This window comes from Mercurialis annua, linkage group LG2, assembly GCF_937616625.2.
Source record: "Mercurialis annua linkage group LG2, ddMerAnnu1.2, whole genome shotgun sequence".
Classification (NCBI taxonomy): Eukaryota; Viridiplantae; Streptophyta; class Magnoliopsida; order Malpighiales; family Euphorbiaceae; genus Mercurialis; species Mercurialis annua.
In genome coordinates, this window is record NC_065571.1 from 17,535,057 (window position 1) to 17,607,145 (window position 72,089).

Here is a 72,089-nt window from a genome sequence, read left to right on the forward strand (position 1 = left end):
ATAAATTACTAATACCTGGAGGTGCCTGACGCGGAACGTTAGGTTCCCTAATAACTATGCCTGTATGTCGGCCCCTAACTGTTCTACCTGAGTTTCGTCCACCTCTTTGCACGAAATAGGGGTTGGTTGTAGTTCTGGAGGACGTACTGACGTAATCCGGGTGGTACTCACGTCTAAAGTAATAAGGTCGTATCGGATCACCCGACCATTCATGCTCTGTTTCAATTCTACGGGCCATTGTAGTAAGCGTGCTGAAATGTTCGTCCACATGCTCATACAGCTCATCAAACTGAGGTCCTAAACCCCTGACATACCTACGATTAATGGTTCGATTGCTTTCGTTCAGATTAGGGACTCCTTTAGCCATCCGCAGAAAGTCAGTAGAGTACGCTCCTACAGTTAACATCCCTCTAGAAAAAGAACGCATTTGCCTTCTAACCTGATTTAGGGCTATCTGCGCCTGACCATTAGCTATGTCCGCATCTTCCCTCAAGTTGCGGTATCTCCGCACACTTGACCAGAAATAGTCACCTCTGTATTCCTCAACGTCTAACTCATCTAACTCTTCTTCTTCATACTCTTCTTCCTGAGGATTTTCCTCTTCTGCCTCTTCTTCTAACTCTTCTTCTGGATCCTCTTCAGGATCCTCCTCAGGGTCTTCCTCAGAATCTTCTTCAAGATCCTCTTCCGGGTCTTCCTCCGGTTCCTCTTCCTCTTCTTCGCTGTATTCAATCTCCGGCGAATGTTCTCTAACTCTGTTTCTGGAAGAACTACCTATCTCCGACACAGACATAAAACCATTTTGATATATTTCTGGCGATGCTCCATGATTTGCGTGGAATCCATTCTGATGGACCCCAGATGGTTCGCCCACTTCATTATGAAACCCGTTTTGAAATATAGGAGGCGCTTCCTCCCGTTCTTCATCAGCATGCGACTGAGCTCCGTTTTGCCCAGACATGCTGAAAAGAAACAATTTCGAACGTAAGCGACCATCTGAGCCCATTTCACACGCAATTCCAAAGTCAGCTTATATAATGCTGTAAACATTTAGCATTTAATCCAACTGCACGTAATTCGCAAGCAGATAATCACTTAACAATCTCAGTGCGAATAACAAATACTTAACCCTCTCAATCGATCATAATTTGCAAACATGTAACCACCTTCTATATCTTAGCACAAGCAACACATACTTAATTGCCTTAGTCGTCTGTATAAACAGATACTATTCACTTACTAACTTAATAGTCCTGATCCGCGCGCGTAATGCCACGTACTACTAATGCACACATAACACAATTACAGACAACCACGGTCTAACTCTTGCTGCAGTAGTTCCTAGGTATACTTACTGACAAATACTCCCGGTCAAACAAGCAATCAGACAATTCTAGCAGTGGTAACTGAACCAAACTGCTCTCAAACAAACATTGAAACAAACTTGCAGTGGTAACTGGACCAAACTGCTCTGATACCAACATTGTCACGACCCAAAATTATTGAGCCGCAACCGGCGCTAGGGAACGGGAGTGGTAGCTCCGGAACCCGTAGCAAGCCTAAACTCACAATTTATTTTTCGCAAATATAATATAAACAAATAACAACAAACAACGGAAGCAAATATACATATATATAACATATAACCGAATATGTACACTAACTGTTTCAAAACCTCGCGGGCTCTAGTTACCGTACCCTGTACGAACTGGCCTCGCGGTACTATATACATCAGTTAGTGTTTCAAACATCTCACTGGCATCTGGGGCCGTGGATCATATACAACGTACGTAGCCTATCAAAAAGCATATAGACAAATACAGCAGTTGATATATACAATCAAAATAAACTGCTGACTAGGCTACTATTCTGTTGACACAGGACCACTACTGCAGCACTCACAGAAGTCAGAAACTAATATATACAGCTGACTTCTGGACTTCAAAATTGGCCTCTAGCTAAGTCCACAAGCTAAGCACCTGAAAGACATCAAAGGTGAGGGGTCAGTATTTGGGGAAATACTGAGTGAGTTTGCATTTACTAACGGTATTATTATAGAAATATAGCATCGCATTTTAAATCAACATTAATACAAAAATACATATGAACAAGTACTCGATCCTTTCGAAACTAAAACCCTGAAACATAACGTAACTCACTATTATTCAAATCATACTGATTCCAATAGTCTGACCCGGGAGCGTTCACGTTCAACCACGTCAGTCAGAACATATCTCTTAATTCCAAAGAGGTGGGTCCAACCCACTGGTAGGTCCAACCTACTAGATACGGGGCTCAGGTTACACTGCAACCGAGTTCACTCTCGTATCGTATCCATATCATAGCTTTCATAATCAAACCATGCATGCATCTCAAATCATATCTTATAGTCAGACACGCTAGACTGACTCAATTACTGGTGATCACACAGCCTATTGACACCCAATAGGTAGCTAGTTTCGTTGGATCGTATACTAGGTTCTCGTACATAAAACTTAATCAAAACATGTAACATATCAACAATTCATATATATATATAGTGCGATGCATATAAACAGTATATATATATATATAATATGATGTCAAGATAATATTAATCGATAATACACGAAAGTAAAGTGCAACTCACAGTGACCGCTATCCAATCAATAACGAAGTCAATATGATAATATGCCCGTGCCAGACCACGTCGGCTGACCCCACCGTTTGCTGACACGTCTGATAAATCGTTAATAGTTAGACGTGATTCTTGCATTATTATACGTATAATACTTTTAGATTTTATGATTCAGTTTCATTTTATACTTGTTTACGTATTCAATATCTCTAGTCGTATAAACGACTTAGCGAATACTATTTCTTATAATTGAAAATCGCTTAACGTCCTTGACGTTTTCCATTATTATAATTTATCTAAAACGTCGAGCTAATCTCGAGATTAATGATTCTCAAAGTCCGAAACCCGTCCTTTAGAGTCAAATTACTCAAAACGTCGAATGCCTAGGTCAATTACAGTTTGCATACGTGTGGAGGCGAGTTGGGGTGCACAGGTGTGCGCTTTGGTGGGTGCACGATCGTGCAACCAAGTACACGTTCGTGCACCTCAGGGGTACACGTTCGTGTACTCATTGTACACGTTCGTGTACCATGAGAAGTACACGTTCGTGTACTTTAGTACACGATCGTGTACCTCGCTAGGTGCACGTTCGTGTACATCAGTACACGTTCGTGCACCCGTGGTACACGGTCGTGTACCACGTGCACAGCCCCGGAAATCAGATTTTCCGGGGTTTCGCCACAATCCCGACGTGCCAAACATACCCACGCTCAATACCCATATCTCGGTTTCTTCAAAAACGTCATAGTAAACCCGAAAACATCAATTTCAATCCAAAATCATAATCTCATGAAAACAGCCCACAAAATCATCTTTTTCATGCCAAAACCCGACATCTTACCTTAATTCGATGGCCGGAGGTGATAGAGCTTTCCGTTCTGAAGAAATCACCGCTTGAATCGCTTGAATCGGACGTCGAACGAAGAAACGGCGGCGAAACGACGGAATCGGATGGATTTCTCTCGCTCTCTCTGGATACTTCTTTTCCTTTCTGATTCAAATTCTAAAACCTTATATGTTAAGGTTAAAAGCTCACTTTGATCCTTTCTTTCTTTCCTTGTTACCATTTATTTTTCAAACTTTTCTTTCATACGATTTAGTCCATAGCTAAATCGTTAAATTCTTTTATTACGACTTATACGTATTATTTATATCCGATAAATAATACCAAGCTCGATATTAGTACTTTCCGTCAAATTCCAATATTTCTATTTTCGACACAAAGTGGCTAAATTACCACTTTGGTCCCTGTACTTCATTTTAGACTTTTCTTGACATTTTTCCTATTAATTCCAATTCTAACTTTAGAATTGAAATATAACCTTAATTTTCTCATAGCTAACTTCTCAAAACCGACTTACTTGAAACTTATTTATCGGAAAACTTTCCAATATCGCCACTTCCGCGACTCAAAACTGGACACGTGGTCCAATTAGCTAATTAACTATTTTGGGGTATTACACTGCTGTTGGCAAATAATCGCAAGTGTACGATATCGCGCAAGTAATATAACTTGGAAGACCAAGTATCGATCCCACAGAGACAATGGACTTAATCACTAATTTCAAATATTCTTTAATCGGCTAGCTAGAAAAATCAATAGGGTTTTGTAATTTAATTAAACTAATATAAACTGAAAATAAATAATAAAATATAATTTAAAACAATAAGATTAAAAAGCTCAAGGATTGATAATCCCAAATAAATAAGTAAAATTATGGAATAGGATTTCTTAATGATTTTATCGTGAATCGAGCTATTCTAAAGCACCGAATCCCGCCCTCTCAAGCCTCAAAGATCCGAATAAAATCACAACCTAATTAACTAACCAATTATTAACTCGCTCTCACGATATTAAAACTGAATTAAATAACTAAATTGTAATTATGAAGCAAACTCAACGACTACCTAAATTCCAACCCGCTCTCACGGCGTTTTCCTCTAAGTTCTTAATTATCTATGTCTATTTAATTAACAATCTCTCAATTAGTTAACTAAACACAAACTCATGAATTAAGTAGCTAATTTAATCCAAGCAATAAGATTAATAATTAATACACGAATTAACACTAATCCATCCAATCCAAATAATTACCAATTTATAAGTTCATATCAACCCTTGAACAAGGGTTTTAGTTACTCATATTAAAACTGAAACAAAACAAGAAGGATGATGAAGAAGAAAGCATAATTAAACAATAAATACCGGAGTTGTCAATTTCGGAAAGAATCGTCTTGATTAAGCTTGAAATCTTCAACAATCGTCTTGCAGAAACTAATTATAAACTACTTATAAACTGCTGAGAAACAGAAAACTAAAACGCTAATCTAAGAGAAAATAATTAAAACTAATGTATTCTAAATTATTCTACATCTTAAATTGAGTCTAGTACAAGGTCTTTATATAGTAGGAGAAGTTCCGGAGTCTTCTAATTCGTATTACAAATCAATTTGTAATAGGAATTGTAATTGTAATTTGAGGAGGAATTTCAGTCCAATTCAAAGTCTGCTGCACGTGTAATTCTCTTCTTTCCCGTTCGGGAAACCATAGTTCCGTTCGTGATATGCCCAATTTTCTTCTTTCCCGAACAGGAGCCTCTTTCACGTTCGAAAAAACTGTAGACCGAAAGCTTTGAGATTTTGATTCCTTCTTGAGTCCCGAACGGGACAAGGCCTTCTCGTTCGGGACTCATGCTCATTCTGCATGGTTCCCGTTCGTGAAACCTTTGTTCCGAACGGGAACAACCCCTTTTTTCCTCAATCTCGTTCGTGAACTTCAATTCCTTCGTCCGCAAGCTACGCTTTTTACTCGTACACGCAATCCACCATAAATTTGCCCCAAATAGTTGTATTTCACCTAATTTCCACTGAAACACTAACAAACACTATTAAACGTAAAAACGCCAAATAATGTATAAAAACAATACTACACATGATGAAAACCGAGTAAAATCGACCCTAAATATAGGAGTAAAATACTCCTATCAGCTGCTTCGGGTCTTCCCGTTATAACCCCTGCTAAGCCTTTATCAACTGTGCTTCCAACGGTTAAACCTGTTAAGCGGAAGAATTTGGATAAGGGTAAAGAACCTTGTTTTACCGCCAAGGTGAAGGGTGCCACTACTCTCCCTGGTGGTTCGGATGTAGTTGTGGGGTTAGAGGCCTCTGCCCTTGCTGTGTCTGGGATCGACAAGAATTTATCACCTCCTTTAAAGAAGGCTAAAACAGGTGATTTGGGAGTTACCCGTGTTGATGTTGAAGAGGTGAAATTGACTCCTCGGATTCTTGCTCGTTACCTGAAGTCTAAATCCATGGAGGATACCGTTGACTCCCTGACGACCTCTGTCTTTTTGGGAAAAACAGTTTCTCTTCCTCGGGATCGAGAAGCTCTCTTGGCTACTCCACAAAAAGACTTCCTTAACACTAGTGTCTCTCTGTCTTTCCAGGTTTGTTTTACTCGGTTATTATTTTTTGTGTTTCTTTTGTTAGCTTTGACTAAGTTTTATTTGTTTTATGTCCCCCTCTTTTTTTCTTAGCTGATTAACCATTTGTTGGGAGCTCGGTCCTTCCAAGAAGACTTGGCTGCTCAGGCTTCGAAAGATAGGGAGAAATTGACCAATGCTCTTGCTGACCTGGAAAAGGAGCAGCTTCAAAGGGTCAATGTTGAATCGGTTTTGGCGAGCAATACAGAGAAGTTTAATGCCAAGATCGAGAAGCTGAATGAGGAGATATTTATTTTGGTCAAGGAACGGGACGAGCTTGCTCTTGCAAAGAGTGCTTTTGACAAAGAAAAAGAGGAGCTTCGAGTGCAGCTGACCGAGAAGTTTGATAAACAAAAAGCTGACCTTCAAAATACCATCAAAGGGCATCATCAGAGTTATATGCGATTGCATGACATTCTTGATGATGCGACTAAGGTGGTGGAGACTCAGCGGGATGATTTGATGAGGGAGTTTGCCCACTTGACCGATGTTATAGAAGATGATCTTAAGGAGCGTGTCGGGCCGCTTCTCCGAGCTGATGTTGACCCGGTCTGTTTATATCTTGATATGGAAGGCATGTATCAGAAGATTCAAGCCGAGCGAGAACTTTCAAAGGCGAATGAGGTGATTGCTTCCGAGCGATGTGCCGAAGATTTTGCCGCTGAGCTGAGGAGAGAGCTTGAAGATGCTGTTGCTCCTTCAAAGGATGGTTTGTTGGCTCAGGGTGGTGATGGTGCTGTGACCAAAAAGGTCACTGATGCCGGGATTGAGGTGGCCTGTGCTACTACCCCGAAAGAAGATGATGTCGTTGCTGTCTCGTCTCCAACTGTGTTACTGGAAGTCCGGCATTATGAGGAGGCTGGCTTGAGTGAGAATGATGGCACTTCATCTGGGGCTGGTTTGTCAGTTCCCGAGCATTTTAGCAATGCTGTGATAGACTAGATTTTGAGTGTATTATGTAAAGAATATTTTTTTGGCTAAGTAATATATCGGTTATCTTATTTCTGTCGTGTGTTTTAATTTTTGTTGAGTTGTGCTTCGTTTTTGTTTATTTCGGCTCAATGATTTAAATCGGCTTTAAACGATTGTTTTAATTATAATGGGCTATGGCTGTACTCGGTTTTATGCCATTGCTTTTAACTATGTTAAGTTGTCGCTTGTCTTGGTTTTAAGCTATTGCTTGGAGTTGTGTTAAGATATGGCTTAACTTGGTTTTAAGCTATTGCTTGGAATTACGTTAAGCTATGGCTTATTTCGGTTTTGAGCTATTGCTTTAAGCTATGGCTTAACTCGGTTGTAAGTTATTGCTTGGAATTATGTTAAACTATGGCTTATTTCGGTTTTAAGCTATTGCTTTACGCTATGGCTTAACTCGGTTTTAAGCTATTGCTTGGAATTGTGTTAAGCTATAGCTTAACTCGATTTTAAGCTATTGCTTGGAATTGTGTTAAGCTATAGCTTAACTCGGTTTTAAGCTATTGCTTGGGATTGTGTTAAGCTATTGCTTAACTCGGTTTGAGCTATTGCTTCGGACTGTTTTGAGTGCCGGCTTGTCTATGTTTGACACTTTTCTTTCTTTTTTGTTTTTTTTTCTTTTATTGATAGGGGAAAAACTTGCATTCATGTTTACAACTGACTTTGACCCGAATGCAAGTGAAAAAACCCCTGACTGACTCGATTAACCTGAATGTTGTCTACTGATAGAATCTTGTAAGAACTCTGGCATTCCAGGTTCTTGGTAGGTCTCGACCTGATAGATATGTTAAATAATAGGCTCCTCCTTTTCCCACTTTCTTTACTTGGTAAGGTCCTTCACAGTTTGCTCCGAGTTTGGATACTCCTGCATTACCTCTTGCTATGTCGGCTCTTCGTAGTACTAGATCTCCGACTTCAAATGTTAGGGGTTTAACCCTCTTGTTATGGTATGTTGCCATCCTCTGTTTGTATGTTCTATGTGCAGTAGGGTTTGTTCTCTTCTCTTTTCTAGCAGGTCGAGGCAGAGTCTGGTGCTTTCTTCATTTTGTTGCTCATCGAAGTATTGAACTCTAATGGTGGGAATACCTATCTCCACTGGCACCATTGCCTCACACCCATAGGTTAGGCTATTTGGGGTCCTTCCTGTGCCAGCTTTTGGCGTGGTTTTGTATGACCATAGGACACTGTGTAGCTCATCGGCCCATCGACCTTTTGCCTCGTCTAGCCGCTTCTTCAAACCATTGACAATGGTTCGGTTGGTTACTTCGGTCATCCCATTGCTCTGTGGGTGGGTGACCGAGGTGAACCTTAGGTCAATTCCTTTTTCAGTGCAGAATTCTCTGAAGTTTTTATTGTCGAATTGCTTCCCGTTGTCGGTTATGATGATTCTTGGGATTCCGAAACGACAGATGATTTCTCTTCGGACAAAGCTTCGCACTCGTGCTTCTGCTATGGTGGAGACAGCTTCGGCTTCTACCCATTTTGAGAAGTGGTCAACTGCTACTATCAGGAATTTTCTCTGCCCACTTGCTGTTGGGAAAGGGCCAATGATGTCTATTCCCCACATGCCGAATGGCCAAGGACTTACTATTGGATTTTGCTCAGCTGTTGGTTGATGATGTACGTTTTGGTGATACTGACATTTCTCGCATTTTTGTACCAGGTTTGCTGCGTCTTGTGCTAGTGTCGGCCAGTAATAACCTTGTAATACGGCTTTACGACAGAGTGCCAGATGTGAGATGTCGCTTCCACATATGCCTTCGTGTATCTCGGCTAAAACGTATTTCCCCTCCTCCACCGTGAGGCATCTGGACCAGGGGTGTGAGAATGATTTTCTGTATAGTGTGCCATCTCGGTATGAGAAGTGTGGTGCTCGGCGTTTTAGTTTCTTTGCTTCCTTGTTATCTTCGGGCAGGCTTCCGTTCTCTATGTATAATATGATGTGTTCCATCCATTGATCCAACGGGTTGATGAGGAACGTTGCCTCGGGATTTTGGATGCTACTGAAGTTTTGAATTGAGCACGGTATGCCTGACATTGTTTCTTTGGCTGCTCCGGCTTTTGCCAATGTATCTGCTTCTGTGCTTTCTTCTCTGTGTACTTGCTCTAACTCCCATTTTCCGCCTTCTTCGGTAATTTTTGCGAGCAGCTCTTTAACTCGGTCTACGTACTTTTTCATCTCTGGATCTTTTACCTCGTATAAACCAAGTACCTGGTTAACCACCAACTGAGAGTCACTCTGAAGTTTGATGTACTCGGTCTTGACTACCGTTGCCATCCTTAACCCACCTATCAAAGCTTCGTACTCTGCTGCATTGTTGGTTGTCGGAAAATTTAGGTGGATCGAGTTTTGCATTTTTATCTTATGTGGTCCTCTTAATATCATGGCCGCTCCTGCTCCGGTCATGTTTGATGCCCCGTCTACTTGTAGCGTCTAGCTGACTAGGCCCTTGTCTACCTCGGTAGTTTGATCGTGTGTTGCTGTTTCTGCTACAAAGTCGGCTAAGATTTGAGCTTTCATTGTTGTTCTTGGTTCGTATTTGATGTCGTATGATCCTATCATGACCGACCAGTTGATTAGTCGTCCTGATGTTTCCGGTCTTGCGAGCGCTTTTCTCAGAGGTTGGTTTGTTCGGACTATTACTATGTGAGCCTGAAAATACCTTTTTAGTTTTTCCACCGTTAAGACCAATGCTAATGCGAATTTTTCAATTTTTCTATATCTGAGCTCGGGCCCTTTTAACACCTTGCTCGTGTAGCATACCGGCTTTTGCTCGGATGCTTCTTCCTTTACCAGTACAGATGCAACTGTTTCATTAGTGACACTTAGGTATAGGTATAGCACTTCTCCGGTTTCGGGTCTTCCGAGTAGTGGTGGTGAACTCAGGAATTTCTTGAGCTCTTCAAAAGACTGTTGACATTCTTCGGTCCACTCGATTTTTTTCACATTTCTTAATGTTTTGAAGAATGGGAGACATCTTTTGGCCGAGTTAGACACGAATCGACCGAGGGCCGTGATTCTACCATTGAGCTTCTGAACTTCTTTAACTGATTTTGGCGCCTTCATGTCTAAAATTGCTTTCGTTTTCTCCGGGTTTACTTCAATGCCTTTTTGAGAGATGAGGTAACCGAGGAATTTCCCTGCTGGGACTCCGAATGCGCATCTGTCCGGGTTTAGCTTGAGTTTGTATTTTTTTAGCTAAGTGAAGACTTCTTCCAAGTATTTCGCGTGATCTTCTACTTTTTTGGACTTAACGATGATGTCATCAACATAAACTTCCATGTTACGACCGATCTGGTCTTTGAACACGAAATTCATTAGCCGCTGATAAGTTGCCCCTGCATTTTTTAATCCGAAGGGCATTTGTTTGTAGCGGTATGTGCCGCTGTCGGTTACAAAGCTTGTTTTCTCTTCATCTTCTTAGTGCATTGGGATCTGGTGATATCCTTGGGCCGCGTCTATGAACGAGTAGACTTCGTAGCCGCTGGTTGAGTCGACCAGTTGATCAATGTTTGGCAAAGGGTAGCTGTCCTTGGGGCATGCTCGGTTCAGGTCTGTGAAGTCTATGCACAATCTCCATTTTCCATTTGACTTTTTTATGAGCACGACGTTTGATAGCCACTCCGGATAATACACTCTTCTGATGAAACCTGCTGCTAATAATTTGTCTACTTCGGCTCTGATGGCGATTTGTCTGTCTACTGCGAAGGCTCTTTTCTTTTGTTTGACTGTGTAATACCCCGTAATTTTAAGTTATTAGAATATGCCACGAGGTCAAATTGGAGTAATCAAAATATTAAAAATAATATTTTGAGGTTTCGAATATTAAGAAAAATATTCGAAAAGACTAAGTTTAGTAGTCAAAGGATAATAGTAAGATTTAACTATTTAAGGTTATTAAATTAAATCACGGAAAGTGATTTATAAATTCGGAATATGTAAATTAAATTTAAACATAAATTTAATTTATATGTATCCGTAAAAGAGTATCGTAATAATATGAGTTTAAAATTTAAATTGGGAATATAAATTTTAATAAAGGAATATAAACGGGATTAATAGAACAGCGAATACGACTGGACGTCGTAGATAAAAATATATTGATAATTAATATATCAATATACCACTCTAATTGGAGAGTTTATTATTTCGGATAAAACCCCAAAATTAAAATGTCGAAACTCGGAAGTCTCGACGAGTAATTAAAGATAATAAGTTAAATATATATATATATATATATATATATATATATATATTAAATAAATAATAAAAAAAATAAAGATAAGATAAGAGGAATGGTGAGATGCGTGGAGTGGAGGGCAAGATATGAAAAAGGGATGGTTTGGTCCTTGATTTCTTTTCTTTAATTAGTTGCAGTTATTAACTAATTAAATATATTAGTTAGTCCAAATTAAAATAAAATAATTTATACGTCCCGAGCGAATAATTTTGATGCTAATATTCGCGAAATAATTTGACGAAGCTACCGTCAAATTTTTATGGAATTTAGATATAGTAATTTTATTCAAGTGGGACTGATTTGACCTAATAAATCTTCTGGGATTTATTAAAAATAAAATATAAGCCGGATGCGAATAAAAATTATATTTTTATTCGTTTTATATTTTATTGGATTTTTGGGTAAAGTTTTGTAAAATTTGAAATTAGTCTCCGTTTGAACTACGGACGACTAATTAAAATCAGAGTTAAAATGCATGATTGAGCTAGTACTAAATAGTACTTTAGCCAATCAAATTTCTCTATAAATAGAAGTGACGGGGGGACGCTTATTTCATTTTGCAGAATGAAATGAAGGACCTGCTTGCTGAGCAAGCAGAGGTGAGTGCGCGGGAAATTAGGTCCCGCCGCGGCGCGATCCATTTCGCGATTCCGACTCCGTTTCTTCAACGATTATTCAAGTAATCGAGGTATTAATCTCGTATATGAAGTTTATTTCGATATATAATTATTATATATTCGATATTAAATGGTAAACGTATCGAATCGATCGTGTGCGTATCGATTCAACGTTTTAATTATAGAATTGAATTGGATTGTGTAGTAGAGTGTTGAATTAATATTTTTGAATGTTCCGGAGCATCGGAAACATGTCGGATTTGGCCCGGGGAGTGTCCCCGTGGCTGTGCACACGCACAGCCAAAGCGCTGTGCGGGCGCACAGCCCAGGGAAAGGTTGTGCGAGCGCACAGCCAGGGCTGTGCGGACGCACAGCGAGTCAGAGGTCCGGTATTTGGACGTTTTTGTCCTAGTTCGAGTTGTATACTCGATTGTTGATTCAAGGGACTTCTGAAACGTTAGCTGATACGTTTAAAAGGTTAAAAAGAACCTAGACGTTTGAGGATAGTTGGTTTATTAAAACAATGTGATGTTTTAATAAAGTCCTACGTTAATCAAAGTGATTAATGTTAAAAGGACTACAAGTCCATACCAAGAGTGGTATTATATATTGAACGAGAAGTTCAATATTGAGATTAGTTTATATGCGATATTTATAGTGTCAGAGTTTGTTTATTGAGTCTATCGTTTATACGATAGGACTAGAGTTAGAAATTCAATGTCTGATGTGTTTTGACATTTGAATTTTAATTAGATCCGACGAGTGGTCGATCTAGTGAGCCAAACACCAACGTGTTTGACTGACAAGCTTGCTTGGAGCTTACGTTTTTAAAAATGGGGATGACAGTACTGTGAGTTTTACTTTGTGGTTTTTACTTTTGAATATTTATATTTAAACTGTTTTAAATAACAAATCGCACTAGTATAACTTAACCATGAAAGATCCATTGGAACAAGCTTCCTATTGGTTGTCAATAGGACTGTGTGATCACCAGTAGTGTTTCTCGATACGAGCATTTGTCTAACATAAAGGTCAGTTAATGTCATTGGGCGTTGGAAGTGCTAGCGACCCTGACTTAACAGTCTGAGACGGCAGTAACGGTTACGGTCACAGGCAGTACTGTGATGGCAGTTTCACGGTTACGGTCCAGACACTCGGCTTAGACGGCAGTGATTCAGTTCACGGTCTAAGGCCTATATTGTGTAGGTTGAGACCCATACAATAGTCTGTCTTGTAGGGTTTCATCTGGATCGACTAATTGGTAATATTTTACATATACAAATATTTTATGTATTTGCGATTTGAATATTCAACTGTAAATTTGTAGACTCACTCAGAAATATTTATATTTCTGACCCTCCCCAACGTTTACCTTTCAGGTTATCAAGTACGAGGTCAGACTTCCACAGTAATTCTGGAAGTCAATGTCAGCCACACCTCTAGAGCTGCAAGTAGTCGGGTACTGGGAAGTCTGTCTTTTTATTTACAGCAGTTCAAACTTATCTTGATATACTCTGATTTGAACTACTGTATATATATATATATATATATATATATATATATATATATATATATGATTGAAAAGCTGCGTGTTTTCTAAAATGCTAGGACCAGTTGTTTGAGAGATACACTGGTTTCATGTGTTTAGCATTTTAGGATTGTATTGGAAACAGAGCGAGTGCGTCAACTGAGATTGATGTTTGCGCTCAGGTTTCTTGAAATACAATCGGGGTTTTAAGAACCCGTTTTTCAGAAATGTGTTTTCGTTAAACGAGAGAAATGTTTTAACGATGTTTTCTGAAAACTGATCATACGTGATGTATGGTCTTGATTTGCGAAAAATTTATAAAGGTTTTTAGGCTTGCTACGGGTTTCGGAGCAACCACTCCCATTCCCTAGCGCCGGTCGTGATCCATGAATTTGGGTCGTGACAGACTGGTTTATGCTTTGGATCAACATTTAGTTTATGTGATATTATTGCCGGGTCAACCCCTTCTATCTCGCCCGGTGTGTTGAAAAATTCGACCTCATTCCTGATTAGCATGTCGGTTATCTCCTGTTTTATTGGTTTGGGCAATGCTGCGCCTATTTTGACCGATCTTGGTGTTATTCCTGTCAGATTAACCCTTTCTAACTTTCCATGCGGTTCGAGCTTGCCTTCATCCGAGTCTGGTATCTCCATTGTTTCAATAGCCAGGGTTTCTGACCCCTCTCATTGATACCAAGTAGCATTGTTTGGCTATGTCTTGCCTTCCTTTGACTGTCACCACTCCTTCTTCAGTTGGGATTTTCATACACATGTATTTGATGCATGTGATGGCCCCGGTGTTATATAACATTGGTCTGCCGAGTATGACGTTGTAAGCAAGTGGCATGTCGACAACCATAAATAGTGTTTTGACTTTCTTTGTAATGCCGATCAGGCCTCCTTTTGGTGAACCTGTTTCTTTTCCTAATTCCACCGTTAGTTTCGCCACTCCTTCTGCTTGTACCGGCGTTCCCCCTAGACCGACTAGAGGTGTTTTGACTGGTTTGAGATTTAGAACTGAGCACCCTATACCGAGGTATGCCTGTTTTGTGATGAGGTTAACTGAGCTTCCTTCATCCACCAACTGCCTCAATACCTAAAAAATTTCTATTAATCCCGAGATTACCAAGGGGTCTTGGTGAGGAAAATCTATCCCTTCGCCATCAGCTGAGCCGAAACTGACCTTAGGTAGAGTTTTAGCTACCGATATATTCATCACCACTTTTTGCCTTTTGCGCCTTCATCGTTTGTATTCTGGGTCGGCCATTCCGCCTGCTATGGTGTTAATTACCCCAGATACATGTTGTCTTATTGGTGGTGGTGCCTCTTCTCTTTTTCCACTATGCTCTTCTCGGTAACTTCCTCCCGGGTTATAATTTTTGCTTTGTGCGACAAAGTCTTTTAAGCGACCGACTTGCACCAATAGGTCAATTTCCTTCTTTAGACTTCCACATTCATCGGTGACATGGCCGTGGCCATCATGGAATTGGCAGTATTTTTTCCTATCTCCCTCGTACTGAAGTGATAAACTATAATTTTAAGTGTTTTGTTGCGAATATTTTGATTTAATTGTTATGGGATTACGTAAATTATGGTTTGATTATACCCTGATTCGTTGAGTTTGTTAAACTTTCTTTAGGAGCAAGCAATTGCATAATGGAGATCTGAATGAATCGAAATTGCAGTAGAATTCGTCATTTCAGAGTCGACTTTACCTCCCAGCCGGACCAGACTTGCAGAACTAGCCAAGGAGGCAATTTGGAGACCTAGCCGGACCTACCGGCCGGACCTGCCCAGTAGAACCGGCTGGAGGTCCGGTCAACCTACAGCCGGGACTGAAACTCAGCCGGACCTGTAGCCTGACCTGCCCAGTAGATCCGGTCAGCAGGTCCGGTTGTCAGCGTGTTTTAATCCGTTTTTGAAGGTTTTCTATTGAGACTTGGAGACTATAAAAGGCAAAAAGAGGATCTGAGTTAGGGTTCGATTTTTGACATAACTCATAGACTTAGAAGCAACCACAAGAAAGAAAAAGAATAATTGAAGATTGAAGCAAGGATTTTTGACGATCGAAGGAAAGAATCAATTGACGATTGATCTAACCTGGAATCTAAAGAGTTTTTCCTTATTCTCTTTTCATGAACTCTTTCAATTCTGTTTTAGCTTTCCAATCTCAGATTATGCGTCGCTAAACTTTTACATTAGAGTTAGGGATGTAGTTTAATTATGGGATTCATTGTTATTTTATGGATTGAAGTTTTATATTAGCAAGAGATTGTTTAATATCGTGTTTTCAGTAATTAATTCTTGTGTTTATCGTTGTTTGATTGTTTGGCCGTCAATTGAACTTTATCTAGAATTTATGTGAAGTATTGAGAGATGAAACATAAATTCTGATCTAGAATTAATTCGCATAACTATCGTAGGATAGAGATATACCTACGGATTTGAGTATGACATATAGGTTGTAATCCTTCATCATTCGATTAAATTAGAGTTTGGATTGAGAAATTAAACTCACTTTAATTGAATAGGCTTTCTTGATTCGAGAGAATATTAAAGCAATTTTGAATACCGTCATTGAATCACATCCATTCCATAGATGACAATGTATCTTATAATTAAGTGAAACCCCGAAACTCTAGTGTTCTTCGCCATTAATTTATCTTTACATCTTAATTTCTGTCGTTCTATTTACTTTAGTTAATTAGTTTAAATAAATTACATTCAAATTTATAATTGTCTTAGCTATAATTAATACGAATAATAGTTGATCCGTTGTCTCTGTGGATACGACCTTGTTTGCTACGATTACATTCTGTATACTTGCAGAAGTTGCATTTTTAGCTATCAAGTTTTTGGCGCCGTTGCCGGGGACAACGTTGTTTTTAATTATTATTTTATTAATTCTACGAAGAAATACTTGAGCTGAACCCAGAGATTGAACGAACGTGCCGTGCAAATAGAGCAATAAGAAGACAAGACACAGCTGAAAACATGAACGGACTAGTTAATCCCAATCAAGAGCAAAGGCTACGTGATATTCAAAGGCCAACGGTTACTGCAAACCCGTCATGTATCCGTTTGAGTGAAGCAGCAAGGAACTATGAGCTCAAAACTTTCCATCTCAATATGCTGCCTCAGTTTAATGGAATGGCTACTGAAGACTCACTAGCCTTTATCAGAGATTTCTATGGTATTGTGCAGACTTTACCGCTGAACAATCTCAATGAGGATGAGTTAAGGACGAGGTGTTTTCCTCATTGTCTGAAAGGAGACGCGAGACAGTGGCTATTGAACCAGCAAGAAGGTGTTTTTCGCACATGGGAGGACGTGTACAATGAATTCATGCTGAGGTTCTACTCCCCCAAAAAGACCATGGATCTGAGGGCGAAAATTTGCAACTTTGTGCAGCGAGATCCAGAATCGTTTCATGAAGCATGGGAAAGGTTTAAGCTGCTCTTGACTCAATGCCCTCATCACCAAGTGCCAGAAAATTTGCTGACTCAGTTTTTCTCTGATGGCCTGAACGTTAATTGTCAAACGCTAGTTGACACAGCTTCTGGAGGTTATTATGGAGATACAACAGCTGCAGAACTCATGAAAACTTATGAAAAGTTGGCGATGAATTCGAGGCAGAAGGCAATCAGAGGGAAAAGAGCAGGAGTATATGAAATCAATTCTCATTCTGATCTCTCAGCACAGATGGCTGATTTAACCAAGCAAGTCAAGATGCTTGTGGACAGAGATACTTCCAATCAAGAGTCATGTGCCTTTTGTGGGATGTTTGGACACAATGCAAATGTGTGCGCAAACGTTGAATCGGCACCACCAAACTGTGAGGAAGCAAATTTCATGGGAGCCTTCCAGGGTAGACAAGTCAAGAATGACCCTTTCTCAAACACTTATAACCCTGGATGGCGCAATCACCCAAATTTCTCATGGAGGGATCAAGGAGCGAATAGGCAAGCACCACCTCCGGGATTTCAACATCAAAGACAAGTTCTTCCATCTCAACAACAGAATAATCCGGACAGGAAGCCTTCTGTGGAAGAGATGATATCTCAGTTCTTTGCAACTCAAGATACCACTGTTAAGAAGATGGATGCGAAAATTGACCAGTTGGCACCCGAGCTGTGCACGCTTTCTTCGATTTCAACCCGTTTTAGCGTCTTTTTCTGTCCTTCTGGAGTTTTGTGTCCGGCTTGTATTCCTTGCCCTTCCTTTGGGTTTTGCTCGCGCGGGAGCGGGACTCAGGTGACCAAGGCAAACTCCCTAGTAATACTTAAAATAATCCGAAAGAGGGAGTTATGGCCATCAGTCTCAGGAGCGGGACTCAGGTGGAGACTGGAAGCAAGGGCAAGAAAGTAATTGAGATTGTCGACGACGGAGACGATAAGGAAGAGAGTGAACACGATGCGAAGCAAGGGAATAATCTTGATAAGGAAGTGGTGGCTGATCCTTCAGTCAAACCTTATGTTCCACCTATTCCATATCCACAAAGGCTGAAGAAGAAAACTACTGACAACAATTTTCAGCACTTTCTTAATGCCTTTAAAAAGATTGAGCTTAATATTCCTATTTTGCAGGCCCTTGCTAAGATGCCTTCCTATGCCAAGTTCTTAAAAGAACTAGTTTCCAACAAAAGCAAGCTAGACGAGTACGCCACCGTAGCTTTAACTGAAGAATGCAGTGCCATACTTCAAAAGAAGCTACCACCTAAGCTTAAGGACCCAGGAAGTTTTTCTATTCCTTGTGTTATTGGTGATACTACTATCTCTAAATGTTTGTGTGATCTTGGTGCTAGTGTGAATATTATGCCTGCATCCCTTTATAAGAGGTTTGGCATGAAAGAGATGAAGCCCATAACTGTGTCTCTACATTTGGCTGATCGATCGATCAAATACCCTTTAGGCATTGTAGAAGACTTATTTGTGCGAGTGGGCAAGTTTTATTTTCCTGCAGATTTTCTTATTCTAGAAACAGAAGAAGAAAACGATTTATCTATGATTTTAGGTAGACCGTTTTTAGCTACAGGAGGTGTGTTGATTGATGTTGTTCAAGGTAAACTTACCTTTAGGATGGGGAGTGAGAAAGAAGAATTTAATATTCTTAAGGCGGTGAAACACCCATCACGTAATGATTCTTGTTTTAGTGTTGATATTATTGACCATGCTATTTTCCATGTTGCTGAACAGGAATCATTCAAGGAACCATTAGAAGCATGTTTAATTTTGAGTTCGCATGAGAAGGATGAAAATCCTGAAATAGCTGAGTGTGCAATGCGATTAGAAGGTGAAGGTTTCAGAACCTATAGATACAAGCCTCATTATGATGAGCTTAAATGGGAACCAAAACCAAAACCAACAGTTGTAGAACCATCAAAGCTAGAGCTAAAGCAGCTACCATCTCATTTGAAATATGCTTTTATTGGGCCTAACGACACATATCCTGTTATTATTTCTTGTGGTTTATCTGATGTGCAAGAAGAGAAGACAATGCGGGTTTTGAGGAATCGAAGAAAGGCGATAGGATGGTCGATTCATGACATCAAAGGGATTAATCCATCGATCTGTATGCATAAGATTCGATTGGAGAAGGAACATCGCCCTAGTGTTCAAAGACAAAGAAGACTCAACCCGAACATGATGGAGGTTGTACGGGCTGAAGTGATTAAGCTTCTTGACGCAGGAATCATCTACCCTATCTCTGATAGCGCCTGGGTGATTCATGTGCAAGTTGTACCAAAGAAAGGAGGCACAACCGTGGTCAAGAATGACAACAATGAGCTGATTCCGACGAGGATGGTCACCGGTTGGAGGGTATGTATCGATTATCGCAAACTGAACGCGACCACATGTAAGGACCACTTTCCCTTACCTTTCATTGATCAGATGTTAGAGCGTTTAGCTGTGCATCAATTTTATTGCTTTCTAGATGGCTATTCGGGTTACTATCAAGTGCCTATAGATCCGGAACATCAGGAATATACGACATTTACGTGTCCGTATGGCACTTTTGCATATCGCCGAATGCCATTTGGTTTATGTAATGCTCCAGGTACTTTTTAGAGATGCATGATGGCTATATTCTCTGACATGGTGGAGAAGATCATTGAGGTCTTTATGGACGATTTTTCTGTATTTGGCTCTTCCTTTGACGTTTGTTTATCCAATTTAGACAGGGTATTAGAGCGTTATGAAGAGACCAATTTAGTTCTGAATTGGGAAAAATGACATTTTATGGTACAAAGTGGAATCGTCCTTGGGCATAAAATTTCAGTTGCAGGTATTGAGGTTGACCAAGCGAAAGTGGAGGTAATAGAGAAGTTGCCACCTCCAAACTCAATGAGGGCATTAAGGAGTTTTCTGGGTCATGCAGGTTTTTACAGACGTTTCATTAAAGACTTTTCAAAAATTGCTAAACCTCTTTGTGATTTGCTGATCAAAGATGTTACTTTTCACTTTAATGAAAGTTGTCTTGTTGCTTATAACACATTAAAGAAAGCTCTTTTCTGCCCCCATTATTGTTTCCCCTGACTGGTCACTTCCTTTTGAACTAATGTGTGATGCAAGTGACTTTGCTATTGGCGCTGTTTTATGACAGAGGAAAGATAAAAAGTCACATGTAATATACTATGCGAGTAAAGTTCTCGATAGTGCTCAGATAAATTATGCCACTACTGAGAAGGAATTTTTAGCTGTGGTTTATGCATTTGACAAGTTTTGTTCTTATCTTGTAGGTTCAAAGGTGATAGTGTACACGGATCACTCCGCGATTAAGTATCTCATTTCTAAACAAGATGCTAAGCCACGATTGATTCGATGGGTTCTTCTTTTGCAGGAATTTAATTTCGAAATCCGGGATAAAAAGGGCTCCGAGAATGTTGTAGCTGACCATCTCTCTAGATTGGAAAATGGGAAGCTTAGTAAGGAGGAAACGGTTAATGATGACTTTCCGGATGAACAATTACGGGCAGCCCAGGAACTTGAGGTACCATGGTTTGCTGATATTGTGAATTATTTGGTATCTAACATTGTTCCACAGGAGTTCTCCTACCATCAAAAGAAACGGTTTCTAGCTGAGGTGAAATACTACATATGGGAGGAACCGTTACTTTTTCGAAGATGTGCTGATGGAATCATACGACGATGTATACCAGAGGAAGAGATGATCCCAATTCTGCAGGAATGTCATTCTTCTCCTTATGGCGGACATCATGGCGGACTTAAAACGTCGGCGAAAGTGCTACAAAGTGGATTTTATTGGCCAACACTCTTTAAGGATGGAAGGAGCTTCGTATTGGCGTGTGATAAATGTCAGAGGACTGGAAACATTGGCCGGAGAAACGAGATGCCTCAGACAGGCATCCTTGAGGTAGAAATTTTTGACGTATGGGGTATTGATTTTATGGGTCCCTTCCCACCATCTTTTGGAAATCAATACATTCTCGTCGCAGTCGATTATGTTTCAAAATGGGTTGTAGCTGTTGCACTAAAAGATAATAGTGCTAGTAGTGTAGTCAAGTTCATTAAGAAACACATCTTTTCAAATTATGGGGTTCCTAGAGTCATAATTAGCGATAATGGTGTCCATTTTCAGAATCATCAATTCAGAAATCTTATGAATAAATATGGATGCCAACACAAGACTAGTACCCCTTATCACCCACAAACTAGTGGGCAAGTAGAAATATCTAATAGGGAACTTAAGTTAATTCTTGAGAAAACTGTTAGTGCTTCTAGGAAAGATTGGTCTCTTAAGCTTGACGATGCACTATGGGCGTACCGAACAGCGTTTAAGACACCTCTAGGAATGTCACCATATAGGCTAGTGTTTGGTAAACCTTGTCATCTCCCGATAGAGTTAGAGCACCGTGCTTATTGGGCTGTAAAAAAGCTTAATTATGACTTGAAAACTGCCGGAGAAAAGCGTTTGCTGCAACTTAGTGAGCTTGATGAGATTAGACGTGATTCTTTTGAGAATGCACGAATTTATAAAGAGCGAACTAAAGCGTGGCATGACAAGCATATCATTCGGAAAGAATTTAAAAGCGGGCAAAAAGTTCTTTTATTTAACTCTCGCTTTAAGTTTTTTCCAGGAAAGTTGAAATCAAGATGGTCCGGACCGTTCATTGTCACTCGAGTATTCCCTCATGGTGAAATCGAGATTGAAGGTAAGGATAATCAGCTCATTAACGTAAATGGTCAACGACTTAAACCTTATCTTGAAAGTGGGCAAATTGAAAAAGCCTTTTCTGTGCTTTTTTATGCTTGATAGGCATCTCACTGAGTCTAGTTAAAGACGTTAAACATAGCGCTAATTGGGAGGCAACCCAATATTTTCATTTGCATTTGTTTTATTTTTTTATTTTTTATTTTTTGTTATATTTTGTTTAATAAATTTCTTTTGTTTAGTTGTTTTTGCAGTGTCGTAGCCGATTACAGGTAAGTAGCGTATTTCTTCCCTTTGTGTTTTAATTCAGTCAACTGTAAGTGTGGGGGAATTTAGCTCGTTTTTTTTAATTCTGGAATTTTTTTATTATTCCATTTTTTCCCCTTTGACCGGACCTGTGACCGGACCTGCCCAGCAGTCAGGCCACAGGCCGGCTAGTTCGTAGAAAGGTTTCAGGGAGACAACCGGACCTGCGACCGGACCTGCCCAGCAGATCTGGCCATAGGTCCAGCCCACCTTCTGCCTGTCCAGCAGGTCAGCCGGATCTCCAGCCGGACCTGTCCAGTAGGTCCGGTTGGTAGATCCGGTCATGCACAAATTTTAAAAAAAAAATTGTACAAAATTAAATTTCAGTTGCTTTAAAAACAAAACACTTCACCCGATTTTCTCCTTCCAAAACTCAGAAATACTCTATTCTCCTAGCCATCTCAACATTCATCTTCTTCCCTTATCCTCTAACCTCCATTCTTTTTCATAAATGGCTTCTACTTCATCCAAGACACCCAATACTTAATCAATTTCACTTATCATCACCTCCCATCACCCTTCTTTTACCTTTTCCCAAAATTAAAAACCCTAAACCCTAACTACAATAATCCGAAAATTTGGGAATTTTTTTTCAAATTTGGAGCTTTATTTCTCTTGCATTTTGGTTTAGGTGGAGTTTCTCTTCTCTTAAGGTCAGTTACTCTTCATGGTTGGTGATTATTGTTCTTAATTTAATGTATTTTTTATGTCATTGGGTTATTCATGAAATTGATGCACTATTTTGGATGTTTTGACTATTTTCAATGATCTATAGGTTGGGTGATTGTTGGTTAGGATTAATCTTGCAATTTTTGTGCCTTAAGTGAGAAATTTGTTTATTTTTGCTTAATCCCTAGTATTAAGTAATGTATCAAATTCAATTAAATTGCATGCTTAATGGTTAACTAGAGATGTAAGAATTAGTTGTTTTGATCTATTTTATTCAATTGCAATTGTTGTTGTGAATTAGAATAATCTAGTTTTGCTCAATTATATTTTACTCTCTAGGATTACCTTTTGAATGATTTTTATGTACACTCTAATTTAGTGCTTTTGTTTATGATTTTTACATGAGAAATCTGTTTTTAAGCCTAAACAATTGCAGGGACATTTATTGCATATGAGTAGTTACCATTAAAATTCATTTAGTTGAAAGGTTTTGATGATGGTATACTGTTGTTTTGTACCGAGTTGCGTTGGTTTGTTTTAGCTGTCTAAGTGGATAATTTTGAACATAAAGGTGGCTGAATTTTTGGGGTTTGTGTGTTTTCATGTTGAGGCCGTTTTAAGAGCGTTCTTACTTTATGTTGGCAGCTATGAGCGGTGCTAGAAGCAAGCGTAGTGCAGCGGTCTCACGCGCCGGAGCTACAAAACGCCGTGTCCGTACAGCAGCTACCGCATCTTATGATTAGTCAAAGTTCACATTAGCTGACAACGCAAAGTGGTATGATCAGAGGAAGGAGAACAATCTCGTAATGGAGAAAGCCATATCACCGCACGTGGATAGATTATTCCACATATCTGACGCTTTCAGAGTTCTTGGTTGGGCAAAATTGGTTCAGTTGCAACATCCTTGCTACCCGACTTTGGTTAAAGAGTTTTATGCCAACACCACGGATAAAGAGTCAAGTAGCAATACTAGGATCTTTACTGAGGTTCGCGGAGTGGATATTGACATAGAAGCTGCCCACATTTCTGAGCTTTTGGGCATTCCTGCACATGGTGAGGTATTTTCTGTTCTTCATCACACTGTGGAATGTGAGACAGCTTGGTCAGTTTATGAGGCCGTGGATCGGCTAGGTTTGCAATGGAAATCCGCGAGAGGGAAATCACTACTTTATGCTAAGTGTTTGACCATTCGGCAGCGATTGATCGCCTACTTACTGAGTTTCAATGTCATGCCGCGAGCTGGAGGGTACAATGAGGTTAGACACACTGATGTCTACTTTATGGATAAAATGATCAATGGGTTAGGAAATTTATCAGGAGTTCAGCTTGGACAATTGATAATTCAAGGCATCCGTGATGTTCTCCGCTCTGATAAGCAAGATAAAGCCTTTGTGTTTCCTGTTATCATTAGCATGATTATTGCTTATTACATGGAGGTTTTTCCTGCGGGGGTGCGATCCATCGAGGTACCGCAGTTAAATTGTGAATCCTTGTACTACATGGGCTTTCGAAGATTTGAAGGTGTTTGGAGGAATTTACAGCTCAACCCGCTTCCACAAGGAGCGCAGCCAGACTCCAAAAGAGTTAGTTGTTTGGAGGGCAATGAACCGGCTGCCCCGGGAAATCAAGTACCGGCTGCCCCAGAAATTCAAGATGAAGCGGCTCACACTGTGCTTCCACCACCTAATATTCCAGCACCCGCAGCCACTTCTTCTCGTCCTAAGCGATCCTTACTATAGAAGATTCTGCGGATTTGTAGGAACGTCGAAAAGGATGTGGTGTCCATCAAGGAACAGCTTCAGCGGAACACTGAAACCATCGAGAAGACCAATTCCGATGTTGCACTGATTCGAGCTCGACTTGAGGCACAGGATGCCCGCCCAACTCAGGAGCAGCCCTCTACCTCTGCTTGATTCGGCTACTGTTTGTTTTTCTTTTCTTTTCTTTTTCTTTTCTTTCTTTATTTTTATTTTTAGTTCATAAGTTAGTTTTTATTTTATTTTGTTTTTGACTTCTATCCTGTGGTCCGTAATAGTCTGACGTATTCACTCTGTTTGTGCGATTTTTGTTTATGACATTGTTGGACTTCTTCTTCCTTTATTTAGTTGCCGCATACAGGAACTCTCGCCGTTAGTACGCCAAGTCAGGGGAGTTTTCTGTTTTCTAATTGCTTGAATTTAATTTCAGTTATTTTGCATTTTGAGGGCAATCTGCAATTAAGTGTGGGGGAAGAGTAATATTGGCATTATTCTTTTGTTTAATCTTTTTAGTTAGTTTTTAGCTTTTCCTTCGAACTGTTTTAGTTGTACGTTCTATGATGAGTTGATTACCTTTGAATTATCACTAGAGTCAAGTGACCAAATAGCACTTACATAATTGTTTGACATTCACCAACTTAGGTTATTTTTTATTATAGCTTGTACGATGATTTAATGACATGAAGTTGTCGTTTTTTTTTAATTCTGTTTGAAAGTGATTGAAAGCTAAAAGTTTATTTATTTAATTAACCTTTGTAAATCTTTTAAACTTTAAGGTGAACCGAAAGTAGATGAGAATGAGTGTTGGTACGAATTATAGTTGCTTCAAAAAAAAAGGTGAGATAGAGCGTAAAACGCACTCACCAGAAAAAAAATTCTTTTTGATCTCGGAACTAAAAGAAATTACTATTCCGCTAATTTTGACTCTATAAACATAAATGTTTAAATTTTTAGTGGTCAAGGTTATGAATAGGGCTTATACCCACTTGAAATTGTGATTTAGCAAAGTACACCATTGATGTTTTCTAGTTGATGTATTTTTGGTGGAAAAGCTAGATGACATTTCAAGTAGATAGAGTGTTCAATTGAAAAGATATTAAGAGTGGAATGGAGCGTAAAACGCACCCACTAAAGAGATGGAGCGTAAAACGCACTCAAAAAGAAAAAAAATTAGAGCAAGCAACTTTCTTCATACTTTCACTTATGATTTTTCGATTTTTAGTTCATATTTTAGTTTACTAGATTTACTTAGTTTAATTATTCGAATAAATAAAGGCTTGAGATATTTTCTTTAATTGTTTTTGTAGTTCATCTCATCATCGTATGTAGTGAATGATTTTTGTAATTTGGTTGGTGTTGTTAACTTTTCTTTAAGTGGTTTTTGATTTCTGGATCTCTTGCTATGATTCTTGGGTGTATTGATGTGTTATAGAACGGGCTAAATTCAGTTTGCTTGAGGACAAGCAAAAGCTCAAGTGTGGGGGAATTTGATAAACTATAATTTTAAGTGTTTTGTTGCGAATATTTTGATTTAATTGTTATGGGATTACGTAAATTATGGTTTGATTATACCCTGATTCGTTGAGTTTGTTAAACTTTCTTTAGGAGCAAGAAATTGCATAATGGAGAGCCGAATGAAACGAAATTGCAGTAGAATTCGTCATTTCAGAGTCGACTTTACCTCCCAGCCGGACCTAACCTGCAGAACCGGCCAAGGAGGCAATTTGAAGACCTAGCCGGACCTACCGGCCGGACCTGCCCAGTAGAACCGGCTGGAGGTCCGGTCAACCTACTGCCGGGACAGAAACTCAGCCGGACCTGTAGCCTGACCTGCCCAGTAGATCCGGTCAGCAGGTCTGATTGTCAGCGTGTTTTAATCCGTTTTTGAAGGTTTTCTATTGAGACTTGGAGACTATCAAAGGCAAAAAGAGGAGCTGAGTTAGGGTTCGATTTTTGACATAACTCAGAGACTTAGAAGCAACCAAAAGAAAGAAAAAGAATAATTGAAGATTGAAGCAAGGATTTTTGACGATCGAAGGAAAGAATCAACTGACGATTGATCTAACCTGGAATCTAAAGAGTTTTTCCTTATTCTCTTTTCATGAACTCTTTCAATTCTGTTTTAGCTTTCCAATCTCAGATTATGTGTAGCTACACTTTTACATTAGAGTTAGGGATGTAGTTTAATTATGGGATTCATTTTTATTTTATAGATTGAAGTTTTATATTAGCAAGAGATTGTTTAATATCGTGTTTTCAGTAATTAATTCTTGTGTTTATCGTTGTTTGATTGTTTGGCCGTCAATTGAACTTTATCTAGAATTTATGTGAAGTATTGAGAGATGAAACATAAATTCTGATCTAGAATTAATTCGCATAACTATCGTAGGATAGAGATATACCTACGGATTTGTGTATGACATATAGGTTGTAATCCTTCATCATTCGATTAAATTAGAGTTTGGATTGAGAAATTAAACTCACTTTAATTGAATAGGCTTTCTTGATTCGAGAGAATATTAAAGCAATTTTGAATACCGTCATTGAATCACATCCATTCCATAGATGACAATGTATCTTATAATTAAGTGAAACCCCGAAACTCTAGTGTTCTTCGCCATTAATTTATCTTTACATCTTAATCTCTGTCGTTCTATTTACTTTAGTTAATTAGTTTAAATAAATTACATTCAAATTTATAATTGTCTTAGCTATAATTAATACGAATAATAGTTGATCCGTTGTCTCTGTGGATACGACCTTGTTTGCTACGATTACATTCTGTATACTTGCAGAAGTTGCATTTTTAGCTATCAAGTTTTTGGCGCCGTTGCCGGGGACAACGTTGTTTTTAATTATTATTTTATTAATTCTACGAAGAAATACTTGAGCTGAACCCAGAGATTGAACGAACGTGCCGTGCAAATAAAGCAATAAGAAGACAAGACACAGCTGAAAACATGAACGGACTAGTTAATCCCAATCAAGAGCAAAGGCTACGTGATATTCAAAGGCCAACGGTTACTGCAAACCCGTCATGTATCCGTTTGAGTGAAGCAGCAAGGAACTATGAGCTCAAAACTTTCCATCTCAATATGCTGCCTCAGTTTAATGGAACGGCTACTGAAGACTCACTAGCCTTTATCAGAGATTTCTATGGTATTGTGCAGACTTTACCGCTGAACAATCTCAATGAGGATGAGCTAAGGACGAGGTGTTTTCCTCATTGTCTGAAAGGAGACGCGAGACAGTGGCTATTGAACCAGCAAGAAGGTGTTTTTCGCACATCGGAGGACGTGTACAATGAATTCATGCTGAGGTTCTACTCCCCCCAAAAGACCATGGATCTGAGGGCAAAAATTTGCAACTTTGTGCAGCGAGATCCAGAATCGTTTCATGAAGCATGGGAAAGGTTTAAGCTGCTCTTGACTCAATGCCCTCATCACCAAGTGCCAGAAAATTTGCTGACTCAGTTTTTCTATGATGGCCTGAACGTTAATTGTCAAACGCTAGTTGACACAGCTTCTGGAGGTTATTATGGAGATACAACAGCTGCAGAACTCATGAAAACTTATGAAAAGTTGGCGATGAATTCGAGGCAGAAGGCAATCAGAGGGAAAAGAGCAGGAGTATATGAAATCAAATCTCATTATGTTCTCTCAGCACAGATGGCTGATTTAACCAAGCAAGTCAAGATGCTTGTGGACAGAGATACTTCCAATCAAGAGTCATGTGCCTTTTGTGGGATGTTTGGACACAATGCAAATGTGTGCGCAAACGTTGAATCGGCACCACCAAACTGTGAGGAAGCCAATTTCATGGGAGCCTTCCAGGGTAGACAAGTCAAGAATGACCCTTTCTCAAACACTTATAACCCTGGATGGCGCAATCACCCAAATTTCTCATGGAGGGATCAAGGAGCGAATAGGCAAGCACCACCTCCGGGAATTCAGCAACAAAGACAAGTTCTCCCATCTCAACAACAGAATAATCCGGACAGGAAGCCTTCTGTGGAAAAGATGATATCTCAGTTCTTTGCAACTCAAGATACCACTGTTAAGAAGATGGATGCGAAAATTGACTAGTTGGCACCCGAGCTGTGCATGCTTTCTTCGATTTCAACCCGTTTTCGCGTCTTTTTCTGTCCTTCTGGAGTTTTGTGTCCGGCTTGTATTCCTTTCCCTTCCTTTGGGTTTTGCTCGCGCGGGTTTTTCTAGTGGTTTACTTCCTCGGGTGTTGTTTGGCCTTGGTAGAATTCCTGTGGATGAGGTTGTGCGGTCGGTATTTATGGTGGGGTGGTAATGTTGCCCTGAGATGTGGTTGCGGCCGTTGGCCGAGCATGGGCTTGTTGTACCTGTTGAAGGAAAGCCAGTTGCCGAGCATGAAACTCGATGTATTCTTGGATTTGTGCTGGTGTAGGGTTTTGAATTTCTGCGGTCGGCCTGGCAGTGGGGGGTGGCGCTCGGAGTGAACGTGAGGTTGATGGGGGTTACGCCCGGTCTTAATGAAAAATTTTGAGTGGTTTGCTGCATAGGAGTGAAGTATGATGCTGGGGGAATATTTCCCGATAGTAGCACTCCCCATGGGTAATGAGTGGTGACCCCTGATGTAGTGCCTGGGTGAATGACTCCTCCTGATGTTGTGGCCGGGCAGAACGAGCTTTCACCCGTTGCTCTTCGTGGCGGCGCGTTGAGCCCCTCTCCTGTTCTATTGTTGTGTGTATCATTATCTCCGATGGCGGGATCGTCTCCCTCTACTTTGCTCATCCTATCGCCCTCCGGTAGGATAGAAAGGGGGAAACTTTCTTACTTTCTTTCCCACAGATGGCGCCAAATGATAACTTGTGGAATGACGGCGACACTCTGATCCGGCGGAAGCTTCAAGACCATACCTGAAAGGCACAGCACAACCGTAAGAAGGATGCCGGATGGTGGTTCTGGCAAACCACTCCGAAGGTCTAGTCAGTAGATGTTTTAGTGAGAGAAAGAATAAGAAGTGAAAGTGAGTTATGAGTTGAGAGAAAAAAAGAGAATTAACCTTCTTACCTACTTTTTCTTAACCTTTTATACTATGTCTTTTGTTCCTCTTTGTCTGAGCCGACAGACCTGATTTCATTCTCTTTGTCTGTGCAGATATTGTCTGGAATGTCAGGGTACGTTCTGACAGGTTTGTCGTTTGTACTCAGTGAGAGGTGAACTCGGGTGAAACCGAGATGGTATTTCCCTGTATGCTGTTCGGTGAAACCGAGATGGTATTTCCATGTATGCTGCTCGCTGTGTGTTCTGTTCGGCTTGACCGAGATGGTGATGTGATATGTCATGCTCAGTTGAGATGGTGTTGTTTATATGCCTTGCTCGGCTGGTTGGGGTGATTTTATGGTTTGCCTTACCCGGTTTATGTCCTATTCAGAGATTGTTCATCTATGTTGTTATCAGTTATTAATGATAAGTTTAAAAGTACAAATATGATACATTTAAAATACATATCAATTAAAAAACAATTATTGTATACAATAACTATACATAAAAAATACATCTCCAAGGTATTATATTACCTGAAGAACAGTCATTACAACGTCATCAACTTTCTTTCCACCAACCTTCTCAGTTCGGTTAACGACAAGTACATCATCCTAAAAGAATATTTTTAACAAAATTAATTTACTCTACAATTCCTAAAAATATAAAATAACACAATTATACTTATAAAATCAAACTAATCTTCATCTTCATCACCAAAATTCTTAAAGTCCTTTTCAAGATTAACGTCGTCATCAGCAGCCGGATTAAACTGCAATAAATAACAAAATTAGCTTAAAAAAACAAACTTAATAATAAAGAAATAAACAACTTGCCTTGAATTGTTTCTCAATGACTAAATGTTTCCCGATCACAAGCACAACATCGATAATGACACTCAACTTGTTATTAATGGATAAAATAGCAGCAGATTGTTCTTTTTGATTTGCAACAAACACATCCAATTGATTCTTCAATCGGGAGAAGCTTGTTCGTTGCTTAGATGATTCACCCTTTCTGAGCTTCAAAAAATCACCAAGACTCTGATCATCATCACTTGAGTTATCGACATTTTCGACAATTTTTGTTTTACCAGTTTGGAAAAATCCGAAAGAACCAGATTAGACTTTTCTTGAAGCGATGGCACAATATTTTTCAACTTCAGCTGGTATAAATAACAGGCAGAACACTTATTAAACAATTTTTAATATAATAAAAATACAAATACATAAACAATAAATATATAATACTGTAAAACAGATTAACAAACCTGCTCACGCGTTTGATTAAACAAAATTCATTGAGAAACATCTTTTTAAGAGCCAACTTCACGTTGTACCACTTCAACATTCAAGGAACCGCTGCAGCATCTTCGTCCAACAAACAAATTTTCATTTTGGCAGCGGGGTAAACTTCATAAAACCAGAGTTGAAGTGCAAGAGGGAAGCCATTAAGCCTGTAAAATTGAAGACGCTTGTTGGAAAAAACATGGTTCTTCATATCAGCAATTGTGTTTCGGAAAACAAGAATTCCCCACGGAAAGGAATTGTAATCACCGCTATCAACCATGTCAACTAAGAATCTATTCACATTTTGATATTTAGATTCATTAGAAAACAAAAAACACTCATACACGTAAATAACAGCCAACTTGACAGCATCTTCGTCACTCCTAAACACCTTACTCATCAATACAAAACCCAAGCTATCTCTAGTAACTTCACCAGTCGGGAAATATGTATCTACCAGCCTATTTTTCGGAGCAGAATACGAGAGCGTATTACAATCGCCAACGCAGTTTAACCCGGTTATAACTGCAAACTCCTCTATGCTAAAACGCAGCTTGTAGCCGGAAATCTTCAACCACAATTCTGAATCATTAAGATGCGTCAGCTCACGCAACAATAGGGAATGCAAAAGCTGTGGCTGGTTAAACATTGGTTTAAGGTCAAGAAAATGACCGAGAAAAGTACCACAGAAAAGTTCCAACTGTGGTGGTGTTAAAATTTGCTTTACAGTTTCAAAAAAATTAAACCGTGGAGCAATGGTGATTCTACAACTATAATGTTCGTCAGGAGGAAGCAGATACTCCCAATTCTACAAAAAAAATTAAAAACAGAAAGATCACAAAAACAATACATGACAGATACATAAATAATACATATTCTATACAACAAAATTATTAAAAGTAATATACAATGAAACATTATTAAAAAGACATGTCTAGCATAATACATAAAAAATATATAACAAATACATAAAAAAAAAAACGAAATTAACATAGTGTAAAACCAAACAGATTATCATATACATGACAAATACCATTTTAATATAAATCAGAAAAAAAAAAGTAAACAATATATCAGTAAAAAATGGAAAACATATAACATACAAAGATTAAGAGAAAAAATACAAAAAAAAAAATCAAATGACAATACCTTAATTAAACGAGTATTTTCTCTAATAACAACAGATTTCTCCTCCTTCTTTCCACCAGATTTCTCCTCCTTCTTTCCACCAGATTTCTCCTCCATCTTTCCAAGATTAACATCAAAGTTTAACTTTCTTTTTTTCAACAAAGCAGTCTCAACAGCCTTCCCCTTCATCTTCAAATCAGAGGCTAAGTTAGCTTTTTCACCATCATCACCACCTGCATTTCCCTTTTTAGTTAATTTCCGCTTCATTTTGGATTTTTTACTTTTTTTTTCTTTATCAACTATAGGTGTTGATCTAGTAGAAATTACCATAGTGTTATTTATACTCTGAGCTATAACGTTGGTATGCTTGATAAAAATGATTGAAAAGAATAACTGAAAAAATCGTGGCTATAATTAAGGGACTGTTTGTATTGTATAACTGAAGAAAATGGAAAAAATTCAAAAGAAATGGAAGTTAAAGCTCAGAGAAAATGGAGGTCATGGGAGAGAGAAAGGGAAAATGGATATTGATGAAAATGGAAAAGATACACACCACCTCTACATATCAAAATATGTCTTTCACAAAATATTCATTTACTGCCACATGTAAGGTTAGTATTAATTTCGTACTCTTTGTAATCAGTTACCGTTTTTAGCTTTTATTTGTAAAACTAAATTAACATTGAATGAAAGAAATAAGATCACTTAGTATTTTTGTTAATTATCTCCGGTTTTAGAATTTTCTTGTAATTTTCTCTTATTTTTATGTAAATTGATACCACCGGCCGAGGGCCGGATCCAGCCCTTTAGGATGAAGTAGCGTGCCCCCGCAAACTTTTAGAAAAAGACAATTTAGTGTCTCAACTTTTTTTCAAAAATAGAGTTATTATTAATTGTACCAACATTCTAACTATTTTGTTGAGTATGTATCATGGTTTGATATATATATATATATATATATATATATATATATATATATTTATTTCTATTATAATTAGTTGTATTTTCTATGATAATTTTTTTTTGCCCCCCATTTTAAATTTTCTAGTTCCGCCTTTGCACGGGCCGCCGCATTCCGCTGTCGATTATTATCATGTGAGTAGTAAATTTTCCCTCTCCCCTCCTCCTTAGGTCACAGCCCCTAATTCGATTGACGCGGGATGGGTAATAATCTTCACCATCGATTTCCCTTTCTTCCTCTTGTCCAGAAAAAGTGTTTGGTGCAAATGATTTTCTAAAATCACGTGCTCAAGCAATTCTTTTTGGTTTTAAAGTGTTGTTCCCAACTTGTTACCTATGTAAGTATTTTTGAGATTTTTCATGTGGTTGATTTGCTCTCAGATAGTGAGTAGGGTAATGAGTAGCTCCTTATGGTGGTTTGGCTTCTGTGGGCAATTTGATTGGCTAGAAATTCTCTGATTTTTAGAGAGGAAAATAGAGACCCGAGGGATGTGCTACAAACAGCAAGTGATCTGAAAGCTGAATGGGGTTCGGCTGTTTATCGAAATGCTGCTGCCCGGCAAGATCAGAATGCTACAGGTCATCCTGAGATACTTCAATGGCAGCCTCCCCCTTTTAACGCTCACAAAATTAACTTTGATGGAGCTTACAGCTCCAATTTCAGAACCAGGGCGTGCGCTTCTGTTGTGCGAGACCATTCGGGGAAGGTTGTGTTCTCAGCTGCTCGTAACTTTCTCATATTTCATCACCCGCGCGCTGGTGGATGCGTTAGCTTTGAGGGAAGCTATTTCGCTAGCGGTTGCCCTCAGGATTTCGGTGCCTATTTTCAAAGGCGATGCAAAGTGTATTATTGACGCTATGCAAAGGAATGCTTTGGTGGACGCTGACTGCAATGTTGTTTTGCAAGACTGTCGTGTGAAGTGTCGGAATCTCTTATCATATTCGTTTAGTTTTGTGAAAATAAGCTTGTAATTGGGTGGCACATGAAGTTGCCAAAAAAGCCCATAATGATAGTATTTTTTGTTGTAATTCGCTAGCCCAAATTATGTTGTTAGAATCGAGACTTGTGTAGTTTTTTTTTTTACCTGAGATAACAATATATAAAATATGGAAGAATGACCATCCCATGAAGGAAATGAGCCATTCTTTAAACAAATAATAATATGTGGACTTTGTAGCTACTATACGAGCCATCCAAATACACATCCATTTAACAAATTTAGATAAAGCAAAGTTTAAATAATTTGTTAAACAAACGGTAGAACAATAAAATAAAATGACAATTTTAAAGATGACCAAGACACGTACCGTTGGTAGAAATGATATGATATTATAGTAGTACCTTGTGAGTTTATTGCACCATGTAGTAGCGTAGATTGAAAAACTATCCAGAAAAGGTTTCCCACCATAGCATACTTGTTTATTTATTTATAAAATAAAATAATAGTTTAGTGTAATCATACCTGATGCTAGAGGAGGCTTCCCGAATTATCTACCAAAAATAGGAGTTAGAGGGGCCGATTGGGAGGCCCCTCTTATAAAAAAATTAAAAACTCTACAAAATAATAAATCAACTATGTGATATAGTCACCCACAAAGGGGAAAGAAACACCCAAATGGGAATGAAATTATTATGGTCCGTGATTACGCATATGTATTCTCCAACCTATTACTACCAACAAATTACGTTGATGAGAAGTATCATGACCATACAAGGTTATTGGATATACTATTTAAACTGCAAAATGTCAATTAATCCAAAAAAATTATTTCAATTAATGCAGAACCTTAGAAGAAATATAATAACCTCACAAGAAGTACATAACCTCACAAGAATTACAAAAACCTCACAAGTAGTATAAAACCTCACAAGGAGTACAATAACCTGATAAAGAGTACAAAACCTCACAAGGAGTACGATAATCTCACAAGGAGCACACCAATATATTCAATATCCTCGTTAGTATTCGCCTTATCATAGTTTAAGATATTTGTGCATTTGATTAATACAATGAATGATAAAATATATAAAATATGAATTCAAAAATGAAAAATAAAAACACATTTTCTCATTTTTTTTAAAATAATTGGTCACTATCAACTAATAACCAGTTTTTATTTTTGACATATGAAATAGTTATCGAAAAATGTTCTACAACAAATAATCAAAATCATACCCATCAACACTTCACGGCCAAATTAAGAACCAGTTTTTATTTTTGACATATTGATTAGTGTTAAATAGAAATTTCGGAGAAAAGATAACCATCCACACAGGGAGAGAAAATACCACCAATATTGGGGAATTAATTTAATTGTGAAAGTTAATAGCAGAAACTAATATTTAAGTCTAATTTAATATATGTTTTAAATCATACACATAAAGCAAATATTTTGAGACAAGGAGAGGAAAATATTATATGGTCTGTAACAACATCATATAAAAGTCAAATTAAACAACAAAAGCAATCAATCAAATTTTCAATGAAATGTAACCGACTGAAAGATGAGACTTTTATCTATACTCCTATGACATTTGAGAAATATGCTTCCGACTTCTAATCAGTATCAACAAAATTAAAAAAGAAACATAAACAGCGACAACAGTAAAGCGGTGACAGGTTTCACGTTTCACCATTGTATTCCGAACCATTATTTATATATTTATATATATATATATATATATATATATATATATATATATATATATATATATATTTGACACATAAAATTTTATTTTAATTAATCTATGATTTTCAAAACAAAATATTTATAAGAAACCATTATACTTAACTAAACTTTTAAATATATCCCAGAAAAAAGATTATGTTATTCTAAAATTGGTTATAGCGGGTAGGACTGAGCAAAAACCGGACCAAACCGGTAAACCGGACCAAACCGAACCGAAAATAATTGTGGTGTGGTTATAATGGTTAAAACGGTGTGGTTTGGTTTAGGAATTTTAAAATTTCCGGTTTTCGGTTACGGTTTGGATTTAGGGGTCGGTTAACCGCACCGAACCGAAAACCGAGAAAGATAAAACGACGTCGTTTTATCTATAGAGGGGAGGGGTTGCTTTGTAATTTTCACCCTTAAAAAATGAAGCCCTAATTTTATTCTACCCCCCAAACCTCGCCGCCTCTCTCATTTTCTCACTTCACTCTTTCATTTCTCTCATTCTCTGAAACAAAAACCCTAATCTCTCTCTCAGTCTCTCTAATCTCTCTTCATCTTCTTCTCTCTTGGTTTGCAGATTCAAACCTAATCTTTCTCAATTTCTCACTTCACTCTTTAATTTCTCTCATTCTCTGTAACAAACCCTAGTCTAGTTATTTTATCAATCGATTCAATCGATTCAACTCCTCTCTGTAACAAACCCTAATCGTTACTAATGGATTCAATCGATTCAACTCCTCTCTGTAACAAACCCTAATCTCTCTTCGTTCGTAATGGATTCATCATCTGCTCACTGGTCAGGCATCGTTCTTGTACTAAACATCGTTCTCGCATGTTAAGTTTCTGATTCTAAATGTTTGAATCAACAAAATCTGTGTTGATTTTGTGAAGATATACCTGAACTTTAAGGTAAATAAACTCGGTTCAAAGGTTTTTAAAAATTCTTGTTTATTAAAATTTGTTTTAATCTTCTGGATCTAACTTTTTTTGTGTTTCGTTGTTTCTTGTTGCAGATCTTGAATTTCTTAAGAAAATAACTAGATTTTGAGGTATATCTGAGGTTAATCTTCTTTTACTTTGTTATATCTAATCTGGGTATATATGAGATTCTGTTTGCTTATTAAGTGTGTTCCTGTTTGTTTATTTTCTTTCATGAACAATTATCTCGAAGGTTATCTGGGAAAAAATACTTGGTGGAAGCTTTGAAAGGCAAATTAAAAGGTAATATGACTTTGGTCTGCCTCTGATGCTTGATTTTCCTGTGTTTATATGGTTGTGATTGTGAAAGTTTGATGCTCTGTTTTTATTGCATCTCTGATGAGTTTTTTATTGTCCTTGGATGGTTTTTTGTAGATGGAAACAAATCTGACAGCTAACCAACTTGAGCCACAAATTGGCCAAGTAGCTGGTGTGGAAGCCGTGCCTGTACATGACTCTGATAGTGATGGCCAAAATGCTAATGTGCAAATGGAAGCCAATGCTGGAAATGACCCTACTGTTGCTGGACAAACTGCTAATGTGGAAGCAAATCCAAGAAAAAGAAAAGAGTCCCTGCAAAGATCAGTGGTGTGGGATCATTTTGATTCCATAAGAGATGGAAAAGGTGTTATAATGCAAGCAAAGTGCAAGTACTGTGCTCGTATGTATAACTGCAACGCCAAAAAAAATGGCACATCTACATTGAGGAGTCATATGATTAGGTGTACTAAACACCCCTCCACTGTTGAAACCAGGCAAGCTCTTCTCTCTTTTCAACCTGTTTCTAATGCTGGTCCTGATGTTGGTGGTATGTTTAATGTTGCTGCATGGAAATTTGATCAGGATGTAATTAGGCAGGCTGTTGCATATATGATAGTTGTTGATGAATTGCCTTTTAGATTTGTTGAGAAACAGGGGTTTAGGAAGTTAATGAGTGTTGCTTGTCCTATGTTTAAAATTCCTTCTAGATTCACTGTGAATAGAGACTGCTATAGCATGTTTGTGGAAGAGAAATTAAAACTGAAAAAAATTTTGAAAACATGTACACAGAGAGTGAGTCTAACTAGTGATACATGGACATCTAATCAAAGACTTAATTATATGTGTATCACTGCCCACTACATTGACAATGATTGGAAGCTCAATAAAAAGATTATATCTTTTGTCCCTTGTTCTAAGCATAAGGGTGAATACTTGTCTAAGGCATTAGAATCTTGTTTGCAAGAGTGGGGGGTGAAAAACATTTTTTCTGTGACTCTTGATAATGCAGAAAATAATAGTACTGCAATGGGTTTTTTCATGAAAAAAATGTTAAGTTGGGGCACTACACCTGAGAGATGCAAGTATGCACACATGAGATGCGTTGCTCACATACTTAATCTAGTTGAGTCTGATGGATTGAAGGAGTCTGGTTCCTCTTATGAGAAGGTTAGAGGGGCAGTAAGATACATTAAGAATTCACCACTTAGGTTAAGTAAGTTTAAAGCTTGTAAACTGTCAACTGAAACTGTGTGTAAGCGCTCTTTATGTTTGGATGTTCCAACTAGGTGGAATTCTACATATCTTATGTTGAGTACTGCCTTACTTTATCAGAAAGTCTTTGAAGAGTATGAGGAAGTTGAGTCTAGTTTTAAAGCAGATTTGGGTGAAAATGTGCCTACTTTCAGTGATTGGGAAAATGTTAGGGAATTATGTGGTATGTTAGAGTGCTTTTACAAAATGACTTTGAGAATTTCTGGTTCTCTTTATGTGACTGCAAACAACCATTTGAATGAAATTTCTGACTTATGTACAATTTTGCAAGATTGGATTGCTTCTAGTGATCTATCTTTGAGATTAATGGGAACTAAAATGAAAGCAAAATTTGACAAGTATTGGGGTGAACCGTTAGTGATGAATAAGATTATTTTCTTTGCTAATATTTTGGATCCTAGGGATAGAATTGTGTTTATGGAGTACACACTTTGTGGGATGTATGGGTCTCAAAAGGGAAAATTCTTGTTTGCTTGTTTGATGGAGGACTTTGCTTCTCTGTTTAATGATTATGATGTGCAATACAAAAAAGAATTGGCTACTGCTGGCCAGAGTAGCCCCTCAAATGAAAATTCTGGCCAGTTATCTCAAGCCAATTCAGTGTTGAAAGAGAGGTTCATGCAACAAATGTTGGAGACTGGTGGTGTGGGTGGAAGCAAAAAATCTGAACTAGATGTCTATTTAAGTGAGGCAGTGGTTCCCAATGATAGTGGTTTTGATATTCTGAACTGGTGGAAGTTCAATTCTCAGAGGTTTCCAGTCCTCTCAAGGATTGCTCGTGATGTGCTAGCTGTACCAGTCTCCACAGTTGCTTCAGAATCTGCTTTTAGCACTGGTGGTAGAGTCCTTGATGACTTTAGGAGCTGTCTTACTCCTAAGATTGTTGAGGCCTTGATTTGCACTCAAGATTGGTTTAGAGACCCATCAAAGCCTGTTTCTGTTGAACAGGCTTTGGAAGAGTTGGAGGAGCTAGAAGAAGGTAACTTTATATTTTAATTTTGTGTTTTAATTTACTTATGTTTTTCTTCTAGTTGTTTAACTTTTTTTTTTTTTTGCAGGATATCAAGATCCAGCAAATGATTAATAGTTTGTCTATAACTATTTAATCTTCTGTCATTTACTTATTGACTATTTGCTATTTTGATTACCTAATCTGGTGGAAGTTTGATGTTGCTTACATCTGTGGTCCCTTTCTGATATAGTCCCTTTCTGATATAGTCCCTTTCTGATAGTCCCTTTCTGATAGTCCCTTTCTGATAGTATCTTTCTGATAGTACCTTTCTGATAGTCCCTTTCTGATAGTCCCTTTCTGATAGCTTAGTTTAGACATAGTAGAGATCTTGGTTGCTTTTTATGTTCTGCCATGATTTCTCTGTCTTATTATGCTTTGTTTAATATATGGCTATGATGATTTGACATCCAAGTTAGATTGCTTAAGGTTGTGAATTGTTGAGGCACTACATTGTTTGCTGCCACCTCTTTTATAATCTTATGTATTTCATACTTGATAGATGCACTTGAACTGAGCCTGATTTAGCATTTCACAATGCTGAGATCTGTCTTTGTATAGTTTGCTGCAATTGTATGTAGTGACTGCAATTGGATGGATTTCTCTGTCTTATGCTAATTTACAATTTCTGTTGGCTATGATGAAGCTTCCACCTTTAAGTCTAGAGTTACTTGATTTTTAATTGTGCGACATCCATTTTTTTTCTTGTTGCCTTTTAAGAGTTGAGTTAATGTTTGACTTAAAAACTAAGATGCTGAGCCTTGACTATATGATTATGTCTGCTTTTTTTTTTTCATTTTTGTTGGCTATGATGAAGCTTCCACATTTAAGTCTAGAATTACTTGATTTTTAATTGTGCGACATTAGTTTTTTGTTGCCTTTTAAGAGTTGAGTTACTGTTGACTTAAAAACTAAGATGCTGAGCCAAACTTATGATTATTTAGATAGTTTTGAATTCAATTTTTAATTTTGCTTTGTTGTTTTACTATGAAAACTTATTTCATTCTTTTTGTTTCTGTTTTTCAGGCTTGCAGTTGCAGATGCACTTTTTGTGGGGACTAATTTTTTGGAGCAAGGCTGTCTATATTGCATTTTTGAAGCTAGCTAATTTTTTGGGAGCTAAGCTCATTTTTTGGACCTGTTTTTGTTTATATTGGTCCTCTATATGCTATTTTTTGGCCTGAATTATATGTATTTGTTTTGTAATTAAAAGGCTGTAAAGTTATAGGTCCTATAATTTGTAAACTTGCTTTATTTTGATGTTTAGTTTGTAAACAGGTTATTATGTTATATTCTTAGTCTGTAAATTTATAGGTCCTACAAATTGGTTAATATGGACCATTTTTTTTATATTTTTATAAATTTTTCTCTATCTTTTTTTAAATGAGAACCGACCAAACCAGACCGAAATAAACCGACATTTCGGTTAACCAAACCGAAAAAACCGTCAACCGAAGCAGTATAATTTGGTTTTTATATTTATAGGGTTGGTTTGGTTTGGTTTGAGGTTTTTGAACACCGAACCGAACCGAACCGAACCGTGCTCAGCCCTAATAGCGGGTTACTAAAAGAAATCGACAGGTAACTTTTCTAAATATTGTTGATGAAGAACATTTAAAGAAGAAAAACTACAAAAAATATACTCTAATGGCTAATTTTACAAAAAAAAGGCAAGAATTGAACTTGATAAAAGAAAAGTTGCAAATAAATGTTTTCTGTCAATTTGATGTAAGTTAAATCTTATACTATGTCCAAATCGTGTTAAGATAATTAAGATTCATGGAATAAAATCATACCTTTACCACCCACTACCAGTGTTGAATCCTTCAGAATCGCAATCCTTGATCAATAGTAGTTGACGGTGACTTTGAGAAATTTGATGAACTTTAATTAAAAGAACTTGGTGTTGTGTACCAACAGTATCATATTATCATTATTATCACAAATGGAGAAACCGCCATCCATGAAATTCAAGGCATGACGATTTCTTTTTCTGTCTTTCGTCAATTAATTTCTTTATCTGCAGTTAACACCTGTTATGCCTTGTTTATAAAACACACAAATTCTGTGTCTTAAATACAATTTAAATTTTTCATCGTTACATGTATTTTAAACAGTGAGAAAGTTATCTATTGAGTTTTCGATTTCAAGGGACAGACTCTTTATTCTGTTTTCATTTTTTCTATCTAGTAAACCTATATACTGTTAGTTCTATATTCTAATAGATAATTTTATTTTACTTAATGTTCCTTTTTTACTTTCTAAGCTTGATATTTATATCTTGATTCAGGTGTACAGTTAAAAGTCTTAAGGCTCTAAGTAGTTTGGTTGTTTGATAGAAGTGGTAATACTCTGTTGGCTACTCCTGTGCATTAAATATAATGAAAATTTTGAGTTGGAATACCCAAGGTTTGGGCAATATATTGACTTTCCATCAGCTAAAGTCCTTATCCAAAACTCACTGTCCAGATCTTATTTTTTTGATGGAAACAAAAAATGAGTCAAATCTTGTTAAACGCCGTATGTCAGTAGCGGGCTATAAAGATTGCTTCATAGTTGATCCAAATGGGATATCAGGGGGGCTTGTACTTGGGTGGAAATCGGATATTCAGATCCATATTCTGTCTTCAGATTCCTACTTTATACATTGCTCTATTTCGCATCCTTCATCCTCTTTCCTTCTCCATATAATTTTCGTATATTTAAGTACAGATTTTAATATCCGTCAGTCCCAATTCTCTAATCTCTTGAACTTAAAAAAATGACCTAGGAAATCATTTTCTCTTGATCGGCGACTTCAATATCCTGTTATAGGCCTCTGAAAAGAGAGGTGGCAATATATATGATTCTAGAAAAACTACTCAATTTAATCTTTTCCTTAACTCTTTCCACCTTGAAGATATTGGGTATACTGGTTTTCCTTTTACTTGGAATAATCGGAGACGAGATCTTTCAAATATAATGGAAAGGCTAGATCGTGTTCTCTTCTCCCCTGACTGTAGGATTAGATTCCCGACAGCCTGTGTAAGACATCTTGATGAACTGGGTTCTGATCACAGACCAATATTATTCTGTAATTCCGCTACAACCCGCAGAAGGCCAAAATTGTTTTGCTTTGATAAACGCTGGACTGGGAATGAATCAGTAAATCAAATTGTAGAGAACACTTGGAACAAAGATTATAGGAATTCTTATATGACCAACCTCTCCTCCAAGATTACAGCTTGTCGGATAAATCTTATCCAATGGTCAAAGTCGTCCTACTCCAATTCAGATAGTGCCATCTTTAGACTGAAAGGGGAGATTGCACTATTCAAAGATAATTTGCAAGCATCAGATGTTGATTTGATAGAGAAGCTAGAAAAAGATTTATCAAATGAAGTCGCTAAGGAGGAAATGTATTGGAGTCAAAAGTCTCGAGTGCGGTTGTTAAGAGGGTGATACTAACACTGCATATTTTCATGCATGTTCGAGACAACGGTCGATTAATAATCGTTTAAAAGAAATAGAAGATGAGAATGGTATATGGACCTCTGATCCACAACAAATGCAGAAAGTAATTGAAAATTATTTTATATCCATTTTTTCATCTTGTTCTCCATCACAATTCCATACAGTAACTAATGGTCTTCGTTGTCGGGTGACTTCTGCTATGAATTCTGTTCTCATATCAAATGTGACGGATTTGGAAATTAAGAAAGCGGTTTTTGATATCAATCCGACAGGTTCACCAGGAGATGATGGTATGACTGCACAATTTTTTCAGACATATTGGGATTTAATTAAGAAGGATATAATATTAAATGTCCGTGACTTCTTCAGGTACTCCGCTCTTCCTGCTCGTAAAATTTATTTTCCTTTAAATTCGCCCCTGTCTTTATTTTTCTTTATATCTTATTTTGTTAATTTATCAATCTATAACCTTAGTTATGCAATTAACATTTATGCAAAAACATAGTATCTGTACTAACTCAATAATCCAGATGTTATCATATTTTCAATTATTATACTATACCTTTTACTTATGAATGTTTTAATTTTAATATACTTAAAATATTTATAACCTTTTTCGCAATAACTTCTTATAAGCTTGATTATTATCAAATTACCATTAAATTAACAGAATAAACTAGGAACTGGATATAGTTTAGGTAATAAATTTAATTATTATCCATTAAAAGTAAGTTTTTGGATCGTTGAACATCATTCTAACTTAACCTACGAGTCCTTAATTTTTGTAACTCTCAATTTGTTCCATGCTTTCAATCTTTGGTCTAGAAAATTTATCATTATATTGCTGTTATTGCCCTCTATATATAATACTCTGATATAATTTTCACAATCTTACTTTTTATATATATAGTTGATCTTAACGGTTCATCTGTCTAATGTTTAAACATACTTTATACATAAAAGGTACATTTCTCAATTGGCATCATGATTTATTGATTTATTGATATAAAACTCTATAAGTCCAATATTCGTATATTATTTCATTTCCAACTTTTCTATATTGGTACAGGTCTAATTTTATTTTTAAATCTATGTATCTTATAAATATTACACCTTTACAATAGTACACATCTACTATTGAGTATCTATGATACCAAAATTTTGTACTTTGTTCAGATTATCAGTTTTAACAAATACATGCTATTACTAATACTTAATTATAATTCACTAAACTTACACTATGGTCAAAATCTTCATTTTCTGCCTCATTCGGAGAACTCATTTTTGTATTTGCACTGTTTGATTGTCTTATAAAAATAAAAATAACAATTTAAATATAATACTTTTTATTCTCTCATATAAATTAATAAGTATTAGTACTTTGCTACTTTTTAATGCTTATGGTCTTAAAAGTTATTTGCTAAGACAAGTCATTATTAAAATTCTAAAGATAGTTGTACTTTTATTTTATTACTAATACTTCAATTATAATTTTAATCTTACTTAGGTCTGGAAAACTTTTGCGCAATTTTAACCAGACACGTATTGTTTTAATTCCAAAAATTCAAAACGTGCGAACAGTTAAAGACTTAAGGCCAATAAGCTTGTGTACGGTCTTTTATAAAATTATCTCAAAATTGATGTCTTCAAGGCTTCAACAAGTTATGCCACATATTATCAGTTCGGCACAAAGTGCCTTTATTCAAGAACATCTCATTTCTGATAATATTTTGATAGCTCATGAATTGATCCACTACATGAAGAACAAGAGATCAGGAGATAAACAATTCATGGCTATTAAACTTGATTTAAGTAAAGCATATGATCGTGTTGAATGGATGTTTTTGGAACATATGACGACTGTTCTGGGTTTCCACCCGCTTTGGATATCTTGGATTATGGAGTGTGTATCAACTGTTACTTATACAGTTATGGTAAATGGAGAGCCTACCCATGTTATTAACCCTACCCGTGGTATTAGGCAGGGTGATCCATTGTCTCCTTTCTTATTCTTAATTGTTGCAGAAGGCTTCTCCTACCTTTTAGACAAAGAAAATGAACATTAGAGTCTGTTGGGCATCAAAATTGGGAGATATTGTCCTACAGTGACTCATCTTTTGTTTGCAGATGATTCAATTCTCTTTTCACAAGCAACGGTGGATGAATGTGATAAGATCCTCACTTTGCTAGAATGTTATTGTCATGCCAGTGGACAACAGATAAATTTGGATAAATCTTGTGTCATGTTCAGTATAAATACACCTCAGAGGCTACGACCTTACCTAGCTCAAATATTGGGAATTTCCAACACAGGAGCACAAGACCGATACCTTGGCCTTCCAGCTGTGATAAATAGATCGAAAACATAAACGTTTGCTGAAATAAAATAAAGAGTTTCATCACGTCTTTTTGGTTGGAAAGAAAAATTTCTATCCCCGGGTGGTAAGGAAGTTTTAATCAAATCAGTTATACAATCCCTTCCGGTATTTCTTATGTCGTGTTTTAAGCTTCCTAAGAGCTTATGTGACGAGTTGAACGGCATGATGGCACGCTTTTGGTGGAACCAACATCATTCTAACTCTGGCATTCATTGGGTTAGCTGGCGTAATTTATGTGCTTCTACACAAGATGGAGGATTAGGTTTTCGTGATATGGAATCGTTTAATTTAGCTCTTTTGGCTAAACAAGGATGGCGGTTGAGTCAACCTTCTGATGGGTTATTTTATAAGATTTTTAAGGGTAAGTATTTTCCACATTGTTCCTTTTTGGAGGCCCGTAAACCGTATAAGTCTAGTTGGGCATGGCAAGGTTTTCTTAAAGGAAGAGAGGTGTTACTTAGAGGTATACGTTGGCAAGTCGGAAATGGTTCTATGATCAACTGTTTGAAGGATCCATGGCTCCCGACTAATTATCCATTCATGGCTAATCGCAGGTCAGATGTATTGTTTAATATTTCTCAAGTAAGTCAGCTTATACTACCCAATCCGCCCCATTGGAATTTTCCCTTACTCTCCCACTTATTTCAAGACTCTGATGTTCAAGTTATTATGTCTCTTCATTTAAGTATTGACCCATCTCTGAATGATAAATTAATATGGTCGTTTACTAAAAATGGTCGTTATTCGGTCAAATCAGGGTACCATATAGCCTCTCAACTATTGTTATCTACTAGTGTGAATGGTCATAGTTCTACCACTAATCTCTCGTCTACTACTGAAAATTTTTGGTCACGTGTTTGGGATCTTAAAGTCCCGCCGAAAATTCGTATCTTTATATGAAAATTATTGTTAAACAGAATTCCAGTGGGTATGAATCTTCAAGTGTGATGTCCTTCAATCGCCTCGACTTGTCGTATCTGTGGTCTATTTGAAGAATCAGTTGAACATCTTTTTTATTCATGTTTTTTGGTAAAAAGTATATGGTTCCATTCTGAGTTAATGTTGCGTTCAGATTGCTTTGGTCAAATCCCATTTAATGTCTGGTGGGTAAAAGTTTTTGACGTCCTTACCACTCCTTTTCAACGTAATTTGATGGCAGTAATTTGTTGGAGAATCTGGATTGCAAGAAATGATAAGTGTTTTAACAATTCCGAATGGACAGTCTCAGAAGTGAATTCCAGAGCATTGGCACAATTACATGAATTTTCATCTGCTCATGTGTTGAATAATCAATCTTCGGCTATAGTTAACGGATCAACTCGGCAGGTTCAGCGGTGGAGGCCTCCACCGCCGGGAATGATCAAAATAAATTTTGAAGCGGCCTTAAGTATTAGTAACCGTATTGCAGCTGTTGGTTTGGTTTGTTCGAGTTCTTCAGGGTACATCACTTATTCTTGCTCTCATCGTTTTCCAGGAATAGTATCTCCTGAAATTGCGGAGGCACTGGGGATGCGGCATGCCATTATGATTGCTTCTCAACTTGGTCTAAGGAATATTATTATTGAAGGTGATTTCTTAAATGTGATCTCTGGAGCTCAAGGCAAGAAGGATATTCTGTCAACAATAGAAGTCATAATCTTTGATACCGTTCGCTTATCATCGTCGTTTATATCTTGCGACTTTGCATATGTTAAGCGAATGTGTAATTGGATGGCCCATGAAGTCGCTAAAAAGTCCTTAAAGCCTCCTTTTTAGGAGTAATTATTGTAATCTTTATTATCTCGTTCTGACAAACAATCATTATGTATTTCTATTTTCCGATATTAATACAACTGCTACTTTGCGAGAAAAAAAAAATGTCATAACTAACACTAACCGTAGATTCGATCCGTGACTTATTCGCCCATCACATACTCATTAACACACACAGAGAGTTTAAGGGGGAGTAAGAGTTTAATACATAACACAAACAAAAATAATATTCAGCGGTTATTCCGGCCCCGTCGTCGCTTCTGGCCAGTACTGCCGTCTCACATTTGAGACTTGTGTAGTTGATAATGATATTATATCTTTGGCACAAAAAAAAAATGAAAAGAAGCCCTATTATTTATTTACATAAACAAAATGTTTCTATTATTCACCTAATATTAACAAAACTTGCAAGGATGTCTTTCCATAATTGATAAATCAAAATCTAAGGTTGTTCCCAACACTCCACTCGCTATTCCTTTTCAAATGCCCACAAAATACAAATTAACCATCATCATCAATTTTCTAAACTAAATGCAATCCTGATGACTAAGTCATCCAGTTCATTCTCTGATGTTATGTGTGGGTCCATTTTTCATTCTCACAGACACACAATCAGCTATGATCAAACTCATTGCAAATCAATGATTAAGTAAGCTTGGTTTGAATTGGAGATAGATACACTTGGCTCTGTATTATAGTTTTACCAATCCTGAAACCTGGAACAACAGTGAATGCGACCGGAGGGTCGGCTTCGTATGACGAATCCTCAGCTACACATTCCATGTAAACTTCAGAAAATCGGCAGCCTTTGCTCACTTGAAAAACTGAAGCTTCCGGCTCGAAAGAAAAGGCCAGACAATGTAGAACCCAAACACGCTTTGCCGCTTCTGCAAACGAGGCGAAGAAGCTAGTGTCCGGAAAACCGCCCGAACTCACTAGGCTTCTTTGACTCAAATTGCCAAAAAATGATGATTCCATCTTTGGATGAACTATTTGCAAGTACTTGGCCCGGCAAAATTTTGCAAATTTCGATTTCGACTTCCGGGAAAGATAGTCTTTTGCTTTCATAGATTTGAGTTGTGTGAATCTCTTAAAATATACCTCTTTATTGTACCTTTTGCTGGGAAGAGAAAAGTTTGGCATTTGAAAACCATCGAAAAATTCCCTGCAAACGAAACTTTCGAACGCGAAGCATCTATCATCGTCTCTTGAAAAAACAACATCCGGAGCGATTGAACCGGCTGCAGCATCCACATCCCAATCAGCAGCTTTCATCTCATCCATCATCAACTTGACAAAGCTTCTAATAGACTTGACCGTAAATCGAACTACTGCAATGAAATGGCTAGGATTCAAACCTGACCGGTGAAGATTGTCAGGCACAGAAATTTGGCCACTCTGATTTAATCTCTTCTCTAGCAATTGATTAAAGCTATCGGACTCGTCCAGTTTCTCTTTAAGATATATGATTTCCGAGTCCTTGAGCCTCATTTGAGATTCCAATTTATTTCCCATAATTTCATATATTTTTGAAACACTCTTCTGCTCTTGCAGTTCGGCCATCAGCACAGTCTTGTCAGGAAAAGAATCAAACTGTTTCTTATTGTAACACTGCTTGAATTCCGATAGACTCTTTAACTCGGAAACGACCAGTTGATCAGCTGCTTGGATCCCGTCAACGTCGTAAGGAGACTGAGCATACTGCAACTGAGCATAGGCTGCTTTAATAGACGAAATGCTCGCAAACAGTTTTGCCAGAAGAGCCTCTATAGCAAGACTCTTTTGGAGTTGTTTATCGTCATCGAAGCTGAACAATTTAACCGTGGTGTTGGTGTCAAGTTTATCATTTTTGACCTCCTCGGACTCGACTTTCTGCACGCCATCGGTGGGAGAAATCCCAGTTGCTGCTCGAAGATGAAGAACTTTTGCGACCGTTCGTGCAAATTTACTCTTTTTCGGAGCCATGGAAGACAGTTTCACAGAATCCATCTGCAGAGAATATCACAAATTTGTTAAGATAACCAACCAATGAAAAATCCATGTGATTAAAAATTAGTATTCAAAATCATCCCTGTAATGATTACCATATTGAAATGGAAGAGAAAACAAAGAAAAAGCACAACACTTTTAACTCTTATATCGAGAGCTTTAATGGAGGGATGGATATTTTTTACCTTTTTAGGAGTTTCCTATTTGCTTTCGTTTTAAAGTGTAAAAAGAGGGACTTTAATAGTAGAAAAAAGAAAAAGAGGGGTGAAAACTGACAAGAACACAACTTTGGTTCAAAATTGTATATTGTTGGGGAGGTTAATTACACATAATGTTATTAAATTGTTAATTGTTTGCTGCAGGAACAGCTCAATTAAAATAAGAATGAAAATTCTATGCAGAGAGAATCAAGGGGAAATATTTATGTGTGCACGGATCAGCAATTTGTGTGGTTTCTATAAAAATTCTTGTTTTTTGTGGTGGGGTGAGGTCAAAATATGCCTAGAATACAAATTTGTTGCAATAATATTAAGCTGCATTCATCCAAGACTCTTGTACTTTTAACATTTTTTTTCGAGGAGTCCTTACTCCGAAAAAATTATCTGTACGGTCATTTACTTGTCATTTTCGCAATCTTGATGCCCTTTTGTGTTTTTCCGATCCCTCTGGTCACCGAAAAGAGCATGAAAATCGCAAAATGATAAGTAGAGAAATCGAAAAGATAAGTTTTTCGAGATAAGGACTTTCTTACAAAACATCAAGATGGGTTTTTCCATACTATTATAAACAGTACAAGTAGCAAGATGGAACAAGTAGATGTTAAAAATATCACCTCCTAGAGCAAACCAATGTTGTAGATTACATATAAATAAAGCAAACACATAAGACAATTTAATACAAGTCGGCTTCATTAATAAAAGGGTTAATTGCAAATGCATACACAAACTTTACCCTAATTTGCAATTACAACATAAACTTTGAAACTTGGTAATGTCAGTAACCAACTTTTATTTCTTGGCAAATTGGTACACCGACCAATCACGCAACGACACATGGCGGTATATTACAATGTCCACGTTAGTGTTTTTCGTGTTTGGTGTATTGATTTGCCAAAAGTGTAAAGTTGGTTACTAACATTGCCAAGTTTCAAAGTTATGTTGTAATTGCAAATTAGGGTAAAATTCGTGTATGAATTTGCAATTAACCCTTAATAAAACATAACCATTGTTAAATATTTCTGTTTCTCTCTTCCATTACAAATTAAACAATCTGTTTATTAAAAATTGCTAAGATTGTAACAAATTTAAAAACATGGAGTAGTTATGTTATTTTAGAAAAATTTGCCAAAGAAAATATGTTATTTCATTTCTTTTTTCAAATTGAGGACAAAAAAGTCACGACAAGAGCATAATAGTCTATGAAATATGTGCATAAACTAAGTATTTAAATGGAAACTTGTGAGAAGATAAAAAAGAATAGAAACTTGTGATGAATTAAGTAATTGTTTTGTGCTGCAGGAACAGCATTGCCGCAATGGTTGACCCACACAATGATAAGATTGTCTTGGCACCCATTCCAAGTAATTTCTAAAATCACTTCTGCCCCAGAAAAAACTTCTTACAGTACCATGGTTAGTTTATGTCAAGAAAAAACATACTATAGTTTTCAAAAAAACATGATCAACTAAAGCAATCCAATCCGGTTAAATTCGGTTAAAAATTTATGTAAATTTAGTTTGTTCGGTCTGGTTAATCCGATTATAATAGTAGCTTTAAAAATTTGACAAACCGAATTAATTAAATAATGGAATTTTTTTATTTTTTTATAAATATTTTTCTTTATAACTTTATAGATTTAGGCATTTAGCCAAATTACCGAGTAATTCGGTTGGTCTGATTTTAAATTTAATTAATTCTATTTCACGTAATTATGTTAAATTGATAAGTTTTATTAAAGGTATAAAATAATTCAATAAACTAAAGGGCCGTTTGGTTTAAGGTTGGGAATCGGAATCGGAATGGGAATGGGAATGAGAATGATTGTTTTCATTTTTTGTTTGGTTCAAAATTAGTGGGGAATGGAATGGGTAAAATTTAATAAAAAAAGTTATTTATTATTTATTAAAAATATTTTTTTTATTTTCTTTAAATATATTTTTATATAAAATTTAAAAAAAAAATTAAAAACATTTTAAAAAAAAATAAATTAAAAATATTAAAAAAAATAAGAATTTTTTTTTATTATTTAAAGTACAAGTTTTAAAATAAATATTTAAAAATGATTTTTTTAATAATTATATATTGATTATTTATTATTAAAATATTTTGTTAAATTTTTTTAATAATTATATATTGCTTAGTACATCGTTTGACCTCTAAACTTGTACTAACTTACCTATCTGACCCATAAACATTTTGTTTAACCCATCATTTCTCTAAATTTGTTAAATTATCATTTTTAACCAAACCCTTGAACTTGAGATTTTTAAATTTATATTTTATTTTAAATATATATTTAGTTTAATTAATAATTATAAATAAAATATTGCTTTTCGATACTTTATATACTATGATATGGTTTATTTTGTATGTATAATCAGTTTTAATAAATTTTAAAGAAAGTTATAAATTATTTAATAATTATTTTTATTTATTTAATATCTGTTTTAATTTATTTTAATCAATAATTACAAAGGATGGGATGAGATCTAAAAATAATAATTAAAATTAACAAAAAAAGTATAATAAACTAAAATAAATATTGGATTAAATGAAAATAATTATTTAAAAAGATATAACTATTTTCATTAGAATTTTGTTAGAACTGATAATGTATATAAAATAAATGCAAAATGAACGATATATATTAAAAAAATTAGTATATAGAGCATGAAAAAAAAATTAATATTTATATAAAATGTTTTATTAATAATTATTAATTAAATTAAATATTAAATATATATTAAAAATAAAATATAAATTAAAATAAATTTAATACATTCAAGTTCAGGAGTTAAGAGGGATAATTTAATAAAATAAATAATTTAGGAATTAGATAGATAAATAAGTACAAGTTCAGATTTATTAAGGCATTTTATTTTGTACACCTAAGATTTGATTTTCTGCTCTAACACGGTAGTTTTTGTTTTAACACAAACGTCAAAACCAGGTGGACGATGAGAGATTAAACGTTTATAAAATTATATATTTAGCCCTCTTTTAATTTTTAAATAGTATAATTTGTATTAAGCCTTCTTTAAAACTATATATTAAGCTTTCTTTTAAATACTAATATATGTGTTAATTTCAAATTATGTTCAACATTTTCTTTCTTTCAATCTATTGGCAACCACTCAAATGTGGTGTACTAAATGATTGAATACTAATGAAGTTATGAACTGTAATTCAAATAGTATAAATATTAGCAATAAAATAGTAGGTTGTGTGTTTAATTTTTTTCACAAATACTCCTTTTATCAAATTATCAAAAATGACAAACTGTTTTAGCCTACTACATCAAGAATCACATTCATAAAACAAATCAAGAATAAAATCTGAATTTAATATTTAATATGAAAACCAATTAAAATGAAAAAGGAAATGAAACTTGAAAGTTGTAACGCGCATCTCTAAGCACCAAATCTACGACTGAAAGCAGGTGAGGCACGTGTTTATCATGTAACATACACACGTGCGACAGTAACTAGTAGTATAAGAATATATGTTAATTTCCACAGGAAAAAAACAATGGTGGGTCCACAAACCAAAAAAAGTTGAATCCACACAAATAAAATCAAGAAAAAAAGGTAAGAATCCTAAGGTTTCAATAATACCAAATTCTTGACTGATACGACGTCGTTTAAGCGCGAGTTTTTTTTTTCTAACATAACAATAAAACGAGTAATAAACGTACCTCTTAGTGTGCCTTTGACAAAAAATTCTTCATAGAAATGTCTAAAAGCCAATGACTTGAAATATAAACCCCTGCATTTTAACCACAAAAAAAGAAGAGAAAAAACAATTAATATCTCAAATTTTAAAATCCAAAAGAAAAAAAAAGTCAGTCAAATTCGAAAACAACGATGATCGCCGGCAATAAATAAAATAAAAAATAAACGGAGGAGAATGATCAAACGAAGATGAAAATCAGCTCTTGTGCGTAAAATTATTTGAAAGCTAAGAAGAAGAAAAAGAGGATCAAATTGAACAGAAAAAAAGAAAAGAACTTAACTTATAAAAAGGAAAAAGAAGAAGCACCAATTCTTCGCTCTAACCAAAGCAGTGAAGAAACTGCAGATTATTTGTGTTGACATTTTAAGAGAGAAGAATGTGATTATAACATACGTTTGTTTAGTTGTTTTCGTATTTTCCTTTTTCCGTATTTGCCCTTGCTTTCTTAAATATATTACTACTTGGCTGTGTCGGAAAGACGAGGACTGGAGTTGGTAAGAGGGCAGGGGTAAATCTGGAATTTTTCAGTTATATTCTATGGATCTTACGTTGGGAATACAAATAAATGAAAGGTCCAAATTTGGGCTTAGGGAAACACTCCTCTGTAACTGCTTCTACTTTTAAAACCGCATGCTTCTTATGTTTCAGAAACTCATCAGATGTTTACAAAAGTCGGGTCCTTGAGTTGCAATTTCGGGGTTTTAACACGTTTTCCGTTTTTTTTTTAATTTTTTTTACTTTTTTATGATAAGTAAGGTCTAAATTTTCACGTTCGGTATTTTTTTTTTATGAATAAAAATATATTAAAAGTCACAAGATGTGGCAAAAACCAAAACTCTAAATTTTCGCACAGAAAGTAGTACACTCAAGGTGCACACTAAAGGCTACGATTTAGAGAAATGGCTGAAAAACAGTCAAGTATCCGAAAATAAAATACAACTCGGATTCCTGTAGAAATCCAAACCAGAATAGCAAAAATTCCTATTTCTAATTTTGTAAAGAAAAACCGCCTTGTTGAATCCGTTGAACAACACCGTCTCCTTATTTGTGACTGTTTCTGAAAAATTTCTCCCATTCCTACTCTTCCAAATGTCCCACACAATAATGTACCATAAAGTATGCCATAATTTACTATAAGGGCCTCTGTGATTTATACTCTGCCACTAAGTCATAAAATCCACAAACGAAGACGGAAAAACCCAAACCAAATTCAGCTTCCTAAAAATCTCGCACCAAATACTCCTAGCAAACTCGCAGTGAATAAATATATGCGCTTGTGTTTCCACGACACCACAGAAGGAGCATAAGGAATTATCCACATTAATGATAAGTCGTTTTGCCAAAAAATCCAGAGAGGGAACACGATTATGCAACGCAAGCCAGATAAAAAATTTAACTCGCGGAGGAGCTAAGGATCTCCAAGCAATCAAAAAAGGAACTTGGACTTCATTACTAACTGTAAGTTGTCCATTTTCTGACCCCAAAAGAACCTGATTTTCATCTCCATTTAACCCTCTGCTTATCTCCGATGTTTGATGAACAGTAGCAGTCCCATAAACCCAAACTGCTGGACTACTGAAGCTGAACTGGTCTACTGTTGTATTCTGCCGAAGTGAAATATCCCCGACTTGCTGAACTGCATCAGGCAGCTGCCGAAGAGAAGCAACACCAGCAGACGAAATTGCAGCAGACAGCTGCCGAAGAGAAGTAGCACCAGCAGTTGACAAAACTGCAGCAGGCAGCTGCCGAAAAGAAGCAGCACCAGCAGTTGATAAAACTGCAACAGGCTGTTGCCGAGAAGAAGCAGCACCGGCAGTTGACGAAACTGCAGCAGGACGATCTCCAAAATTTGAAGCAGTAGCAAACCCAGCTCTCACGTGGTTCACGTTTTGATGCTGCTGGAAAGGGACAGCTGCATCCTTTACATTCCCAGATAGAAAACTGCAATAAGTAGCTGCGGTAAAAATGCGAGAACTCGAATTCCAGAAGATAACATCCATCCGATCAATCCGGGGAGAGAGGACATTAAAAATTTGCTGCAACTCCATCAAAGATTGTTGTTCAACTCCTCTCAATCTACGTCTCCAACGCCAACTGTTACTCACAACATTATTAATAGTTGCTCTTTTTTGGTTCGAAAGATTATAAAGCCGTGGGAACAAATTGCAAGCCGTCCCATTACCCATCCAATTGTCACTCCAAAGGAAAACCGACTTCCCATCACCAATGCTATACCTCAAGTTATCAACAAAAACTCCCCAAGCAACTTTGTCAACGCAACACATTTTTCTAATGCCTCTCCAAATAAACGACATCTTCTTCACATCTCCATTTAACAAAAACTCCCAATCTGTAACAGAGGAGCAATTCGAAACAACTTTGAACCAGTGAGACTCACAGTTATTTATCCTAAGCTTCCAAATCCATTTAAATAATAGACTCTGATTTCTAGCCTGCAAGTTGTAGAGACCCAGACCTCCTTTACTAAAATCTTGACAAATAACCTTCCAGGATACCTTGCAGAGAACTCGAGATGAAACATCACCCTTCCATAAAAATCTAATCATATAAGTTTCCAATTGCTTCTGAACCATAGAAGGCATACTGAACATGGACATAAAATAAACCGGAACACTGTACAGGACAAATTTAATGAGAATTAATCTTCCTGCAGGAGAGAGCAGCGAACCCTTCCACAATGCCAAACGAGATTTAAATCGCTCCACAATATGGTCCCAAGCACTTATAAGCAGCCTCCTATTAGCTAGCGGAAGTCCAAGGTATTTAATTGGGAACGACTCAACTTTGCAACCCACCACGTAGGCAGCTGAATGTAAATCAGCTTCATTGACGTTAATTCCCATAATAGAGCTCTTATAGAAGTTAATTGTCAATCCCGAAATCAACTCAAAACAACGCAAAATACGTTTCAGATTCCTCAATTGCTCAATGTCGTAAGGGAGGTATAAAATTGTGTCATCAGCAAATTGAAGTAGAGAGATAGGGTCCATATCCGCTGCCACTACAAAGCCTTGCGTTAATCCCAAAGATACCGACTTGTCCATCATAAGCTTCAATCCCTCAGCTGCCATGACAAACAAGTATGGAGAGATTGGATCCCCTTGCCGGACCCCTCTGTTTAAACCAAATGGATCTACCGGACTTCCATTTACGAGAACAGCAGTGGTCGCAGTAGATAAACATGTATGCATCCATTCAATCCACATTGACGGAAAATTCATGCAGCGCATAACTGAAAATAGGTAATTCCAGTCGATGCTATCAAAAGCTTTATGGAAATCAAGCTTGAGAATAAGCAATTTATGTTTTCTCCTTGTGGCAGCATGAACAATCTCGTTAGCAATCATAGAACAGTCTAGGATGCTTCTCCCTTTCAAGAAAGCGTGCTGACTATCTGAGACCACATTAGAAAGTAAAGGCGCTAATCTGCGAGATATAGTCTTTCAAAGCAGCTTAAAGAGCCCATTCACAAGACTAATGGGACGATAATCCTTCATATTGGAAGATCCTGAAACCTTTGGAACTAGAACCATAAAAGATGAATTAATTCCTTTAGGTAGAGTGTTACATCTGTGGAAGTCAGAGAAGAATCTGCAGATTGCTTCTTTCATAAACAGCCAAGCTCTTCGATAAAAGTAGAAATTAAACCCATCCGGTCCTGGTGCTTTCCTTTCCCCACAAGAGCAGAGAGCATTAAAAATTTCCACTTCACCAAACGGCTGAACTAAGGAATTAGCTTGTGCCTCCGAAATCTTCAAAAAGTTCAGCCCTGATATATCATAAGAAATCACCTCCCTTTGACTGTAAAGGGCTGAATAATAATCCCGAATATGAAACCTGATGTCCTTTGGATCCGAGTAGATCGTATCTTCTACTTGAATAGAAGATATATGATTATTTCTATAATGAGTAGAAGCTATACTATGGAAGTATTTTGTATTTTTGTCCCCCTCCAAATTCCATTTTATTCTAGATTTCTGAATCCACAACGATTCCACTCTCTTCTCCACAATCCATAACTGAGCTTTTAAGTTCGGAATTTCCTACAGTTCGGACTCTGAGAGCATCCCCGACTCTGCTGTAATATCTTTGACGTGAATTTCTTCAGTAAGCTCCTTAAGTTTCCTGTTTTGATCTCCAAAAACATTGATGTTCCACACTTTTATTTTTTGCCTCAACTCTTTCTATCTTTGAGTAAGATTAGAAGAGTTTGAACAAACTGAACTCCAGCTCTGAGACACAAAATCACTAAATTCTTCATGATCCCACCAGGCATCAACTGAACGGAATGGCTTCGGACCCCAATCAAACAAATTAACAGAATGAAAGCGAATAGGAACATGGTCTGATTGCCCTCTCGGCAATGCCAATAAAGACATATAAGGCCAAACCGTGCCCGCTGCAGCCGAGACTAAACATCTATCAATACGAGACTTCGAAAATGAATTTTGTCAAGTAAACATTCTTCCTTGTAGTGGCAAATCTAGGAGCTCTGAGTTGTTTATGAAGTCTCGCAATGCCAACATAGAAGCTGATAAACCCGCTGCATTTAACCTCTCCTCTGGAAGCAATATTTCATTAAAATCACCATTAATAAAGATTGTTCCCATAAAGTCTAATAAAAGGCTTAATTCTTGCCAGAAAACTATCCTCTCTATCGCTAAGTTACTAGCATAAATCAGGATGTGTCGATAAGAAACATTGCAAAAAATAAAATCCATAGTTATCCAACGCGCCCCCTTAGTAATAGTAACATTACTTATTAAGACAGAATTCCAGATAAGGACTAGACCTCCAGATGCACCAATAGACGGAATCCAATCGAAACCAAAGTCCAAGTTCGGCCATAATTTTCTAATAAGAAAAATGTCAACCACTTCCCTTTTCGACTCAATCAGACCAATAAATGATAAATTATGAACTGAGACCATGTTACGAATGAATTTCTGTTTTCTGATATTTAGAAGACCCCCTCGACAATTCCAAGATACAAAAGTAAACGGTACAGACATGGAAAAGCTAAAAAACCTCGAGGTTAACAGCTTAGGCTTGCTGTTCTGAATCCATGTTTTTCGACAGTTTCAGCATTGTTGCAGACCGTGTTACATCTTGAAAGATTCCCAGCGCATGCCCAACAGACCACGTCTTGCTCACTTCATCTTCCTGAGGTAACCGGTTAACCTCACCGTGCAGTGCATTTTGGCGGCACATATTTGCAATATCTACATCTGAAATCTCATTTTTTGCCTCCACCTGACTAGTAGAAAAGGAGATGACATTACTCAAATGATCAATCCTCTTTAAAGGACGATTCCAAGTAGCGTTTTTTTTTGTGTTCCTTGAACATCCATCAGCGAGCTATTCCTTTCTGTGATCTGCTCGTGAATATTTTGTGGCTGAATGATTTGCAAATTTTCGTCCTCATTCCCTGAAATTTGTTCCTCGTGCTGCTGTTTATTCCCAGAAGTCTGCCTCACCTGAGACTGCGTAGAAGCATCTCTTTTAGTCTGTCTAAGACTGCTGCACTCCGCTGGACTGAAGAGAGCTCCCTGAACCCTATCAACTGTTGCTTCTGAGTGATTACGTGCAATCATTGCTCCTCCCAAGAGCTGTTCATCAAACAAATCATCCCTTCCAGTCTGACTAACATTTGTTTCTGCAATCACCGTATCAAAGGAATTCATTAAGTTCACCCCACCCTTTGAATTTAAAGAGTTTTGTGAGATTTTCACTTCCTTTGACGAAACCTGCGTGTTCTCCTCCCCAAAATTTACTGATGAATCAACTATTTCTACCTCCTCAAATACAACCGGGTTATTCGTTTCTGCTACAAAAACTACGCATTTTTTGTTACCAATGTTAATCTCAACCGAGTGATTAATTTGGTGACAAGAACTTGAGATAAGAACCATGCCCATATCCAACCGATCCTTCAACAAAACTCCCGGATGAACAATTATACTCTCTCCAATGCAATTGCCAATTTCCATGAAAACCTCCGGCGACCAAAGTGATAGAGGCAATCCCGAGATTGAAACCCAAACCAGTCTCAAATAAGATTGATTGAACTTGGAAGCCCAATCAAAAGATTGAAAGTAATCATATAGCATGGGTCTTGTGTTTTTCATAAACTCCTCAGCATCCAATCATGACAAGAATATGATGAGTATTAGATTACCTCCCATTAACCCCAGCTGTTCAACCTCGATACTATTAACAGATTGAAATCTCCTTGCTGATAATACAGTTTCAATGGCATTGACTCTCGCAACGATTGATCTCTCCATCCAACCATTGTTTTTCGATATGAACTTCTCCGCAAGAGAAACTGACAATCTATCATAAACCTTCTCTGTCCCCTCTTTCACAGTCGCTTCCTTGTAGGTCCTTCTATCTCTGAAAGCTGGTGATAGCACAGGTTTGATTGCTAATTGCGTAGGCTTCAATTTTGGTGCAATAATATCCGCCTTCTTCTCCAGATATTTTGCCATGAAAGCCCTAAGTCTGAATTTTCCGATGGCTATCATGTTGAGCTGATCAATGATCCATGATGACGCTTTACTTGAGTCAGGTCGGAGGAAGCCAAAGCTAACGTTCCGTTTGGTTAGTTTCGTTGCTAGAGAAACTCTACCAAAAACACCATACCTAGCAAATACTTTTTCTAGGTCACGATATCTCCAATTCTACGGAAAATTCTCAAAGTAGATCACCCTTTGTGTGTTGGGATTCAAAGGTCCCACAAATTTGGTTCCAACAATTGGGGCTGTTGGATTGGAGGCAGTTGTATGTTGTGCATGGTTTTGAATAGCTTGTATGATAATAGATTTTGTACCCGATAGATCTCCCTTATGCTGAAAGTTGCTGCTGACGACGGGGAATGTTGGCCCTGATTGCTGAAGGTTGTTGCTGATGAGAGGAAACGATGGAAAATTGCTGTTGATCGGTGCAAGGAAGTCGGAGTTTGCGGGGCTAGGGTTCCAGCGCTCCTCCATTCTCGCTACTCTTTATGTTTTAGCAAAGGGAAGTACGTTCGGTACTTGATAAAGTATTGTTATAGAAAACAACCTTGACGAAGTGAGGGGTTACTAAAATGGCGTTTGATAAAAATGAAAATTAAATGCTGAAATTTAAATAAGTATGTTTGATAATTGTAAGTTTACTATTACTAAATATTATAAAAATTATCATATTTACGTATTGTTTACACCGGCCCAGACAAATGGGTAAGTTACAAAAGTGTACAAAAAAGAGGTTCACTTTTCATGTGGCAATCAGTACAAAAAAGAGTAACATGCCGTACAAATTTTTAGCAAAATATTATATTTAATACCTACTATGACGTCACGTCAGGCCTGCTGACGCAGCTGGTGCACATGCTCCACTGACCCGCGGGTGATGCGCTGGTCAGCTAACCTATCCCTTTTTTTTTAAAATCAAATACTTTCTTTACTTATTTATCTATTTAATGTTTATCACATTTAAAACAAATACTTTATCTAATTTTTTTCATCTTACTTATTTATTTATTTATTTAATATTTAAATTTCAAAGTACAAATATTTTAATAAATTTCAAAATAGTAATATTTATTTACTTATTTAATATTAATTTTAATTTTAAAATATATAAAATTTTAAATATAAAAAATATTTTTTTCGTCTCATAAAAATAGAAAAAGTAGACACTTTATTTTGTCATATAAAAAAATTGCCATATTTATTATTAATTAAATATAAAATTTTTGATAAGTTTTTGAGATGTATAAAAATATTAGTAATAAAACCTAAAAAAAGACATAAAAAGTAAGTAAAAAGTTTCGAACAACGAATACGTATCAATTATGTACTATATATGTATCAGAGATGTATCAATTGTGTGTTGTATATGTATCAAATATGTATCGAAGATGCATCAAATATATTTTTCAAATACCTTTTGCATGTATCAAATATACATCAGTTGATTCAATTAAATTGATAAAAAAAAAATAACAATTTAAAAATCTAATTAATTCAATTTACTACATCTAAAAAAATGTATCGTAGGTATATCAAATTTGTATAGTAAATATATATGTAAAGCATGTATTAAAATTTTCGATAAGTTTCTAAGACGTATAAAAATATTAATAATAGAACTTAAAAAAGACATAAAAAGTAAGGAAAAGGTTTCGAACACAAATACGTAACTATATGTATCAATTATGTATTGAATATATATCGCAGGTGTATCGGATACGTATCAGAGATGCATTAAATATATCTTTCAAATACCTTTTGTATATATTAAATATACATCGGTCAATTAAATTAAATTGATAAAAAAAATAACAATTTAAAAATTAAATTAATTAAATTTTCAATTTACTACATCTAATTCACTTCTTGAACCAAGATTTATAAAAATTAATAAGTTTTAATTAATTCTTTTATTTATATTTTTTAAATTTAAATTAAAGTTAATATTTTTAAAATTAATTTAGACAAATTAATTTTTAGCATAATTTAAATAAATAAATATATAAATAATTATTTATAAGAGAAAATATATAAATAATATTTTTGATATATTTAATAAAATAAAAAATGCATTTAATGCCTTTTCAATTGTTCAAATTGAACAATCTAAAAGACTTGTGTCTTTTGAATAAATGAATTTGAACAATTCAAAAGACCTGTAGTGACGCGCGCTGACTTAGCCAAAAAGTATGTATTGGTTGTAATATTTTAATTTTTTTAGTATACATGTAAATTTTTAGACAAAAAGGTAATCATGTAATTTGGGCTCAAAAAGTATCCACTTATGTAATTATTTCTAGAAAAATACGGGTCAGAATATCTCATGGGCTTATTTAGGGAATGATTGTCACGACCCAATCTCAGGGACGAGACCGGCGCTAGGTAATGGGAGTGGTTGCTCCGAAACCCGTAACAAGCCTAAAAACGTAAAATATTTTTTCACGAAACATAAACGTCATGCATGACATATATAGACACGTGTCATGCAGAAACACACATGCCAGGCACACATATCCTCTGGCAATCACAATATATATAACGCAGCAAGCGTAAAACGTTTAAAACTTTAAAACGTTAAAGTTATATTTACAGAAAACTTTACATACAAGCTGACTGACAAAATACTTATCTACTGCAGCTCTAAGAGTAAAGCACTGTTTCTTTACATACTCAAAAATACAGACTTCTGGAAGTAGGATAGAAGTCCGTTACTTCAAAGCGTCTTTATCCTGAAAGGAAATCTGTGAGGGGTCAGTATATTGGGATATACTGAGTGAGTTCATACATTTACTAATAAGTATTCAAATAAAACATAAAATCGTAATCAATCATATGCAGCCAAGTACAGGATCCGATTGAAACCTTAATCCTCAAACATACTAATAATCAATCGGTCAACCCAATCATAAATATCAATTGCGAGTCCAACTCGCTGGTGGCCCAGCCACTAGATACGGGGACTTCCAGGCTACACCATAGCCGAGTTCACTCTCGTATCGAAATCATAACCCAATCGTAAATTTCATATTCATCATCAGCTCCCAGCTGAGGCATATCAAAACTGGTGATCACACAGTCCTATTGTCGCCCAATAGGTAGCACGTTCCATCGGATCAATACTGGTTTCAAATCAAGCATATGCAATTCATAAAAAGAATTCGCATCGCAATCATGTAAAACAAACATAAAGCAATATAAAATATTTGCTTAAATAAATACTTTAAAAGCAAATCATATAAACTCACAGAAAACGCTTATCCAAAATACGTCGGGGGTTTAGAACGTCAAACTTCCCGAACTACTGGTCCAGCTGCTTCTTGCCTCGCCGGATCTAAAACAAATTTTTAAAAACATTTGACTGATATCAGAATCCTATTCTAAGATTAACTCTAGACTCGAGACACGACACGCTAAACTTATTAGCAGTTGTGCTCCTCACGCAATATTCCGATAAATGGTTTCTAACTCGTTTATGAATCGTATCTCTTTCCGAATCTATTCTCATGTATTGTGTTTAAATTTCACTTTTTCAAAGTCCATAGGTCAAAACCAAGCTGAAATACATCACGTCGGATCTCGGAATGCATTCCCCATCTCAAAATGGGTTTGGCATGTCGTGCCAGGCCCTCCTCACGTCGTGAGGGCCTTCCTCACGTCGTGAGGCATGCCCTCACGTCGTGAGGGACTGCCCTCACGTCGTGAGGAGCATCCTCACGTCGTGAGGACGCGATTTCCGACCCCAAAACTTGATTCCGACGTGTTTTAGCTCAAAAACGACCAATTTCACATTCCCAATGATGCTACAGTGCTTGAAAACATCCACAACATACAATTCAAGCTTAAAACGTCAAAAATCGAATTCAAAATCGTTAAAATAACAAAACCGCTCGAAACCTTAAACTTTAAATCGATATTCCTTCAAATTCACTCAACCAAACACTAAAACGACGAGCTTACCTTGATTATCGGTTGAAATACGATCTATTCGAGTTATAAAACGTCGAAAACGGACGAGAAACGACAATCGAACGATAAACCGTACATTATCGTCGATAGGAACGAAAGAAAAGAGAAGGAGCTGATGGTTTGGGTTCTGGATCCTTCCTTTCTCATTCATTCTTATTTATATATTGGCTAACTTGCACTTTGATCCTTGAAACTTTTCAAAAGTTGCAATTTAGCCCAAAACTTATCCGCGTCCAAATTTTAAACGGTCTCCGATTGACTCGAGACTTTTACCACTAATACTATAAATTATTTCGCGGACTTTGCCGAAATAATTTCCGTCACGGGATTTATAATATATTTTATATTAATTTTTAAAGTTATATCCTTAAATCTCGCTAATACTCTTAATAAAAGTTATTCTAAATTCCCGATATAATTAAATTAAATTCTCCTTAATTTAATTTATCGGAAATCACGACACGTGGCACGACGTAATTATCTTAAAATATTTTAGGGTATTACATTCACCCCCCCCCCTTAAAATAAATTCGTCCTCGAATTTAAAACTAGCCACGTACCTTGAGTAAATAGATATGGGTACTTCTGCCTCATATCCTCTTCTGTCTCCCACGTGCACTCTTCTATGGACTGACTCCTCCATAGGACTTTCACCATTAAAATTCTCTTTGTCCGTGATTGTCGTATCTGCGTGTCGACAATCTGCACTGGTCGTTCTTCGTAAGTCAGTTCTTCGCTCACGTCTACCACTTGTGGTTGAATTATTCGAGAAGGGTCTGGTACATATTTCCGGAGCATGGAAATATGGAAGACAGGGTGAACTTGCGACATCTCTGGTGGCAAATCCAACTTGTAGGCAACTGAGCCTATGCGCTCTATGATCTGGTATGGTCCGACATATCTCGGAGCTAACTTGCCCTTCTTTCCGAAACGAATAACTCCTTTCATCGGTGATACTTTAAAAAATACATGATCCCCGATCTGAAATTCGATGTCTTTTCTTTTGGGGTCCGCGTAACTCTTCTGTCGACTGGAAGCAGTATTCAGGCGTTGCTTTATCAACGGTACCTTCTCTGACGTAATCTGGATGATCTCTGCTCCAGTGAGCTTCCGTTCGCCGACTTCATCCCAACAGATAGGGGATCGACATTTACGCCCGTACAACGCTTCGTATGGAGCCATCTCGATGCTCGAGTGATAGCTGTTGTTGTAGGCGAACTCGACCAAAGGTAGGTACGCATTCCAACTACCTCCAAAGTCTAATACACAAAGTCGAAGCATATCTTCTAACGTTTGAATCGTTCGCTCAGACTGACCGTCCGTCTGAGGATGAAACGCAGTGCTGAAATTCAATCGCGTTCCTAACGCGTCTTGTAAGCTCTTCCAGAAATGAGAGGTAAATACGGAACCTCTGTCTGAAACGATTGATACGGGAACTCCGTGTAGGCTCACGATCTTATCGATGTAAATCTCTGCTAACTTTGCTGCAGAATACGTCGTCTTGATCGGAATGAAGTGCGCTGACTTCGTCAAACGATCCACGATTACCCAAATAGAGTCAAATCCTTTCTGCGTCTTAGGTAGTCCGACTACGAAATCCATCGTAATTTGCTCCCACTTCCACTCTGGAATGGGTAAGGGCTGAAGAAAACCGTATGGTCGTTGATGCTCCAATTTGACTTGCTGACAAGTCGGGCATTTAGACACAAACTCTGCGATATCTTTCTTCATTCCGCTCCACCAGTACGTTGTCTTGATGTCATGGTACATCTTCGTGGAACCAGGATGAACGTTATACATCGTTCCATGAGTTTCTTCCATGATCTTCTGTCTTAAGTCTTCCACATCTGGAACGCACATTCGATTGCCATATTTCAGTATTCCATTGACGATACTGAAATCTTGACTCTTTTCTTGTTGAACTTCCTCAATTAGATGCTTCAATTGAGGGTCATCCGCTTGCAACTCTTTGATTCGATCTATCAACGTCGATCGTATCGTTAGTTGAGCCATTAGGTTTCCGAGAGATGAAATTTCAAACTCAACCCCTTGGCTAAACATCGTATGAATCTCGTTGATTAATGGCCTCCGCCACGTCGTTGTAACGTGCGCGAGACTTCCTGCCGACTTTCTGCTTAAGGCATCTGCCACTACGTTGGCCTTGCCTGGATGATATTGTATCGTGCAATCATAATTCTTTAGTAACTCCATCCACCTTCGTTGTCTGAGGTTCAACTCTCGTTGATCGAAAATGTACTTCAAGCTTTTATGATCTGTAAAGATCTCGCACGTAGCGCCGTATAAATAATGTCTCCAGATCTTTAGCGCAAATATTACTGCTGCTAATTCTAGATCATGCGTCGGGTAGTTCGTTTCGTGCTTCTTAAGCTGTCGCGAAGCGTATGCAATCAGTTTACCGTGTTGCATAAGAAAGCATCCTAATCCGACTCGTAAAGCATCACAGTAGACTGTGAATCCTTCCGTTCCTTCTGGTAGCGCTAAGACTGGTGCTGTCGTCAGACACTCTTTCAGTTTTAGAAAACTGAGTTCACACTGGTCCGTCCAGTTGAATTTCGCGTTCTTCTGAGTTAACTTCGTCAAAGGTACGGCGATCTTTGAAAAGTCCTGCACGAATCGTCTATAATATCCTGCTAAACCAAGGAAACTTCTAACTTCCGTAACTGATTCAGGTCGTTTCCATTCTATCACAGCTTCGATCTTCTTTGGGTCAACCTTAATACCGCTTTGTGAAACCACATGACCTAAGAAAGCCACTTCCGTTAGCCAAAATTCACATTTAGAGAATTTGGCGTAAAGCTGATGTTCTCTTAGCGTCTATAGTACTATCCGCAAATTTTGTGCATGCTCTTCTTCTGTACGTGAATAGATCAAAATGTCGTCGATAAACACGATCACGAATTGATCTAAGTACGGTTTGAATATCCTATTCATCAAGTCCATAAAGGCTGCTGGTGCATTCGTCAATCCGAATGACATAACGAGAAATTCGTAATGTCCGTATCGAGTTCGAAAAGCAGTCTTCTGAACATCATCATCGCGAATCTTTAGCTGATGATAGCCTGATCTCAGGTCGATCTTGGAGAAAAACTTCGCTCCTTGTAACTGATCGAATAAATCGTCGATTCTAGGTAACGGATACTTATTCTTGATCGTCACCTTGTTCAGCTGTCGATAATCGATACATAATCGAAGCGATCCATCGTTCTTTTTCACGAATAGCACTGGTGCACCCCACGGGGATACACTCGGTCTGATAAAACCACGATCAAACAATTCTTCTAGCTGATCCTTAAGTTCTTTGAGCTCTGCTGGCGCCATTCGATAAGGTGGTATCGATATCGGCTTTGTGCCAGGAGCCAATTCGATACAGAACTCAATCTCGCGATCTGGGGGTAATCCAGGTAATTCCTCTGGAAAAACGTCTGAATACTCTGACACCACTGGTACGTCGCTTAAGTTTACACTTTTCTTCTCCACATCTCGTACTATCGCTAAGAATCCTTGACATCCCTTCTTCAACATACTACAAGCTTTAATAGCTGAAATGATACTCGTAGAAGATTCCATCTTATCACCCTGAATTGAAATCGCTTCAATTCCAGGCGTGTTAAACGTCACCGTCTTATTTCGGCAGTCTACATTGGCGTAGTGCTGAGCTAGCCAATCCATTCCTAATATGACGTCAAAAGCTAATACCTCGAGTAAAATTAAGTCAACTAACAAATCTCGTCCTTGAACTTTCACAGGACAAGACGGGTAAACGACACTAACTTCCACACTTTCTCCAACTGGAGTAGCTACGGATAAAGGGTTCCTAAGATACGCTGGTTGCACTCCTAACTTACTAGCAAAACTAGGCGAAACAAACGAATGCGTAGCGCCCGGATCAAATAAAATTAGTGCGTCTTGAGAAGCGATAGGAAAGGTACCTTGCACCACAGCATTGGAAGCCTGAGCCTCCTGAGGATTCAGTGCAAAGACCCTGGCTTGACTTCCGCCAGCCTGCGAAGTCTGACCAGTACCGCGTCCTCCGCCATTTCTTCCTCCACGATTTCCATAACCACGGCCTCTCTGGCCAGTGAAGGTACTCCCTGTTTGATCATATCCTGACGCTGCCTGATGTGCAGTTCTCTGCTGTTGATAAGAAGGCTGTACTACAGTAGTCATCGAACCCTGGGGCATCTGCCTTGGACAATCTCTAGCAAAGTGACCTCGTTGACCACAGTTAAAACATGCTCCATTAGCAGTGTAACACGCGCCATAGTGCCTCCTATTACAGTTCAGACATAAAGGGACTCCGCCTCCCATGTCACTCATCGATCTGGCACTAAATCTGGTGCCTGAAGTACTGACTCTAGTTCCATACCGAGCTCTCTTATTTCTCTGTTGACGTGGTGGGGGTCGAGAATAACTCCTAGCATATGATTGGGTAGGTGCGCTCTGTACGCTGCGAAACGTATTATCTCTCACAGGTGCAACATTGGAAGGGTCAGGAATTCTTCCAAAACGGATCAGAGAAACTTCCATTTGCCTAGCGCTATCAATCAGTTGCACTAGGGTTCTTCTGATATCAGACGTCAGACTCACAAATTCAGCTCCTAGACCCTCTACAAACCTTGAGTTCACTCTAACTGGGTCTGTAGTCAGGTCTGGTGCAAACCTACTCACTCTGGTAAACTCCGTTACATATTCTTGCACAGACCGATTGCCTCTACTCAGGGTCAACCACTGACTACGATAACTCTCCATCACCGTATATGGTAAAAAGTATTCCCTAAAGTGGTTTGCAAATTCAGCCCAGGTCATAGTGTCCATGGTTGGCTGAATATGCTGCTGAAACCAATCTTTCGCAGGTCCTTTCAATGACATTTCCACCATAATGATGGTCTATCTCTCATTAGCTTGCAGGCGTCGAGCATTACGTTCTACTTCTTCGAGGAAATCGAGAGCATCACCTGTACTGTCAAACTTAGTGGGCTTGAGGCGCATATAAGCCAAAACGATATCTCGATCAGTGAAAGCCACATTGCATAACTGTTGCTGTTGTAGTTGCTCACGATGCATATTCTGCACCTCAGCCTGATTGGCTTGCATAGCCGCAATTCCCGTAAGAAACTGATTCAGATCAAAACCCACAACATTAGGTTGCTGGGCTTGCGCTTGCACTCCAGGTGCCTGCGCCTGGGCCTCTTGGCCTCTACCATCACCAGCCGCTTCAGGTGGTAAGTTAAGTCCACCCTGAACAGAAGACTCATCTTGAGCTTCTGGATGGACGTCATGCGCCCCTTCTATAACGTTACGTGCTGCAGCGGCAGCTCGCTCTACTTCTTGTCGTTGGTCAGACATCCTGACCAAGACAAACAACGTTACTTAGCCACATAATCGCATATTATCGCAAACGCATACCGTATTAAACGCGCATCTCATCACAAGCGAACACACACGTAAGACAGACTCACATCCTAGAGGGAAAGCTGAAAGTTTGAAAATCAAATGAATACGTAACAAAGACAAGACTTGAGTCCTATGTGCTGCAGTAGAATCCTAGGAAAATCAATCACTCTTCTGACATAAGCAATGGTAACTGGACCATGCTCTGATACCAACATTGTCACGACCCAATCTCAGGGCCGAGACCGGCGCTAGGGAATGGGAGTGGTTGCTCTGAAACCCGTAGCAAGCCTAAAAACGTAAAATAATTTTTCGCGAAACATAAACGTCATGCATGACATATATAGACACGTGTCATGCAGAAACACACATGCCATGCACACATATCCTCTGGCAATCACAATATATATAACGCAGCAAGCGTAAAACGTTTAAAACTTTAAAACGTTAAAGTTATATTTACAGAAAACTTTACATACAAGCTGACTGACAAAATACTTATCTACTGCAGCTCTAAGAGTAAAGTACTGTTTCTTTACATACTCAAAAATACAGACTTCTGGAAGTAGGATAGAAGTCCGTTACTTCAAAGCGTCTTTATCCTGAAAGGAAATCTGTGAGGGGTCAGTATATTGGGATATACTGAGTGAGTTCATACATTTACTAATAAGTATTCAAATAAAACATAAAATCGTAATCAATCATATGCAGCCAAGTACAGGATCCGATTGAAACCTTAATCCTCAAACATACTAATAATCAATCGGTCAACCCAATCATAAATATCAATTACGAGTCCAACTCGCTGGTGGCCCAGCCACTAGATACGGGGACTTCCAGGCTACACCGTAGCCGAGTTCACTCTCGTATCGAAATCATAACCCAATCGTAAATTTCATATTCATCATCAGCTCCCAGCTGAGGCATATCAAAACTGGTGATCACACAGTCCTATTGTCGCCCAATAGGTAGCACGTTCCATCGGATCAATACTGGTTTCAAATCAAGCATATGCAATTCATAAAAAGAATTCGCATTGCAATCATGTAAAACAAACATAAAGCAATATAAAATATTTGCTTAAATAAATACTTTAAAAGCAAATCATATAAACTCACAGAAAACGCTTATCCAAAATACGTCGGGGGTTTAGAACGTCAAACTTCCCGAACTACTGGTCCAGCTGCTTCTTGCCTCGCCGGATCTAAAACAAATTTTTAAAAACATTTGACTGATATCAGAATCCTATTCTAAGATTAACTCTAGACTCGAGACACGACACACTAAACTTATTAGTAGTTGTGCTCCTCACACAATATTCCGATAAATGGTTTCTAACTCGTTTATGAATCGTATCTCTTTCCGAATCTATTCTCATGTATTGTGTTTAAATTTCACTTTTTCAAAGTCCATAGGTCAAAACCAAGCTGAAATACATCGCGTTGGATCTCGGAATGCATTCCCCATCTCAAAATGGGTTTGGCATGTCGTGCCAGGCCCTCCTCACGTCGTGAGGGCCTTCCTCACGTCGTGAGGCATGCCCTCACGTCGTGAGGGACTGCCCTCACGTCGTGAGGCACAAGCCTCACGTCGTGAGGACGCGATTTCCGACCCCAAAACTTGATTCCGACGTGTTTTAGCTCAAAAACGACCAATTTCACATTCCCAATGATGCTACAATGCTTGAAAACATCCACAACATACAATCCAAGCTTAAAACGTCAAAAATTGAATTCAAAATCGTTAAAATAACAAAACCGCTCGAAACCTTAAACTTTAAATCGATATTCCTTCAAATTCACTCAACCAAACACTAAAACGACGAGCTTACCTTGATTACCGGTTGAAATACGATCGATTCGAGTTATAAAACGTCGAAAACGGACGAGAAACGACAATCGAACGATAAACCGTACGTTATCGTCGATAGGAACGAAAGAAAAGAGAAGGAGCTGATGGTTTGGGTTCTGGATCCTTCCTTTCTCATTCATTCTTATTTATATATTGGCTAACTTGCACTTTGATCCTTGAAACTTTTCAAAAGTTGCAATTTAGCCCAAAACTTATCCGCGTCCAAATTTTAAACGGTCTCCGATTGACTCGAGACTTTTACCACTAATACTATAAATTATTTCGCGGACTTTGGCGAAATAATTTCCGTCACGGGATTTATAATATATTTTATATTAATTTTTAAAGTTATATCCTTAAATCTCGCTAATACTCTTAATAAAAGTTATTCTAAATTCCCGATATAATTAAATTAAATTCTCCTTAATTTAATTTATCGGAAATCACGACACGTGGCACGACGTAATTATCTTAAAATATTTTAGGGTATTACAGAAGCCCAATTGAAACTTTTTTATATTAGTCTTTTTATTTTTAAATAAGAGTTTATAACTCATTAGAGTTATTTTTCTTTAAGAATATCAAGTAGAGTTAGATTAGGAGACTTGATTTTATAGAGCTATAAATAGCTCAGAACTTTATATTTTTCAGTATCAACAAATCAATAAATCAAAAATCAAGTCAGTGCTTTTTATCCCGCAATCTCCGGATTATTTTAATTTAGGAGTAGTTTCGATATTAATCTCACCTGAGTTTATTAACTCCCAGATTAATATTATTTAAATTATTTGGTTAAGTATTTTAACCACTGTGAATATCTTCTCACAAGTTTGTTAAAGCATCATATCTCAAACCGATCCCGATAATAAATTCAAAGATTCGAGTCCGGATAATTTTCAGGCGAACATCTTTTGACGACTCCACTGGGGACACAGTTAATGGTTAGCAAAAAAACGGACTTTAAGGACGATTCCAGGCACGCTCGGTCTATACATCGACAACAGCTGAAGCAGGGAAATGAAGTAGTAGACGATATTGATTCTGTGATTCCCCAAATATTTAAAATAATTAAATTGTGCCACATGTCGTGAATTCCGATAAATTAAATTAATATGAATTTAATTTAATATTATTGGGAATTTACACTAATTTTCATTAAGCGTATTAGCGGGATTTGAGGAAAAGGTTAGAAAATTAATATAAAATAAAATATAAATCTCGTGATGGAAATTATTTCGCCAAGGTCCGAGAAATATTTTATAGTAATAGTGGTAAAAATTTCGAGTCAATCGGAGACCTTTTAAAAATTGGACGCGAATGTGTTTTGGGGTTAAATTGCAATTTTTAAAAAGTTCAAGGACCAAAGTATAAATTATCCAATTAAGCTTCGAGAATAGCAATTAGAAGATTATTGATGGAAAATAATAATTTTGGGTTAGTATTATTTATTTGGACATAAATAATACATAAGTAATTGAGTTAAAGTGAATAATTAACCATTTTTAAAAGAGAAATGGTTTAAGTTAAAGAAATGAGAGACTAAAATGGCTAATTAACCAAACAATATATGAAATCATTAAAGGAATCAGATGATTCCAGAAGGAGAAAGAAGGATAAGAAGAATGAAAGTGAAAGAGAAACTATGATCGATTGGATTCGCCGCCATTTCGCCATTTCTCATCCAAATCGTACGTTCTTTATATCGAATTGCTCGGAATTCAATTCTCCATAAATCTCAAGCTTCGTATCAAGGTAAGATATGATTTATTGATGCCAAAATCAAAGTAATAAGGCTGTTTTAGTATAAATGTTGTGTTGATATTGAATTTGGCATATCTAGGTCG

General features: G+C 37.2%; 3 protein-coding genes and 2 non-coding genes across 7 annotated transcripts; 2 read left to right on the top strand and 3 right to left on the bottom strand.

Annotated features, from left to right (window-relative positions):
• Positions 1 to 16,838: 16,838 nt before the first annotated feature.
• LOC126670823 (small nucleolar RNA R71) lies at positions 16,839 to 16,945 on the bottom strand. Its single transcript, XR_007638818.1, has one exon. It is a non-coding gene; the product is annotated as a small nucleolar RNA R71 (small nucleolar RNA).
• Positions 16,946 to 27,324: 10,379 nt separating this feature from the next.
• LOC126668302 (uncharacterized) lies at positions 27,325 to 28,449 on the top strand. The gene has a single exon (XM_050361507.1). The coding sequence runs from the start codon at positions 27,325 to 27,327 to the stop codon at positions 28,447 to 28,449; it is 1,125 nt and encodes a 374-aa protein (XP_050217464.1).
• On the bottom strand, positions 27,709 to 27,815 carry LOC126670821 (small nucleolar RNA R71). Its single transcript, XR_007638816.1, has one exon. It is a non-coding gene; the product is annotated as a small nucleolar RNA R71 (small nucleolar RNA).
• Positions 28,450 to 36,571: 8,122 nt separating the features above from the next.
• LOC130015101 (zinc finger BED domain-containing protein RICESLEEPER 2-like) lies at positions 36,572 to 41,274 on the top strand. Its single transcript, XM_056104642.1, has 4 exons — positions 36,572 to 36,656; positions 36,789 to 38,925; positions 39,982 to 40,095; positions 41,246 to 41,274. The coding sequence occupies exons 2-4, from the start codon at positions 36,789 to 36,791 to the stop codon at positions 41,272 to 41,274; spliced, it is 2,280 nt and encodes a 759-aa protein (XP_055960617.1). The 5' UTR covers positions 36,572 to 36,656.
• A 5,603-nt stretch (positions 41,275 to 46,877) lies between these two features.
• LOC126670249 (protein GRAVITROPIC IN THE LIGHT 1-like) lies at positions 46,878 to 52,840 on the bottom strand. Of its 3 annotated transcripts, XM_050363935.2 has the most exons (3): positions 52,758 to 52,840; positions 52,440 to 52,510; positions 46,878 to 48,527 (listed from the first exon to the last, which is right to left on the bottom strand). In XM_050363935.2, exon 3 carries the CDS (start codon positions 48,525 to 48,527, stop codon positions 47,184 to 47,186), a length of 1,344 nt encoding a protein of 447 aa, XP_050219892.1. In that variant the 5' UTR covers positions 52,440 to 52,510; positions 52,758 to 52,840; the 3' UTR covers positions 46,878 to 47,183. The 3 variants fall into 3 exon arrangements, with proteins under 3 accessions (XP_050219892.1, XP_050219893.1, XP_050219891.1); XM_050363936.2 differs by lacking the exons at positions 52,440 to 52,510; positions 52,758 to 52,840 and adding an exon at positions 48,713 to 49,066; XM_050363934.2 differs by lacking the exons at positions 52,440 to 52,510; positions 52,758 to 52,840 and adding an exon at positions 48,623 to 48,706.
• Between the last annotated feature and the right edge of the window lie 19,249 nt (positions 52,841 to 72,089).

Excerpts from the sequence above, each read along its gene's own strand:
- LOC126668302 (XM_050361507.1), top strand. The coding sequence starts at position 27,325 with ATGAACGGACTAGTTAATCCCAATCAAGAGCAAAGGCTACGTGATATT.
- LOC130015101 (XM_056104642.1), top strand. The coding sequence starts at position 36,789 with ATGGAAACAAATCTGACAGCTAACCAACTTGAGCCACAAATTGGCCAA. Across the intron at positions 38,926-39,981 it reads GTTGGAGGAGCTAGAAGAAG|GCTTGCAGTTGCAGATGCAC; the intron begins GTAACTTTATAT and ends TCTGTTTTTCAG. Across the intron at positions 40,096-41,245 it reads TAAGCTCATTTTTTGGACCT|GTGTACAGTTAAAAGTCTTA; the intron begins GTTTTTGTTTAT and ends ATCTTGATTCAG.